Consider the following 54,057-nt stretch of genomic DNA (forward strand, 5'->3'; position numbering starts at 1 on the left):
CGTTTTTTTTATTCTGATGACGAACAGGGTTGGGGGTTGGAGAGGTAATGACGACTGAATGATTTATTTGTTGGTAATGGCGACTGAATAATTCAATTTTTTCTTAGTTTGTATGATGTTTTTATACTCATAACCGGCATAATTGAAAAGGGGAACGAAATGTATAGGTATGATATACTTTAAACTTATTTTCGTGCGACTCAGCTTCACGAGAATCGCAAGAAGCGCAAAGTCGCAGATATATATCAGCTCAAACCAGTCTTTTATTTTTATTTCACATTAGTCTGATGTAATCCACATTGAAGGCTGATGGATTCTCGGAGATGATAACCGCAATAAAGTTAAAGCAATATGAGCTGTATTTTTTAGAATCTTATTTTGCTGTAAAAAAGCTGCTAGTATGATAAGTTTGCATATAACTTAAACTTTAATGATAAATAAGGTTTGAAAAAAAGTATAAATTTTTGTCAGAGGAAATATTTCTCCTCTAAGGAATATATAGCAAATTAATTTTTGTACAGGAAGACAATAATTCAATTATGCTCCAAATAAGGCTTCTTAACGGCCTTTTCACATAAAAATATGGCTAAAAGATATTTTAAAAACCATAATATTTTGTTGTCATTTTAGTAGAAAATAACATTCTCGTAATAAAAAATTTGAACATGAAAATAGCAGCTCATATTGCTATAACACTCATTACATACGACATCAAGTCGTCGCGAGTTACTGTATCTTTTGCGTATTTTAAAAATTTTTGCCAAAAAGATCAATAATTTTTATTAACTGTAACAAAAAGTTGATGTTTCTAAAAATTAAAATCAATCTATATAGTAAAAATCGAGTAAAAATGACATGAAAATAATTGAAAATGAAAGGGAGAAGTGACTTAACGTTTATGACGTCGTGAAGGACATATATGTCCCTCTCGCAGCCAGCGGTAAAAGGACATATATGTCCCTGCCGCAGTCAGAGGGTTAAAATCTTCAGGAGTTTTGAACAATCACCATAGATACATAAGATACATACATTTCAAATGATCATTGTGACGTCATATAACATCAAGTATATGTTGCGCTTTTCAGAGTTCATTATGACGTCATAATATAAGCGTCTTATAATAGTACGGGAAAAACATAAAATATATTCAAATATTCCATAATTGTACAAGAAAAACATAAAATATATTCAAACATTCATAATTATAATGCATTCAGTTTTGGTTTATATAATGAAATGAAATGTTTTTCTTTTGTTTCACGCTCTTTTTCGGTTGTTGCTTTATAAAATTTATAGATAAGACACACTGTAAAGTTCGGAAAAATGTTCTTGGCACAGTTTCTGAGATGTCCGCTAACAGCCGTGCACTGGTATTTTGTTTCACGAATTTGTTGTCGGTGGACGGTCATTCGATGTCTGAGGGTATCCCCGGTTTGACCAATATAGTTTTCTCCACATCCTGCACATGTTATGACGTAGATTAGATTGGAACTTTCACATGTAATAGAGGAATGTGTGTATATATATATATATATATATATATATATATATATATATATATATATATATATATATATATATATATATATATATATATATAATTGGCTGGGGTGAAATAAAATGCTTGTATACATAATCATCATTAAAATGTCGGAGTGAATCACATTGATTAGACTTTCAACAACTGATACAGTAAAAATCTAACCTAAAACACTCAAACCTGAAAAAAGTAACATTGTTAACGTCAAAAAGGTGTAGCACAAAAGAGGCCATACGCAGTGAAGCATGCATAAATGCATTTTAGTTGCTGTGCATGCGCAGATAGGGGGAGGGGTTCAGGTGGGTCTGGACTCCCTACCACTGCAAAATTCAAATTTCTTTAAATGACATTATAAAATTACCAAAAATATGCCCCCCCCCCCCCCCGGCAAACTCAAATAACCGTCAGACGCCCACCAACACTCTAGAGAAATTATCGGGATCCGCGCATGCTGTGCCACACTTATTTTGAGGATTCGTATATTTGTTGAGAGCATTTATATCAACAGCTTTTTGTGCATCGACTCACCTACCCAACGAACTACTCATGTTCAACGACTTTGAATAGTCTCAAATTCTACTACATGTAATTGATACATTGCTCATTAGACTAGCTGATGGCTCGAAGACCATGAGTTAGAATCGGATTAGGATTTAAGGTTGAAGCCAAGTATCTTATTGGTCCCCTACCGGTTTCACCGGAGGGGACTATAGCTTTCCTCTGCGTCCGTCAGTCCGTCCGTCCGTCCGTCTGTCTGTCCCACTTCAGTTTTCCACACTTTTTTTCTTTATGCGTTTGAGGAATCAGGCGCGTAGCTAGGCGTACGCAAGTACGCAAGTGCTTCCACATCATTTTCACAAAAAAATTAATAAATAAAAAAAAAACTTAAATAATGCTGATTAATAAAAACTTTTTTTTTAGGAATAAAAATTGAACTAAGCTGCTGGTGTCTCAGAATTTGCTGAGAAATAGCATAGACGACTTGCCTTTCTTTTTCAATAAATAAAAAATAATAAATTGCTTTTCTGATATTTTCTATTATTATTTGCATACAATATTCCATAACCTGAGTGACAGGTTGACAATGATTATGAATAAATTATCGACATCGAAATAACGGAATCTTAAAGCTGCTTGGTCCGATTTTTTTTGCAATTACAGTATCAAATTTTTTTCAGACAAATCATTTATCTTAGAAAGTTATGGACTTTCTCCTATTTACACCAGCAGAATCAGTCTCCTTTCAAAGTTAGAAATATTCAAAGTAAATAAAATAATTTCTCTTTGGGCAAACGAAAAAACAAACCAAAATGCATCACGGGAATGTTTAGAAAAGGAAACCGCTTGGTTTCGTCCCCCGAATGATTGGGGTTATTCAACCCGCATGCTATGCATCGATTGTAAAGAAAGAAAACTTTAGAAATATTAGCAAACAAAACGTACACATGTTTATTTGTAATTTGTCTGATCATTTCGACCTTTATTTAAAGCGATGTCAAATTCGTAATACAGCCATACCCGTCTCGTCGTCAGGGGTGCAATTTAACATGAGGCGAAATAACGCGGTACCTTTTTATGTCGTTTGTTTTGTTTAGCAAATTTTGTACGTATTTTTCTTCATTGAAATTTGGCATAATTGACGGGTAAAACTACTGCAATGTCTTTTATTATACATATACTAAGCATAGCCATCGTTTAAAAGCGTGCATAAAATTTGATATAAGATCGGACCAAGCAGCTTTAAAGTTTAAATATAAAATAATCTTTTGTATCATAAGAGTATTTTTGTAGCAAAAAATGTTACTGACCATTAGGAGAGAAAGCACAAGACTTATTAGATATAAATTAAAGCAATATGAGCTGTATTTTTTAAAAATTTTATTTTGCTACTAATACAATAGGTCTGCATGAAACTTAAACTTTTATGATAAATAAGATTTGAAAACATCATTAATTTTTGTCAAAAGAAAGAATTCTCTTCTAAGGAATATATAACAGCTCAATTTTTGAACAGGACAATAATAAAAGGATAATAATTCAATTTTGCTCCAATTAAGGCGTCTTGACGGCTTTTTCCACAAACATATAGCTTATAGAAATTTAAAAACCATGACATTTTTTGTCATTTTAGTAGAAAATAACATTTTTGTAAAAGACAAATTCAAATTGAAAATTGCAGCTCATATTGTTTTGAATTAATTGCATTATAAATCAGGCACTACTTTTTTTATCGCTAATTTTATGATGATGATGAAGTTATCATTTTACACGTTAAAATCTGGGGTTATTTTGATCAAACTCCTTTTTCTGGATACTCAAAATAAGTGTCTGAAATGCTGAAAACTCGCCGGCTTCCGGGGTCCTGAGCCCCCACCAGAGCTTCGCTCTGTACCCATTGGGGGGGGGGGGGGGCGCTCAAGGCGACCCCAAACCCTCTGCCTCATTTTGCTTCCGCAATAAGCCAGCCTTAGCTACGCCCCTGGGAATAATATGAAATTTGCTGAACAGCTTCAAAATGTCAAACTACAGATCAAGTTTACACTTTCGAACGTCTGGTTGACATATTTTCGAGAAAATTAATTTTTTATATTCCATTTTTTTAATGTTCGGGTTCGTTATCGGGTTCGGTGTGTACTGAATAAACGAGGAAAGTATGTAGTCAGTAATAATATCGTGATTTACTTGTACCATTCCTTTTATTGTTTCTAACAAACAAATAAGTTCAATCTGTAAAATAGTGTCAAGTATTGTGTTGTAAATTTAATCGATGGGTTATTTTATATTATTACAATCTGGTTCGCTATCGGGTTAGTCTGTTGATTCAGGGAACAGAAGACGGTAAGAAATTATATTCTGCATTACAGTGCATTGTTTTCACAAATTTCTACCACCAAATACTTAATGGACTTGGCGAAATTACTGGAGATAAAATAAAGAGTATTATTTAACCCATTTTTTAATTTAATTTCCATATCAACTATGTAGTTGGAATTTCCTTTGTTCATTTACCTTTGATTAAAGCATAATATCTCGTTTATAATAGTTTTGAAATAGATGTATGCGTCGAAGCTTTCATAGAATTATACAAACCGGTAGGGGACGTGTATTGCTTATGCAATACTCTCAGAATGCTTGTTCATATAAATATTTTATTTACACTAGTATCAGACAACCAGAAGATCTTATGCTAAACTTGCTATATTTATCAAGATTTTTTAAAAAAATTCATGTAATCAATAGATAAACTAGTATTCTAAAGATAACAATTAAAACCTTGACAATGAACAAGACTGCATTAATTTAGCATAAACAAAAACTGCATTTTTTTCCAAGTTATCAAAGAACATTTAATTCAATGTCGTCTTTCTCTACATGCCATGGCATGCCGTCGGTAATGAAAAAATACCGCCTGTGGAACTTATTTATTTTTGGGCAAATTATTGCATAAGAGTACCCTGTTTCTCTGGATATGTAGTGTTAATTAATTAATTCAAGGTTGAAAATGGATAATGGACTGGCACTGAAACGTATACATACGTACGTTCACACAAAAGAAACGGTCCAAAGAATCCTTAGTTTGTGAAGCGATAAGAAAGATAACTCTGGGTATAGCGCTAGGATTTGATAAGGTGGAGAATCTCCATCGTGGTTTTAACATATGTTATTGTGTAAGGAAATGTATAATTAGGTTTTGGTAGGAGGCCGAAGAACAAAAAAGGGGAAAATAAACGAATAGAATAGAGTTCCAAAATGTACAATTTAAAACGTGTGTCAGTTACAAACCAATGGTTGCCAATTGTTAATTAGTTAATATTAATGACTAAATAACTCGCCATACACTCATTGACATTAAAAATCATATATTATACCATTGGATATTGAGAAAAACAATCACAATCCTAATCCGGGATAGGTAGGGAGGGAGGTGTTGGGGTAAAAACAGTAATGTTTAATTAAGTTTCTACTCATTATTGGCACCCCAACACCCATATATGGGGTCTGATGATAGCTTTGTATGCCAGGTGAAGGGGGTCCGAGCCCAAGCGTATTTTTGGTAATTTCATAAGTGAAATTATCATACCCCGGTAAGTTTGAATTTTCCGAAGGGGGGGGGGGTCCGGATCCCCCGAATCCCCTCTTGATCCGCGCATGCTTGATATATTACCCTCTCTTGGGTCCCCACATGATTTGACCGCATGTTCTTTGTTGACCTTTGCCAGTTGGTCAATATGTGTCATATGCGTAATATAAAGATATACGCTTTGTTAACTGGGGCGTACAAATAGGTCATTCACCCTACGGCTATACGCGTATCAGCGATTCCGTTAGAGGGAGGGGATTTTGTTTTATTTATTTTTTTTTGGGGGGGGGGGGTATTTTTTTTTTATAAGAAATAAAAACCGTTTTTATTACGACTATTTCTTTAGTCCACGCCGTTACATCATTTAAATACATGCAGTATTAGCATTCAAGTTCTTTGTGATGAAGTCTACATATGTATGTATTCATAGAGTGTATATTCTCTCTTTGTTTGTAAACAGGTGATTCTATCTGAAAGGGGGTTATAACGACCATTTTAGTACAGCCTAGTACAGTCACTGACCAACCATAAAGAAATTCCCCCTATCGGACACTAAGAGTGGTTTGCTCCAAGCGTCACTCCAGAGATCAGCAGTTAACTTACACGAAACAAGAGTACATTGTGGAAACGTCGAATTTCGAATTTAGCTCATTTTGGACTACGATAAAAGACGATGCTTGATTTGCTTCAGAGTATGGAAGTTGTTTTAAGCGTTGCAGCACTTGTGTTGTTTGTGCTTTACTACTTGACGAAGTCAAGGCCGAATCTTCCCCCAGGCCCCCCATCATGGCCGATTTTTGGATCCGCCTTATCTTTGCAAAAAATGGGCCTGAATATGATAGAAAGCATCAGGGAGATGAGAGCAAAATACGGCGATGTTTTCAGGATTACGAGATTTGGACGTCACTTTATTTACGTAAACGGCATGGAGAATCTGAGGGAGATCTTCATCAAAAGAGCGGACGCATTCTCTGATCGCCCGAGCAACTACCACACGGAGTATATCTTGAAAGGACATGGTATTTATTGTTTGAAACTTTGTTCAAAGAACCTTTCTTTTATTATTAAAAATTTAAATAAACTAGATACGATCTCGTTACGAGTAACGAGTAGGTCTTCCGTTCAATTTTAAACGATACGATTAAATTATCAATGAAATTTCAAATTTCCACCTCAACCACTCCCTTTCAGATAATGCATACGATTGTCAATATCCCTTGAAATGCTTAACAAAGAGTTTTGCTTTTTCACATACAGCACATTTAAGGTTTAAGATTTTAGTCCCTAAAATCCCTAATTACGTTATTAATTGGTTTAGAAATTCGTTTTACAAAGTGCTATTGTTACGACCAACAACTTTGTTTCTATAATGCATTACAAAATCTTTATCGTTTTTAAGTTATTTGTAATAGACTTTACGAGTATCTTGGCCCCTAATTTAAGGGGCCAGTCCTATTTTCTTGAGTTCATTTGAACGGTCTCACGAATACTAACATTTTTTGTTCTTACACTTATCTAGAATTGTTGTTCATTTTTTAGATACAAATGATTGAATATTTTAGGGGCTAGCCCTCTATATCCTTAATGGGGACATACATTGGTGTTTTGATTAATGGAATCGATTAAAATCATCAATGCAAGCATTTTCTCTTCAACAATGCTTAACAAAATATGTCTATTTTTCTAGATAAATTTTGTCAAAGTTTTAGTACTTTGGCCCCTAAAAATCCCTAATTACGTAATAAATGGGCGTAGCAACAATCTTGCCTGATAGATATTGTTACGGTCAACAACTTTGCTTCTGTAATGCATTACAAAATCTTTATCGTTTTGAAGTTATTTGTAATAGAGTTTATGAGTGTCTTGGCCCCTAATTTAAGGGGCCAGCCCCTATTTCTTGATTTTGTTGGAAAGTACTTTTGATTATCTACCACTTTTGTTATATATGTTTTAACAAAATATCAACTCATAAAAAGATACAGATCAAAACGTATGAAAAATTTGATTCGAAATTCGTACCCAATTTTCGAGCCTAGGCGAGCTCATAGAAATGGCGCCACTGGCGCTAAAAAACTACATTGTGCACAACTTTAACCTATGGTCTACCTATCCTGAAAATTTCATATTCCTATCTCTGATAGTCTCTGAGTTTATGTCTGCACAAAATGGGTCGTAAAAACTGACAAAATCGGCCGTAAATCGGAACCGGAAGTGCCGATTTCAAAATTTCAAAAAACTTCTAGAATTATGACCACTGGCAATCATCTGTGAAAAAATGGTCGAAATCGGCCGAATAGTTTTCGAGATATCGCGTGCACAAAATTTTGGGAAAAAAATAATAATAACTAGATACGATCTCGTTACGAGTAACGAGTAGGTCTTCCTTGCGATTTCTGTTTTTAATCATACCATGAATAATCGATATAATTTTAGAATTACCCCCCCCCCCCCACACACACACACTTTCAGATAATGTATACAAATCCTTAATTACGTAATAAATGGGTGTTGCAATGAGTTTTCCAGATAGATATTGCTACAATTAACAACTTTGCTTTTATAATGCATTACGAAATCTTAATCGTTTTTATGTAATTTGTAATATACTTTACGAGTTTCTTGCCCCTCCCTCCCCAAAAAAAGGGGGCCAGCCCCTTTTTCTCGATTTCTTTGAAAAGGTCTTAAGAATACTAACAATTTTTGTTCTTACACCCATCTAAAATTGTTGATCATTTTTGAGATACAAATGTATGAATATTTTAGGGGCCAGCCCTATAGATCCTTAATGGGGACAGGAATTCGTGTTTTGATAAGTGGAATCGATTTAAATCATAAATTCAAACATTTTCTCTTCTATCATGTCTAACAAAATATGTCTACTTCTCTAGTTATGTTGCGTCAAAGTTTAAGTACTTTGGCCCCTAAAAATCCCTAATTACGTAATAAATGGGCGTGGCAACCATTTTTTCTAATAGATATTGGTACGATCAACAACTTTGCTTCAATATTGCATTACAAAATCTTTATCGTCTTTAAGTTATTTGTAATGGAGTTTAAGAGTGCCTTGGCCCCTTAATAAAGGGGCCAGCCCCTTTTTATTGATTTTGTTGGAAAGAACTTTTGATTCTCTACCACTTTTGTTATATATGTCTAAACAAAATATCAACTGATAAAAAGATATAAATCAAAACGTGTGAAAATTTTGAATGAAAATTCGTGCCCAATTTTCGTGCCCAGGCGAGCTCCAAGAAATGGCGCAACAGGCATTAAACAACTACATGCTGCACAACTTCAAACTATAGTCTACCTATCCTGAAAATTTCATATTCATATCTCTTATGGTTTCCGAGTTTATAGCTGCACAAAATGGGTCGTCAAAAATTACAAAATGGCCGACAATTCGATACCGGAAGTGACTACGAAAAAATTAAGAAAAATGTATTAAGTTTAGATCACGCCCTAACATCTGTGAAAAAATGGTTAAGATCGGTCGAATAGATTCCGAGAAATCGCGTGCACAAAATTTGGAAAAAAATAATAATAATAATAAACTAGATACGATCTCGTTACGAGTAACGAGTAGGTCTTCCTTGCGATTTCTGTTTTTAATCATACCATGAATAATCGATATAATTTTAGAATTACCCCCCCCCCCCCCCCCCACACACACACACACACACTTTCAGATAATGTATACAAATCCCTAATTACGTAATAAATGGGTGTTGCAATGAGTTTTCCAGATAGATATTGGTACAATTAACAACTTTGCTTTTATAATGCATTACGAAATCTTAATCGTTTTTATGTAATTTGTAATATACTTTACGAGTTTCTTGCCCCCCCCCCCAAAAAAAAGGGGGGCCAGCCCCTTTTTCTTGATTTCTTTGAAAAGGTCTTAAGAATACTAACAATTTTTGTTCTTACACCCATCTAAAATTGTTGATCATTTTTGAGATACAAATGTATGAATATTTTAGGGGCCAGCCCTCTAGATCCTTAATGGGGACAGGAATTCGTGTTTTGATAAGTGGAATCGATTTAAATCATATATTTAAACATTTTCTCTTCTACCATGTCTAACAAAAAATGTCTACTTCTCTAGTTATATTGCGTCAAAGTTGAAGTACTTTGGCCCCTAAAAATCCCTAATTACGTAATAAATGGGCGTGGCAATAATTTTTTCTAATAGATATTGGTACGATCAACAACTTTGCTTCTATATTGCATTTCAAAATCTTTATCGTTTTTAAGTTATTTGTAATAGAGTTTAAGAGTGCCTTGGCCCCTTAATAAAGGGGCCAGCCCCTTTTTATTGATTTTGTTGGAAAGAACTTTTGATTCTCTACCACTTTTGTTATATATGTCTAAACAAAATATCAACTGATAAAAAGATATAAATCAAAACGTGTGAAAATTTTGAATGAAAATTCGTGCCCAATTTTCGTGCCCAGGCGAGCTCCAAGAAATGGCGCAACAGGCATTAAACAACTACATGCTGCACAACTTCAAACTATAGTCTACCTATCCTGAAAATTTCATATTCATATCTCTTATGGTTTCCGAGTTTATAGCTGCACAAAATGGGTCGTCAAAAATTACAAAATGGCCGACAATTCGGAACCGGAAGTGACTACGAAAAAATTAAGAAAAATGTATGAAGTTTAGATCACGCCCAACAATCTGTGAAAAAATGGTTGAGATCGGTCGAATAGATTTCGAGAAATCTCGTGCACAAAATTTGGAAAAAAAAAATAATAATAATAATAAGAAACAGTACGAAAACAATAAGGTCTTCCGCTGGAAACGGAAGACCTTAACTAGATACGATCTCGTTACGAGTAACGAGGAGGTCTTCCGTTCAATTTTTCAAACGATACCATTAAAATATCAATGAAATTTCAGAATTTCCACTCACATTTCACATACAGCACATTAAAGATTTAATGTTTTAAACCCCTAAAAATTCCTAATTACGTCATCAATGGGTGTGGCTATGAGTTTTACAAACTGATATTGTTACGATCAACAACTTTGCTTCTATAATGCATTACAAAATCTTTATTGTTTTTAAGTTATTTGTAATAGAGTTTACGAGTGTCTTGGCCCCTTATTTAGGGGTCAGCCCCTTTTTCTTGATTTCTTTGAAAAGGTCTTAAGAATACTAACATTTATTGTTCTTACACCCATCTAAAATTGTTGATCATTTTGAGACACAAATGATTGAATATTTTAGGGGCCAGCCCTATAGATCCTTAATGGGGACAGAAATTCGTGTTTTGATATGTGGAATCGATTCAAATAATTAATTCAAACATTTTCTCTTCTATGATATCTAACAAGATATGTCTCCTTTTCTAGATATATTGCGTCAAAGTTTAAGTATTTTGGCCCTTAAAAATCCCTAATTACGTAATAAATGGGCGTTGCAATATTTTTTTCTAATAGATATTGGTACGATCAACAACTTTGCTTCTATAATGCATTACAAAATCTTTATCGTTTTTAAGGTATTTGTAATAGAGTTTAAGAGTGCTCTGGCCCTTGATTTAAGGGGCCAGCCCCTTTTTCTTTATTTCTTTGAAAAGGTCTTAAGAATACTGACAATTATTGTTCTTACACCTATTTAAAATTGTTGATCATTTTTGAGATACAAATGTTTGAATATTTTAGGGGCCAGCCCTCTAGATCCTTAATGGGGATAGAAATTCGTGTTTTGATAAGTGGAATCGATTTAAATCATTATTTCAAACATTTTCACTTCTATGATGTCTAACAAAATATTTCTACTTCTCTAGTTATATTGCGTCAAAGTTTAAGTATTTTGGCCCCTAAAAATCCCTAATTACGTAATAAATGGGCGTGTCATGATTTTTCCTGATAGATATTGTTACGACCAACAACTTTGCTTCTATAAATCATTACAAAATCTTTATCGTTTTTAAGTTATTTGTAATAGAGTTTACGAGTGCCCTGGCCCCTAATTTTAGGGGCCAGCCCCTTTTTCTTAATTTCTTTGAAAAGGTCTTAAGAATACTAACAATTTTTGTTCTTACACCTATTTAAAATTGTTGATCATTTTTGAGATACAAATGTTTGAATATTTTAGGGGCCAGCCCTCTAGATCCTTAATGGGGACGGAAATTCGTGTTTTGATAAGTGGAATCAATTTAAATCGTAAATTCAAACATTTTCTCTTCTATGATGTCTAACAAAATATTTCTACTTCTCTAGTTATATTGCATCAAAGTTTAAGTACTCTGGCCCCTAAAAATCCCTAGTTACGTAATAAATGGGCGTGGTAATAATTTTTTCTAATAGATATTGGTACGATCAACAACTTTGCTTCTATAATGCATTACAAAATCTTTATTGTTTTTAAGATATCTGTAATAGAGTTTACGAATGTCTTGGCCCCTAATTTAAGGGGCCAGCCCCTTTTTCTTAAATTCAATCGAAAGGTCTCACAAATTCTAACATTTTTTGTTCTGACATCTATTTAAAATTGTTGTTCATTTTTGAGATACAAATGTTTGAATATTTAAGGGGCCAGCCCTCTTGATCCTTAATGGGGATAGAAATTCGTGTTTTGATGAGTGGAATCGATTTAAATTGTAAATTCAAACATTTTCTCTTCTATAATGTCTAACAAAATATTTCTACTTCTCTAGTTATATTGCGTCAAAGTTTAAGAACTCTGGCCCCTAAAAATCCCTAATTACGTAATAAATGGGCGTGGCAATGATTTTTTCTAATAGATATTGGTACGATCAACAACTTTGCTTCTATAATGCATTACAAAATCTTTATCGTTTTTAAGTTATTTGTAATAGAGTTTAAGAGTGCCTTGGCCCCTAAATAAAGGGGCCAGCCCCTTTTTCTTGATTTTGTTGGAAAGAACTTTTGATTATCTACCACTTTTGTTATATATGTCTTAACAAAATATCAACTGATAAAAAGATATAAATCAAAACATGTGAAAATTTTGAATTAAAATTCGTACCCAATTTTCGTGCCCAGGCGAGCTCCAAGAAATGGCGCAACAGGCATTAAACAACTACATGCTGCACAACTCCAAACTATCGTCTACCTATCCTGAAAATTTCATATTCATATCTCTTATGGTTTTCGAGTTTATAGCTGCACAAGATGGGTCGTCAAAAATTACAAAATGGCCGACAATTCGGTACCGGAAGTGGCTACGAAAAAATTAAGAAAAATGTATTAAGTTTAGATCACGCCCTAACATCTGTGAAAAAATGGTTGAGATCGGTCGAATAGATTCCGAGAAATCTCGTGCACAAAATTTGGAAAAAAATAATAATAATAATAAATAATAATAATAAGAAACAGTACGAAAACAATAAGGTCTTCCGTTGGAAACGGAAGACCTTAATAATAATAAGAAACAGTACGAAAACAATAAGGTCTTCCGTTGGAAACGGAAGACCTTAATAAGAAACAGTACGAAAACTATAAGGTCTTCCGTTGGAAACGGAAGACCTTAAAAATGAAACATATCATTTTGTTTACAAATCAATGTTAAAGTAAAGATATAACGTATTATTATTCGATTTGTAAAACGTCCATTGACAGTCGTAATACATGTAGCTGTACATGCATAAAAATAGTCTATTGATTAGTCCCAAATAAATAATATGATTTAGATTTTTTGGAACAATTTCTATAAAGTGTCTCGAAGTTGCATTTTTCAGGCACGTAGCATCGGGGGGGGGGGGGGGGGGGGGGCACTTTTCTCACAGCAACTAATTCTTTTAATTCTACATATAAAAAATTGAATTACCATGGAGATGCACCCCCCCCCCCCCCAACTTTTTTGGGAGTTTGAAAAAAATTAGTATGAAATTAATACTATAGTATACTACGCCCCCCCCCCCCCCCCCCGGATTAATTCAAAATTCCTTCTTTTTTTTCTTGTCAAGATTTTTTGGATGAGCCTGCCCCCCCCCCCCCCCCTGCCCCCTCACGTACTTTCAAAAACGATGCTAAATGCCTGTTTTTAACCGAAATTCCTCCCCTTTCTTTGGCGTTTTAGTAGCATAGACTTACAATTGTGTGATTTTTATACGTATATAAAAGTAAACTTTTCATTGATTACAATCTCTCGTACATATTTAATACGAATATTTTCATGTTTCTGTTACAAAGGAATATTAGCAAGCTCTGGAACAATCTGGAAGGAACACCGGACGTTCGCCTTGACAACCCTCCGCGGTTTTGGCTTTGGGAGGCGATGTCTTGAATCTCAAATCATGGAAGAAGTATCTTGTCTTTCGGACAAAATAGCTGCACTAGATGGGAAACCTTTCGACCCCAACGAGTATATCCATGTGAGCGTGTCAAACGTCATGTGCTCCATTGCTTTTGGAAAACGCTACGAACACTCTGATGCCGACTTTCAACATATGCTTACCCTAGTCACTAAACTGCTCATTGTGCCTCGACGTCCGGTTTTGGGCATGTTCCCGTTTCTTGGCAAGCTGCCAGGGGATTTTTTTGGCGCCAAGGAGTTGCACGCTATTGAAGATGAAGTCAAAGATTTCGTTGGCCGCATTATATCTGAGCACAAGGAGAGCTTTGATGGAGAAAACATCCGGGATTATATTGATGCTTTCCTTTTGGAACAAACTAAACATCAAAATAATGAGGATTCTACTTTTTCTGGTAACGCATCTGAATTACGCGGTCATTGAGCCAAAGTTTGACATAATTTAAGGAAGAAAGATAGATGCATATTGTTGTGACTCTTTAATGTATTTTTTTTACACATTTAGTAATAGGAAGGATCTACTGACTGAATACCACATAACCACAGGGGTCAAGCCCATTTTAACATTTATTTCAATGTACTTTATATAATATGGTTATATTGAAATAAATGTTAAAACGGGCTCGGCCCCTGTGCATATAACGCCTCCTTAAAATTAGTAACTGAAAGAGGACTTTTTTTCTAGGTATTTGAGTTCTTTAAAATAATTTTTGTATTGACAAAATGTTATGCATTTTATTCCCATCTTTTTTTTTTACTTATATTTGCAGAGGAGCAGTTGGTATGTACACTGCGGGATTTTTTTCTCGCCGGCTCTGAGACAACAACCACTACTTTGAAGTGGTCTTGGGCGTTTTTAGTCAATCATCCGGAAGTCCAATCAAAGATGAGAGAAGAGATTGATGACGTCATCGGTTCTCGGCCGGTTAGCCTTGCCGACCGAGATAAAATGCCCTTCACTGACGCGGTTCTCACTGAAACGCTGAGAGCAGGAAATATCGCCCCCTTTGCCCTTCCCCACACCGCATCTTATGATGTCAATTGGAACGGTTATCTCATTCCGAAGGGTGCCACCATTTGGCCGTGTTTGGACTCTGTCATGAACGATGATGACATGTTTACAGACCCGGAACATTTCAAACCAGAACGATTCCTAGATTCGGAGGGAAAGCGACTCGGCAATGAAAAATCCGTCATTTCTTTCTCATTAGGTAAAACACTGCAGTCTACATCCAAGAGTTTGTGCCAAAAAATATTTATACTCATGTATTCCATTATGCAAGAATCTTTAGAATAAAAAAAAACCTATTCCAATTTATCCAAGAGTTCTGGAAAACGTAATAGTCACGTGTTTATTTAATATTACTTGTAATTTTTTTCTCTTTCCACTTCTTCAGGGCGCCGTGTTTGCCTGGGAGAGTCCTTGGCGAGAATGGAGATGTTTTTGTTCCTGGTGACCATCATACAGAGGTTTGAACTGAAGCCCTCGCCCACACACCGCATACCTTCGCTCCACGGTGTCGTCGGTACGGCACACGCGCCCCGTCCCTACCACATCTGTGCCATCGAGCGAACCTGAGAGAACCTGGAATCGTGCCACCATACCTTTCGTTGGACATTGATGAACACTGATTATTTTGTCTATACATGAATATGTCTTGTAGAGTATATCACGTGAAGGATTATATACATGTATTTTGCCGTTTTGCATCCATTCATGTAGAGTTTATCACGGACATTGTAAATGATAAGGAATTTGTTTTATGTTTATAAATGTAGAGTATATCACGAATAGAATTAAATAACTTTAGCAGGTTATTTTATGATTATGCATGTTGTATGTATCACGTATGGTTATAGCTTACTGTTTTTTTAAGCTTATATACATGTTTGTACTATCATAGTAGTGTGATTCACATATGTGTTCACTAATTTTTATTACTTTTTAAAACTTTAAAAATACTTTTACTTGTAACCATATTTAACAAATTCGAGTTTTTGAAAGAAATTGCATCACTGAATAAGAAACAACGTATTTTTATACTATCCTAATTTAATTTTTATCTCAGATATTTACTGTATTTTAATATTTATATAGAATCTCTTTAAACAAATATGTTCTTAATTTTTGTTTGTTGTTAGAATCTTATATCTTTACATCTTAAGTCTCGTGTAAATTTGTTTGTCAAACAAATAAAATACATTGCCTTTTTTAATGAATAATGATACCGGTACTTTAATTGCCTGTCGAATGAATCTTTGATGAGATGTTAATAAGTTGTATAAAGGAATATATGTATGTTTTTTTAGACGGACATTTTTATTCGTAGATGAATATATAGTTTTTATTTTTAAAAAGTAAATTGCTTATTTTTTACATTTTGGCTCATCTGAGCATTTTCAAGCTCATAAGGGCTTAGCACAAAAAATAAACTAGTATTATAATTAAGTATTTTGTTCAATTTACATCTTTCTTTCAATGTTTTCTGTAAATTTACTTTTAAGAGCTAATTGATTTACATCTGTATTCTCTCCGAGCTACTTTACTGGTCAGAAGATTGACTTACCTGGCGTTTGTAGACCTTGGCGTTGCATGTCGGGATCGTTGTCATTTTTTCTGTTGTTGAATTACTATATATCCAATTTTAACTAAACCTGGCACAAATTACAATTGGACAACGAACTCTAAAGTATGCTTAGATAACGGACAATGTTCCTTTCCAAAATGGAACGGGTTAATATGAAAATAAAGTAAGGTGTTGTAAAGGTTTTCTTTAAGTAGTTGAAGTCTTCTGTATTTTTAAGCAGGTGTAATATTTAAACAATATGTGACAATAAATTGGTCCTCTATCTGTTATATCGCCCGATAAAAAATGGGCAATGGTCGACTACTTTTATAATGCTGAAAGTATTTGAAAGGATTTTAACGAAGCAAAAAAAAAAAAAAATTAAAATATACTATACGTATAGGGCCATTGAGAAAGAATTGTGAAAGAGGTATATAGCGCTCGCCTACACCCGTGTTTGAAGGGAGAGTACCTGTTACTAAAAATAAATACAGGAAACTGTCGCAATACTTAGGTACTAATTAATCATAAATTCAGGAATCCTGCTTCGAGGAATGCATCGAGAGAGAGAGAGAGAGAGAGAGAGAGAGAGAGAGAGAGAGAGAGAGAGAACTGCGTGTATAAAGACAAACTGTATAAAGACAGTTGATATTCTGAACCTTGAAAACTTTCAGCAAAATAGAATGGATATTTGGTTGTTGTTATGTGAGTGTAAACCTGTGTTGGAAACATTGAAAAAAAAAATATTTTTAATAAATATCCATTTATTTGCTTAACCAGTTAACAATGGTTAACCAGGGACATACGTGTAGGCTAAATCAATAAAATAGAATTTAATTAATTCCAAATATCTGGTTTGGTGACTATATTTTATTATTTTTGTGTTTGATTGTGGTAATATGAGAGGGAAACCTGTATTGTAAACACTGAAAAGAAAAACTATTAAAACTTTTAAAATACCATTTAATCATCGGGTTCGGTGACCATTTAATTTTGACCCCAAGTAACTATCTCAAACAAAAATGGATTCCAAAGACGACGAGATCGTCAGTGCTCCTTTAGAAGAGAACGATCAAAGACCACCCGAGGTACTTTACCCGGTGACTGTACTTCACTCAACCACATTATTGTGTAAAACATTTTTCAATGTAACAGTGTTTATTTTATATTTGCACAGAGTGAAATACAAACTGCAGATGTTCCTCAAGCACCAGCTCCTATCAACATACCAGCAGTTCCTAAACCGAAGCCTAAGAAAGGTTTGAAGAAACACAAGAAAAGCTAATTGGGTTTTAAATGGCCTTGTCCCATAGAACAAGCATTTTGTAGCGGGATGGGAGAAATAATGACAGACCAGTCCGGATTCGAGCCCGGGCCCCCTGAATCTCTAATCACGTGCTCTACCAACCGAGCTATCTGGCGCCGGTATTCGAACCGGTCTGACCGTCTTATTCCTCCCCTTCAATGAGCTGTGTCCTCAAGAATCACTCAAGCTCTTCCCTTGGCAAGAGTTAACCTGTTCATGGGGTTAATACTGCACCAAATGTAGGGTAATAGAAGAAATAATGACTGACCAGGCCGAGATTCAAACCCAGGACCCCTGAATTTTTCTATTCAGGTGCTCTGCCAACTGAGCTATCTGGCACTGGTATTCAAATCAATCTGACTAACACAATTTCAATGAAACACACCATAATAATTTATCTCTAGATTTTTCGTTGCCCTCAACGACAGGTGCTTGTGTCATTTCTAGTGCTGAAACGAATACTATAAATCAGTATTCGAATATTCGTGAGTACTATTCGATTCGTATTCGAATATTCGTAGACGTCATAGACAATGTATTAAGCATATACATTGTATGATAGTTTGTATTACGAAGTGGGTGTATGTGTAGACTGCTTTTAAAAACATGTCAGTTCGAAGTTGACACTTAATGCATGAGTATCCATTGAATTGGGTGCGCATTTAATTTTTAAGCAAATAATAATATACTGATTTTTTAAAAAATTTCCATCAACTACAATCAAAAGATTTATTACTTCTTTAATAATATACTGCAGTCCTGACTCCTGTATGAGACCGATACGTAACTTTGTAAGTCAGTCCAAATATTTCCGCCATGTTTGATATAGTATTAAACAGAAAACTGATAACGCTCATAACTCCGGAAATGTTCTGTTTATTTTAAAAAAACAAATTATATTGAAGTATCTTTTAAAAAAATCTTTCGAAGTTCCTTTTGATATTAACTCTCCGTAGCTCACACTCGTTCGAACAGTTAAGCAATTTTTTTCTTCAGCGTCTGACATGAATTGAAAAATCTAGAATGTTTGTCTCCGTTCGATGTAAACCCTGCTTTTACTTTCAAGGTAAACAAGCATGGCGGAAGAGTCTATTACCGGGTTAAGTAATAGACTCTACCAAGCATGGCAGTCATAGATGGCTTTATATTTACTTTGAATTCGTTCCGAGTAAAATGAAATAACACGATGCTGCATAGTTTACAGTGGTTGATATGGGTGTTTAACATGTGATCGAATATTCGAATGCTAAATATATATTCGAATATTAGAAATTTACTATTCATTTGCGAATATTCGAACATTCGTTTCAGCACTAGTCATTTCTATGAGTGTTCATGCAATTCCTTCATATGTGTTCCAAAATTACTCTCATTAGGTATATATAAGTTTTCTGCATCTTCTTGTGCAGTGATTCAAGCATGTCTGTACATGAACTGTAAATTGTAACAGGACAGTGGAGTCCAACTTTAATCATAGTTAATATGTGAATACCTATTTTGCGCAAGGACTGGTGAAGTTTAAAATTAAATGAATCATATTGGAAAACTTGCAGAAGTTTTTCATGGTCTTTTTTATTTTCTTCAGAAAAATCTTGTTATAAAAATTTGATATGATACCTTGATGAAATTTTTTTTTTAATTTGGATTGTTCATCAGCATTACATCAAATGAAAAACCTCAAATAGAAAAGTGAAATGAAATAATGCAAAAACCCTAACCTTAACCCTAAAATATACTGTAAATCCCTTATTAAACATGAGGAATTGATATCCGCTTAAAATCGTGAGAAGCAGTTCTCGCTGACTTTGAAGTCTAGCTGACTTTGAAGTCTCGCTTTTTTTTTTCAGATAGTTTTGAGCTAAATGAAATTATAACAAAAATTGGTGCTTGATTTTATATTCTCGCAATTTTATGCAAAAGAGCGGAGTCGCAGAATTGAGTACTCGTTTTAAATAAGGAATTTACAGTAATGGTTTTGTACCCAGTAGACACTCCATGTTATTTAATTGATTTATTTCTACAAATTTTATTTAAAATGTATTGTTATTTTATAGCACCAGAACTACCCATATTTGAAAGAAGAAACTGGTTAATTCATCTCCACTATGTAAGGAAGGAATTTGATGTTTGTAAATCTATCATAAAAGATCAGCTTGCAGAGAGTGGGGGCATGTGTGAATATGCAGTCTACACTCAAGGTACTTAGATCAGTGGAAAAAGATATGCATGCATTATTCTCATTCTATTCCTGAATAAAAAATGCTTTCAGATTGGAAAAGAGAGAGATTTTGTTTATAAATGTTTTTTTAACAGCCTTAGTTCTGAGACAAGAAGGGAGAATCCAGGAGTCGTTGGAGCTGTTCCAGACTTGTACTTTGTTGAATCCACAGAGCGCTGACAACCTGAAACAGGTGGCTCGGTCACTGTAAGTAAAATGTGTACCATACTTGATGATACACACCTTTCTTTTCTTGCACGTAGATATTTCGATCCTAATATTTGATAGTAAGGAGAACCATCTTTCTTATCTAGTTTTCAAGAGCTAACTGACCAGAGGCATATTTAAATTATTCAACTGTTATTGGTTTGGTAAATACTAGTAATTAACTTTTTAAAATTCATCAGTGAGAAGAAAACAATGATTATGTTATGATGACAGTTTAATTACTGTTTTATGAGCACATTGAAACACACAATGTATGAGATTTTGCTTTAAACAGTGTAAAGAAAACAATCAGAACAGAGCATTAATTGTTTTTGAAAAAGAGAAAAAGAATGTACCGGTATTAATTTTGACTTATCAAGACAGTGCTTTCTATTTTTTATATGTCGTATTCAGCAGTTTTTGACAACTGTGAGGTGTGAAACATATTTTCAGTCTGTTTCTTTTTTATTAACAGATTTCTACTTGCTAGACACAAAGCTGCCATAGAGTTGTATAATGAAGCCACCAAGCTTAGTGAAAGAGACTGGGTACTTAATGATATTGATTATACATCCATTTATACATTAAATCAGAGGCTAATGCAATGATATTTGAAAAGCTGTTGAAAATTATAGAAAATCATGCAGATGCTCAAATGTTTTAATTTTTGAAGGTTTGAAATTTGATCTCTTTTAAATAATGCACTGATATCAATGTACCTGTGTGTATTTGTTTGCAGGAAATAGCTCATAATCAAGGAGTATGTTACATGTACCTCAGAGAATACAAGATGGTGAGACTTGTTCATTCTTAATTATCTAAGAAATACACATCTGAATATGAATTATTTGAAAAGAAGCAAATGCCTGCATTTCATTATAGCATTATCCTTTACTAAAAATCTGTTAACATACCATACTTGATGTGAATAATATCCTACATCTTCTTGTCACAGTGTTTATAAAAGTACCATTTATGAAGAATAAACTTTCTGGTAGACCCGGTATATCAAACGTTTGTGACCAAAATAGTTTTGGATAAATTGTGCTTACCTTTTTACAATGTAGTTTGAATATGTTTATGATAAAATTTCCAAAATTAAAGATATTTTCTTAAATTTTAAAATCTTGTCTTTATAGGCAAAAGATTGCCTGAGTCAGGCTCTGTCTTTTAAGCGACATGAGATCTCCTATGTGATGCTTGGAAAGATTCACTTAATGGAGGGCAACATAGAGGCAGCCATTGAAATCTATAAACAAGCTGTGGAGTAAGTTGGCACTTTATGGAACCTTTTTTTTTCGGGGGGGGGGGGGGGGGGGGGGGGGGGGGGGGGGGGGGGGCCTGCCTGAAAACATTGCTATGTTGAAAACTGATATTTATTTCAGGGGTGTAAGCTCATTATCAAACAATGTAACTTATAAAAAAAAACTGCATGAAAACTTGATGATGAGAGCAACAATTTCATCAACAAATGTTTATGAATCAGTTTCTTTTTTATACTTGGATTTATTTGTTTATATCATAGAAGTCTGTTAAAAGAATTTATAGTATTCCTATAGTGTTTTTTTTAACTTATATTAAGTATAACCTCCAGTGATTTTGACTTAGTTGTTTAAAGAATTAACAATACCATCAATTCCTTACAGCTAAAATTTGTGGTTTTGACCCATCACTAATCAAAGAGAAAAGCATTAATATTCATTTTCCCCAAAATTTTCCACAACAAAGTAACTGAACAAAAATGCTATAACTTTGCAAAACATCTGGACATAGAACATATTTTCAGCATCAGAGTTACAAGACTCATTCAAAAGGAAAATGTGGCTGTCTATGATATCTGCCATTCCCTGAACAAAATCTCATCAGCATCTGTAGGAAATTTTTACCAGTAATGGGATATCATTTAATATTTATTCGTTTGATGAGATATCGGCGCTTCTGATTGGTCGAAAAATTTCTTTGATACCTGCATCAATAAAATTTTTGGCCGGATCTACTTTTCTCAACTGTTCTGATCTAACACTATTTATAGAACGGGAATTTCCAAGATAAACACTGTCAACAAATGTAAAGTTGTGTCTGTTTTATTGTCAGCAAACAAAATGCAACCTTGTGAATATAAAAACTTGAAAGTTTAACCTTCAAAATAAACAAAACACATTATTTGATTCACGAAATAGAAAATTAAGCGTCTTCTCACGATTTCGTCTGCTTGAGATCAATCAACATTTACAGCGAGGCTGGCTGTTCCTTTTCCAGGAATATTATAACGAACATATAGGCCTATAAACTTTCACGGTAACACTGCTGTTCAAATTTGGTAACGAAGATTTTTAAATTTACACACGTACATCATCGGTCATCAGAATAAGCGTCGTAAAGAAAAGCTATGAGTAATGCATCAACTCCTTCGGCGCATTCCAAGCGACAGATATACCATTTATGTACATCACTGGCTATCTAGTTACCACAACGTTTACAAAAGTCGCTTATACATACTATTCTCTGTCGACATATAATTCTATTTTCATCCACGATCGCCTTTCCTTGGATGGTTATGTCCAGTTGCATATTCCAGCGATCTCGTTTTATTACGAGTTTTTCTGCACAGTGAATAATATCACAAGCTATCGCATGTATTTTCCTTTCGTTTTCAATTCTGCTGGTTCAGATTTTAACTCACTATTTGTGTTTAATCCTTTAATTCAGCTCAATATCTCTGCATCAGCTGAAGGCGCATCCATTTTGAATATTGTTGCTGTTGTTGTTTTGTATTCATACGCGCCGCTTCATTTACATTATTTACCTTTTTGATCAATAACACTTCACATTTTTTTATTTGAAAATGTTTTATTAAATGATAAGAAATGAAGATAATAATTTTTCTATTGATCGACGTATCAAAGAAAAAATTGACCGGAAAACTTTTTCATCAATGCGCTACGCGCATTGATGAAGTTTTCCGGTCAATTTTTTCTTTGATACGTCGATCAATAGAAAAATTATTATCTTCATTTCTTAAATATATCAATGTTTTAATGCATTCCTTTAGGTATTCTCCTGAAAACCCAGATATGCTGACTACCTTGGGCCTATTGTATATGCAGGTATCATAAATAATAAGAAAATTCATCTCATTATTCTGGTTTACCAATTATTAATTAATTTTGTGTTAAACTTAAAAATACCAGTATACCGGGTATTACTCCAGTTACTGGTATATCCTTGATTATTAATGTTCATGGTTTTTTTTGTGATTGCTACCCATAATTCAATTGATTTCAGGTTGGTCAGTACCAGAGAGCATTTGAAAACCTTGGAAATGCCATGACCTATGACCCTTCGCATGTCAAGGCCATCATGTCTGCCGGGAGCATGATGCAGACTCATGGAGACTTTGATGTGGCCCTGAACAAGTACAGAATAGCTGCTGTGGCAACCCCTGAGAGCCCGCCACTATGGAACAACATTGGAATGGCTTTCTTTGGCAAGAAGAAATATGTTGCTGTAAGCATTGTTACCTGTTTTATATCTTGTTCATTACAATACATGCTACCAGGACAACTTACGTTTTCAAAAGAATACTTAGTAGCATAAGTGATCTGAGTTAATTTTCTTTTATAATAAAATAATTCTTTTATGTATTGACCTTGTAGAATTCATATACATGTACTTTAATGTTTATATAATTACCCTGTAACATATTCCTGCTCTGTATATCAAAAACAAATCCGCAACAAAACAATCATGAATTAACTGATGTTTGTGAAGTTTAATGATGAAATTTGTTTCGGATCCTAAACATTGGAAATGTATGCTTTTCATCTTTTCTCCTTATTACAGGCAATCAGCTGTCTGAAGCGAGCTAACTACTTGGCCCCTTTTGACTGGAAGATTTTGTACAACCTGGGATTAGTGCATCTGACCATGCAGCAGTATGCATCAGCCTTCCATTTCCTCAGTGCTGCCATTAACCTCCGTCCCAAGATGGCCCAGTTATTCTCTCTACTCGCTGGCAAGTACATTTACTAAGTCTTCACAGACTGCATCCAAAAAAAGGCCAAATTCTACATCTTTGCAAAAGCAAAATTTTCCCTTGCTTGCTGCCCAGGTTAAATTTTCATGGGATTAAAAATTCTTTTGTCGGCTTTTGATTTGTATCTCAAAATATTAGAAAGACTCAGGCAGATTCATTGTCTACATATCACTGTCAACATATTCAATTATATCAAAGATCTGAGGTGTACAGTTAACATTATTTCACATTCATGATGTCCCGAAATATAATGCTTCAAAAATTCAAGTTTTCACCGATTTTCAAATTTCTGACACAAAGGAGATTCATATTAGAATAATAACCAAGAAAGAAATTACTTGTACATTAGATAGATTGTAAATTCAAGTACATACATACATGTACGTGGTACGTGTTAAACAAAAGGAGGGATATTGTTTTATGTGTCTTGTATAAACAGTTGCTTTAACCCATCTGGAGGACACAGAGAATGCAAGGAAGGCATATGAACAGGCTGTTAGTCTAGAACAGTAAGTTTTTCTTGCAAAATAAATCATTGTACTAGTAATTGCCTAATTTGACCATCAATATGTTTTGATCTGTAAGATTTATCTTTAGTTATTTCATTATTCATAAGTTAAAATGAATTTATTCTTTAGGAAAGATCCATCAATGAGTCTCAACTTTGCGATATTTTTGCACAACAATGGGGATAAAAGTGCTGCTCTTAAACAATATAAGGAATTTGAAACCAGATACAAGATACAGAGGGCATCCAATCCTAATGCAGGAGATCAAGAGGTGGGGATAACTACTAGTAATGGTAACATTTATTTAAAGCAGTTGAATCAGATAGAAACTTGTAAAATAGTACTGATACTTTCGTTATTTAACAGATGCAAGAGGCAGCTCAGAAGCTAGGAACTATTTTACAAGTGGGAGAAAATCTGGTATGGAATGAGGGTGGTCAGAAAGCAGTCTCACCACCAGGAAACCAAGATTCTGACCGACCCACAACCACCAGCAGTGTCAGTGTTCCTCCCCCGTCCACACCTGTGGGGCGTGAACCGATAGCCACACCCATCATCCCACCCTACGATCCTTACGATGATGATAAGGGACCCAGTCGCATGGGGGATACCCCTCTCCCTCCTCCCCGAGGACTTACCACAATGAAAACTGAATTTGAATTTAGATCCCAGAACAGTGACTTGGACGGCCTCCCAGCTCCCCCGGAAGGACCTCCGTCCTACGATGATGCAATGAGTTCAGGGCATGGCAAAGAGGAGGAGGCAGAAGAGGATTTTGTTCATCCTCCGCCTACATGACTACCTGTAAATGAGTGCAACATGGATCTGTGATTTTGAATTTTTGTGCAAAGGGAGATCACTCTATCATTCTTATTTCATTTCTATGTTATATAATTGTTGGTGGTTTTTTTACCCTCTTCCAAATGACTGAAGGAGAACTTGAAATTTATAGATATTCTAAGCATAATTTTTTTTATTGATTAATTCCATTTATTTGCACATTTTTTGTTTCAACTTTTGCTCAAACTTTGACGAAAAAAATTAATCATTCTATCTTTGGATCCAAAATTTAACCACTGAGTACCGATACATCAAGCAAACATATTTTTAAAAGAAATCCTTTGGGGAATTACTTTCGATTTTCTTTATGAACACTATTTGTCTAGTGCTTTTTTTTTTCCTTATTTGAATCATTCTAAAATAAACATTCTGTAGGGAAATTCATTGTTTTGTGGGATCTTTACTTTTGATTAATTATCTAGAGAGATAGATTGTAACTGTGTAAAAGGAACATCTCAACTGGTTTTTATATTTATCATAGTATTGGTATTTACACAGTGAATGTGTATGTACCAGTCGTGTTTGTAATATTGTTGAATATCTGTTATGATTCTCTCTCCTAATTTATTTATTATTTGTTGTACATATTGTGTGTCCTTTTCACAGTAAATTCAAACATGCTAGTAATTTTTTTGTTAATAAATTGATATCCCCTTCAAAATTGAACAAGATTCTTCACGGAACCAGATTTATTCCAACGGTTCATGTAAATCAAAAATGCTTTAATACTTGTCTGGAGTATAGTTGAATATTGTGAAGTTAAAATTCAGGGCGGGAGTAAGTGTGCATGATCATAGATGCAGAGATACATTTTCAATTATGGTTTATTTGCAAAGGACAATTATATCATTATATTAATAAAGTTTATAAAAAAAAATTCGTTTTCAAGTGATATTTCTTAGAAAGCCATAGACAAAGAAAATTCGTTTGGATGTTTATCTTACAAATTCCTGGTGATTTTAGTGATTTTACAGTAATAAGTTTTTACCTTGTTGACACTGATCTCTCACAGCTGATAAGTAGTTGACACAAATCTCTTTGGAATATATAGACATCAATAACACTTTTATCATGGTCTGTCATAACATTAAATTGATGAGTGTACAGAAGGGTTCTCCACACCTTTAGATTTAACAAGAAAGCAAAATTACACCATTCTTAGAATTAGGACCTTCCTCCACATTTTGGTTAAAAAACGTGATTTTGTAATTATCTCCTTTAATTTGTAGGTTTTTTATTTTTTTTTTCAAAATTGAATTACTTGCAATGTTTGATTCTAGATCTTGAATCTGTTTTTGGAAACTTTGTCGTGTGACAACATTCTCCATCAGCTGCAATAGTTTTTTTACACATACGTACCTTTTGACATTGTTTTAATAATGTTGCAGGTAAAATCAGTGCACTATCTTCATGCATAATATTGGATGTGCCACGATTAACAATGTCAGCTCAACGACAAGGTGCGGGAAAGCGTGTCAACTGCTCGACAAGGTGCGGAAAAAGATTAATATATAAACTTCTGCATAAATATTTTCTGCAAAATCTTCAGAAAAAAAAACACAAATAAAATGATATTTTGTAACGTTTGCATGTGCGTGTGCAAAAGAACAATTGATAAAAATATGTCTTAAATCCGCACCAGACGTAAACAATTATAAGAAGTCGGGGAACCGTGCAAACGGCAGACGTTCCTTAAAATCAGTTTTGAAAAAAATCAGAAATCCGTTTATCTGAATAATTGCCTGTGGTTTTTATCTGAATACCGTAATTGCATGTGGTTTTTTATTTTTAAAAAATGCGCATTTTGTGTGATTATGTTAGCTGTTTTCTTCGATCAGGTACTTTGTAAACAAAAAAATGAAGCATGAACTTTAAAATATAAAGTAGTTATGGATTTTTTTTTCACAATCGGAAAAAAGTATTAAAGTTTATACAGTGTTGTTTTGAAATACTAGTATGTGAATTTCTTTTTATGGTAAAGACATGCGCGGATCAAGGTGGTGGGCAACCTAAATAAAGTTATTTATAAACAAAAACAAAAAACAAAAACATCCATCAATGCCTGTCGTTGGCCCTAATAGGAATAGCGTTTATTTTGTATAGAATTACAAAATAAACATCCATATACCATATACATCGCACATACTAGTATACAAGTTCCAGATATTAACTCTTGTATATATATACTTGCGGAATTTTTATTCAATATAATTATGCAACATTGTCGGCAAATGACCTAACCTCTACTTAATGATATACACGTTGTGTATTATCAGGCAGAGGGTATGTATTCATATTATGAGCCAGAGGAAATTATGTAACGTCGGGTGCCAACGGTGCAACTGTATGTATATAAGATATATCAATGGAACCTGATAATACTTGTCTATCATTATCGTATTTAAAGATCCTAATAGACTAGCATACCAACTGAAATTCACACTACAAAAAAGGATCGATATTTGACAATCGATTTAAATGTGCTTTGTACCAATTTTTAGGTTGGTCTGTAAGTCACAAATTAGAGCATTCTTTTTGATGAATTGTCTAATATTACAAATGTGCTTATGAAGAGACATTGAAAACATTTTGGTTCCGTAGTACGCGGTTGTATTGTCGGCTAAAAAAAGCGTGCATGTTTGAACGTTTAAAGATCGTGCAATTCATTTCTTTAGTTGAATTTTATTAAGTTTTGAACAAGTTGAATTAAATATTATAGTGTTTCTAAATTATTTTATTCCTCCTGGATTTTCACTGTGATGACTTCTATAAGTTCCTTCAAAAACGCAACTTTTAAAACTTTAATTCAGGAGGTCCTAGAAGTGACGAGGATGATTGAAGCGATTTTACATCTATCTCACGAATATATTTATGATTATAAAATCGGCATTTCAATTGCTTGTAGACGATAGGGTGAGGATGGTCGCTTTAAAATTAGAATTTGTGTCGTGTATTCATGTGCGGATCTAGATAGAGAGGGGGGAGGGTCCGGATCCCCCCCCCCCCCCCCCGAAAAATTCGGGCTTCACGGGACGTTATCACGTGACCAATTAAGTTCATATCCCAGTGAACTTTTTAACTTGTTGTTTATTTCTTATTTAATTTCGTGGATCAACACAAAAACGAATTCCATATATTGATTTGTATCCAACGAGTATTGATGAAACCACAGTTCACAATCAGTAATGCTCGTGGACGTGTACGAAGTAGTCAAACCACACACTTGTGTTTCTATCATTATCGTATTAAATGTATAAAGTATAGTAGAAAAGTTCTTCAATCGCTGGATTTTTACTAAATACAAGAAGTTTTTACTTACTTTCGATTTAAAAAAGTTAAAGTACGTTCATATGTACAATTATGCATGCGAAAGAAGATACCAGTGCATAGTAAGGTTATGAATTAGAGCATATGTACCAGTCAATGATTGCAAAAGAAATGAAATAATTATATATGGCAGACTTGATAGTGAAGAAGAGACCTTGAAAATATATCAACAATGAAACTAAAGCCTAAAGGAATTAAAGGAATGCTAACCCCCCCCCCCCCCCCCTCCATGGCCCACGGATTAGGATTTTTGGCAGATGCTGCCCTCCCCCTCTCCCCCTTTCAAAAACCGATGCTACGTGACACATGCACCTGGCGTAGGGTATATATTTTTTAATATGAGAAAAATATATAACGCCAGGTGTCTGAGCTACGTGACTGATCGCTGTTAAAAGACAGAAGAATGTCCGCCCACGCCCCGCAAATAAAAAAAAGTTACATCCGCCACGCATCAACAGGTTAGACAACTCTATAATTTTGAAATGGAGTTCATGATGTGGGACAAAAAGTGGAAGAGCCCAAAGTGTGTATAAAAGGGGGCTGTGGTGACACGCTTCGAGGGGTGTCCAACGTCGGTGAGCGGCAAAACAGTGCCCCTGCAAAAACAGAAAACTGGGAAGGTAGGTTACTGTCAATGTTTCTGTTAAAACATGTGTTTGTTCATTCACGATGATGCTGCTTTTTCCTTCACCGGTGAAACACCAAAGCATGGTTACGTTATGTAAAATTCTGACGCTGAATTACAGGCAAAATGGTGAATATGTGATTTATTTTATCGATTCTTATCACTTTATCTGTTGACTTTACCGATGGATTTTTTGAAATGTTTGTTTTATTATTCAGTTGTGTCTAAAGACATGATAAAGTATCCGTTATAATGGTCATAATGAGAAGGCAACTCTTAAAAAAAATTTCATCATCATTTTGTCATAAATTATAGTTTTGGAAATTATTGTAATTAGCATGATTAGTGAACTACAAATGACTTTACGATGTAAAAAAGCAAAAATCTGTGTATTGTTAATCAGTTATTGACAAAATACATGTACCAGTTCACAAGTAGGCTATTGATCAGAAGCATGAGAACAGATATTATATATACATGGGTAAAACCCGGTTTTGCAGATATCCATTCAATTTCTTTAAAAATAAAAAGGATGGAGAAAAAAATGCAGTATGCTGTTAATTTAAATTATGATGTAAGCCTATGGTATATTGTTCTAAAATTATTGCATGATTATTTCCATAGTGTACAATGCATCAGTTCGAATCATCATTACTTTGTAATTTACAACAAGTGTGAAATAACATGATACACTTTTTAAAAGGTGGCGAAATGATCTTGTGCACATCATGTTTGTTATTCATAGTATAGACTATGATCATGACCCAGTAATTTGATGCAAGGATGTTAATCTCCTCAATGCAGCTAAGGAAGGAAATTGAAGCACATTAACTAAACAAGTTTTAGGTACATTAATTTATAAAAAGAGTCAATAACCTTCAAGTAAGATTGAATTTTAAAATTCTCTTTTGACTCTCACTCTCTCTCTCTCTCTCTCTCTCTCTCTCTCTCTCTCTCTCTCTCTCTCTCTCTCTCTCTCTCTCAATTTGAATAGATTTTCATTTGAAATAAAGAATTTAATGACATCCAATTTTATGACCGGCATAATATGATGAATACATAAAATCATCAAAATTTTAAGATATTTTCAAGGAGTAAATCGATGATAACAATTTTTTTAAGGGTGGGTATATGGAGGGTTTGCATGCATGACATGGTCAGAAATCCAGTCATTTTGTAGAAGGACCCCTGGCTTGTTTTAAGTAATATTGCCAAGCTGAACATCCTCAAAGACCTCACCCACAAAAGGTGTTGCCGCTATGGTAATAGATTTACTCCCGTCACTTGTGGTCTTTTCTGTTTGCTCATGCAGTGCATATAATCCCTTGATTTTACTTAAAAATATGCAGGTAGCATCAAAAGCTAGCATACCAAAAATAGTTTTAAAGAATGAATAGGCTCAAAACTCTTTCATTGTTCAAGTCATCCATTGGCTTCGAGTTCTATCCTCTGACAGCTAGCTGAAAAACTTGATATCATCATGAATTGGCATTTTTACATCTTTCCTTTCCGGATGACTGCAGGTTTCTGCTTTGGTATATTATATATTTAGCAAATTTTTACATCAAACTTTCTTTTTAGGTTAAAAATGCAGAGTTTTTGACTGGTTGCTTAATCAATTGTTACAATTTTAAGAAAGAAAATAAGGGCACAGCTACATTTAAATGGAGAAAGTTTCAGAAAACAGATATTGGTATATTGTTAATTTTTTGTGTAGCGATCGGATGAAGAAGAAACTTTTATTGCTCTATGCAAAAATCACTGCATTAAATATATATTAAAATGTTTCGATCATAAAAACCCATGAATATTGAATATGGTGGGTGTAATTCTAACAAAATTAAGGCATGCATGAATATGGTCATCTTCAGTGAAGTATTTATGAGTAAAATATGTTATGCCAAATCAATTACCGGTATCTTGTGATATACTTGTCAACAACTTTACATCACAGCTCCTTGTTTATGATTAAACTATACATGTATTTCACAATTATAAATGTACACTCTATAGTATTATACATTCATTAAAGAGATGAATATTACAAAATGTAAAAGGGATTTGGGAATTTTTTTTTTTTATCATTTTCAGATTTTTCTGTAACTGATCTTAAAAGAAAAAAAAAACAAGGTTAAACAAATTAAAGGTAGAAGTCTCTCAGTCATGTCCTGAATGAGTGACCAGTGAGTGTGATAATGTCAAGTGTGTATTGACAACACATGTACACTGTTGGTTAAGGGGAGGGACCAAGGTATTGATTGACAAATACTCGGTACGAGCAATTTCATTCTAAATGTTTAAAATGCAGAGCATTTTTAATCTCAATTTTTTTTACTTTTCCCCTTTGGCTGCTGAACTGTAAGTAGCATATGAAAAATATTCTGTAAGGTAATTCTTATAATTAGTCGAGAAAAAAAATAACTTTTTTAATGCAGAGGGAAGGGGGTGGGGCTAATTTACATGCGTACATACTGTTATGCATGTTATATATGTGGAATTGGAAAACATTTTCCATAACAGTAAACAAAATTGAAATTTTAAGTTACTATAGCAAAATTTTCCAATTTAAAGATAATTTTATAATTAGAGCAACTACATCAATGTGAGTTTCTGACTATTATTAAGTACTGTACATGTACATGTATATGTAAAATGTTAAACTGTATACTATACATTTGTATGGATATACCATTGAATAGCTGCCTTAAATGAATTTAAAACCTAGCTGTCAGGAGATTGAACCATCTCTGTGAATGCACATGGAAGCATTGATTTTGAACATACTGGTAAATAAATCAATAATAATCAAGTCCCATGATTCAATAAAATACAGAAGAGTCTGGCTATCACTATTTATATTATAGAGATGCTAATTATCCAAGAGGTTAATAAAGATTATAAACTATGATTGAAGAACCTAGAACTTGAATTATAAATGTAATTTAATTAACTGTACAAATTTATCAACCTCAAGTTGAAAATTTCATATACCGGTAAGAGAAAAAGAATAGTTATTATCCGAGTATATCTTAACTTTGTTCTACATGTAGCTACCAGGTATTTATTTTATGAATGTATACTATATATGTGTGTTTTGTGGAACCAAACCTCAATACTCTGTTAAATGGTTATCTTAGTAGTCCTTATTGACAACAACTATAAACTTTCAGGTTCTTTGAGGTAAAAAATGAAGATTGTAAGCTACATACACACATGCAGTTTATACCCCCCCCCCCCCCCCCACACACACACACAAAAGTGACAAATGTGAAAAAGCCCATTGGAAGTGGGCATGAATTATTCGTGAAATTAAAAAAACTCAAACAAGCTGGCTCATGGTCAATAGGGCTGCATGGTCATTAGTGTGAAGTCGTAAACTTGGATTCAAACAGCAACCATTCTCAATAGGACTGGTCATGAATGTGCAGTCGTAAAGGGATTCAAACAGCAACCATTCTCGATTGTTTATTCATTACCTGAATAACATCTGGTCACATTTAGTAACAAAAGAATTGATCCAAAACAACAATTTCTCAATAAGGCCACACCAATATAATTTCTTGTTCATTGGACCCCACATGCTTGTACACCATGTACTAAGATAAAACTTTACAAATGAGATTATCATTAATTCCCCTTATTCAGAAAAATCTGCGCTGTTTTCTATTTCTGCTCTCTTTTCCTTATTTTCAATAGTTTTAATATATAAATCAGAAACAAGAAAAAAATATAATCGTCTGCACAATTTTTTTTATCTACTGCCCAAACATTTTGGCTACAAATATAATAATTTTATTATTTAACTGTCAAACACTCATACCTTTTTTCACTGGCTGTCCAACGAACAAGAAATTATATTGGTGTGGCCTGACTTGTTCATTGCCTGGCTGCATTAGTCTCGTACAAGAGAAGTTCTCCATATAAATTATTTGTTTGCTGGAGAGAATGAAGTCAACTATGCATCATTTCATATAGCATCATAATTTGTTGAAGCAATGCAAGAACTAGCTCTGCTTTAATGGTAGGAAGGATTATATACATGTAGGTATGGAGTCTCAAAGGATATTTTTTTATTATAAAATATAAATTATTTTTATTCAAATACAAGGATCGAGGTTTAACATACACTTAGCTAGGATTTAAAGTACTTGCGTGTAACTAGCATTAAGGTAATAATAGATTATCATTTATATGAATCAATTTACAGTTAATGCTCTTATCTTTCACTGAGTTATTAATCCGTGATGTTTTATTGTTTGTCAGTATCTATTGGAAATCATATTGTATTGGTCAAATTAAACCTAATCATGAGTAACCTAGCAGTTACATGTATTTATATATACAGTATGTACTCTTTTGAGACAACAAAAGAAAGTTCAAAATGTCGAAATCAATGAAAAATACGGTCACTATATGGAACAACGAAGTTTTATCATTCATAACTGGTCTACTTTGTGGGGGCATTTAAAATACATTAAATGTTTGATCTGATTTTGCCTGTGGGACATTCTCTAGGTTCCCGACGTGTGTCAAATTATAGAACTTGTCACAGAAGGCTTAATTAAACATTTATTTTAAGGCCAGGGGAATTTTTTAAAAGGCCTTGTCCATGTGCTTGTAGTGTGCTCGTGAATAGTTCACAATAGTAAGTACCAGTAAGCGTGATTTATGTACCGGTATCAGTATGACCAGATTAAAGTCAATTTGAAGGAAGAGAAAGAGGATATTATTATATATATTAATTCATATGTAAGTGGATGGTGTGCTGATTACTGGTATTTATTATTCTAAAATTTTATGCAGAGATTATTTCTTAAAGAGTAAAACTGGAACAAAAAATAGAAACTATTTTGTCTTTATGTAAATGTACTACGGGTATCATCATTTTAAAAAAGGGTTTTTTTGGGGGGGGGGGGGGGGGGGGGGGGTGGTGGTTAAAGGAGTTGTCTGTAAAATAGAATATAGATGCAATAGATGCAATATATGAGTAAATGTCTCTTTGATTTAATGTGTGAATATTTCAATGGGACGAGAAGTGCATGCTAGATGATATATACACACAGTGTGGGATGAGACAGGGCAGATATTAAATGTCTCATCCAGATAGCTCACAGTGTTCAGTTGCATATTGAAATGTACATATTAAATTCAAACTACATGTAGATACTATTCTCTTATATGCATGCCTTTATATATTTTATTTGAATACATTAAAGATTTGCAATCCATGTTATATGGTTTTACAATTGAGTAAGGAAAAAGGTTTTATTTTGATATTTGGCGACAACTGTAAGGAATATTTTTTTTTAATTGCAGACAGGTTAAAGCAGTGCGACATTTGTATATAAAAATGGGTTGCTGAGTTGAAGAAAATAGTATCAGGAGCATTCCGCTTACAGGTTCTGAGAGCAAGATTAAAGTGAAGAAGGGACAAAATGCCGTCCAGTACATGTTCCCAGTACAAAGAAGTTGTCATTGTTGGTAAGTGCAGGATTTGATATACACAATTTTGAATTTTGAGTGATTGCCAAAAACTGTTTATGTTTTCCAGAAGTTAAGAATTATTATTATGTAAGGATTTTGTAAAAATTTAAATCCAGGTCATACATGTATTTAGAGAAAGAATTAAGAAAAAAAAATCCTTTTTCAAAATTTGGTTTTGTCACGCTGTGTAAGAAAAGATTATACTTATTTGCATGCAAATATCTAATATCAAGTATTTGTCTAAATAAAAGGACTTGTATTGCTTTTCCCATAAACATTACATTTTAAAACCTTTAATTCACAGTTTATACATGTACTAGATATATCGAAGACAAGTCTATAAAAAGAAATTTGTTAAATTAGCAATATTTTTGTGGGAATATTTTTCATTTAAAAACATCAACAGGTCCTTTTAATGTATTAATTTATTGATGATCAGAAGCCAAGAATTATAAAGAGGGAATTATATAGGAATTTAATCTATTAAAGCCATCTTTTATACACCCTTTAAGAGAGCGAAAGATGACTTCGGCTGTGTCACATTATGTTTGAGCTAGAGACCAATACCAAAGGATTTTATTAAAATTATGTTCGCATATTGCATTTTGTAATAATACACACACAAGAAAATTTAAAAGATCTTAAATAATAAGTGTATAAGGCAAATAAGTGCTTATTTATTCAAGTAAATTTTCTTTTCAGAGTTACAGTCATATTGCATGCTGGTTGCAGGTCTTTAGCTCGTTGTCTGAAAAAATTTGGATGGGCGCCCCATGTTGTTCATCCGAATTTTTTCAGACCGCGCGGGAGCTACAGACCTACAGGTATTTGCATGCATAAGTTTGATGGCAATTTAATTTCAAAAATATTCTTGCATTGGCAATGATAATCTTGATATCTAAATGTTTATGACCATGACCTGAATAAATAATACATGCAGCCATTATATGTATAAAGTTAAGTTTCTAATGTTTTTTGAAATGTTTAAAATATTTTCTTATAAAACTTGAAATTCTGCATGTATTTAATAAAAGTATAAAATGGGTCGAAATGTTTCTGTACATGGTATATTAAATCGATATCAATTAATAAGCTATATAGTATTTTATTTATCTTGTGATGTCATTAATTGAGTTCCTTTGTACACTTTTTTTTATGTGAAAGCAAGTCAGAAATAGACAGCATGAAATGGGGATATTGATTTAACGATGTTAATTGGTTGCATCAATAGACTATTGAATAGACATTGTCACAGTTGTAACACTGACTATTATATACAGTGTACACAGTATAGAATCCCATTGACAGTGCGAAATTCCCTTCAAAGAAATAAATAAATACAATCTACAAAAATCAAAACTTTTTAACTACAGGTATATAGTTGTAAGTTTCTCAGTTTCTCATGCAGATGTGGGGGAGGGGGGTGGAGTGGATATCATATCTTACAAGTTACGTATTAGTACATTGAGCAAATATACCTATTCATGTGATCAAAATCAACTTGAGTGACTGATTTAAATATTATCCCCAACAGGAAATGGTCCCTCTGCCATCAGTTTATCCGTCTTCCTCTCTGGGTACCGACCCTATTATAAGGGGGGTACACACTCCAACGAGTACCTCAATGAAAAACTCCAGAAGATGAACCCCAAAAAATCCATAGTAGACCAGGTAAGAGCACTCACAGCCAAGTGGTAGGTGTGTGTGTGTGTTTGTTTGTGTGTGGAGGGGGAGGAGGGAGGTGGATGGAAATAAAATACAATGCTGTGAACGTGAAACTTGGTTGAAGGTTAACTATAGATTATTAGAAATGCATTTTTTCTCCTCCAAGCCATAGAAAAAATAAAAAAAGAAGGAATGGAAAATATGAAATAGAATTATTAATGTGAGCTGCCATTGGTAGGCATTTTCATTTTCCAGTTCAGTGGTTCTACAAATTTAGATAAACTGCCCCAACTCTGTTTATCCTTAATTGTTTATTTCCAGCTGCGACATGAGGGAAATTTTCCCTTCCTGTTAGACTATAGGATAAGGCTCTGTTATTGGCAGGACCTTGTCAATTTATACAAGATTATTAAGTAATGGTGTAGTTCATATTTGAGGGAACTAGTGGATTGTTCACATATAATACATATCAACAGGTTTTCAAATCAGCACTCTCCTAAACAATGTTCTGCTTACCCTTACCCAGGTACTGTAAATTCCTTATAGTACATGAGTACTTAATTCCGCAATCCCGCTGGTTTGTATCAAATGGCGGGAATATAAAATTGTGGAATTTTTTTTTTCTTTTTCTTATGGTAAAAAAAATCTCAACTCTCAGAAAATAACTGCAGGATTCTAAAAACACCGGAGGGTGCTTCTCGCGATTTTATGCAGATATTAATTCCTCATGTTTAATAAGGAATCTACAGTATTATATGATATATATGTTAGATGAAGGATAAGACTTTTCCCCTTTTAATGTATGGATGTGTGAATGTATGACATAGAAGGAGGGAGGGTTGTCTATGTTTTCTCTATTATAATTTATAAACCTTTGTTACATTGACTGTGTAATTAGCAACAATAAAAAGCATTTTTCAAATAATTTTTTGACTTCTATTAATTTCCTCCTTTCAATTGTCTTTCTTTCAGCATCGTTAATTTTTCATGTATTAATTTGCTGATGTCACGATCTTCAGGACTTGTCCTTCTTAGCCGAGGGGCTTGAAGGCCGCTCCCCTAACCCAGTCGCTCTTCTTCTTGACGCCCTCTGTAGGCCAGATGCTGATCTAGGAGTAGACAACCCATCTCTCTTGGAATGGAAGTTTGAAAAGGAACATGCAATTGACCATGTGGTCTTAGGAAAAGGCAAAGCTGGTGGGGCATGGCAGGTAAAATATATATTATTAATTTACATGTACATTATCTTAATGGTATTAAGGGGTAAATTAAATAAAAAATTTAGCAATATGGTAAACTGTGCAGAGAGGAAAAAGACGGAGGATATTAAGAGAAAATTTACAAGTGTTCTCTTAATGAAAAAAAAAATGAAGGTGCATGCATATTATACCCATGTAAAATGAAAATTAAGATAAGACCCCAGGAATAAAAAATTAATGAAAAGTAACATACCCTTCATAAATTCTTAAACTTAAATCATTTGTTTTGTATACGGTTCATGCACCATGAACATTTCTACTTCAGAACATGGATGGATCCATGCAGACTCTGAGCTTTGCCAACTGGATGGAACTCCCTTCCCTAAGCTTCAAGGAGTGGCAGAATTCACACCACAGGTACAGATATTGATCTTGAAGTAAAAATACTCTGCTGATCAAATTTATAAACGCTTTTGCATGATGATAATCTTATTGAATACTTGTGCTGCTTTTAAGAAGAAACAGTTAGAACAAATTTATAATGGTTCTATAAAAATAAAGATTCTATAAAGAAGTCCACTGTTCATATTGAGAAATGTTTTTGCATGATAATAATCTTGATCAAAACATGTTTTAGGAAAAGGCACAATTTAAACAATAAACAATGTATTGCAGTCTAATCTGTATGTCCTATTTATTCACCTACACCCCCTCCTCCTCAAAAGCAAATATTTATTACCTATAAAAAGAGATAGGATTCTTAGAAAAAGACGTGACTGAGATATTCTTCAGACACCCTATATTTGGGTAAACTTTTAAACAGCATGCACTCTAAAAAGAAGTCAGTTATTGTGTCAGCAAATACCTGTTATCAATGAGTGAGGTCAGACACGTTTAAATTTGTTTGTTCAGGCTTATCAAGATAATTCTGACCCGGGAAGGACACATTTTTAACACCTTTCTATTATTAACCCTAAAAATAGATTTACACTTGGTCATATTTCTAGCACAATTTAAAACCAAAACTCATTTGCCTTCTTGTAGAGATGAAAGCCATGCTCACAATGGAAGAGCCACGGTTGCAGATGTGAGAAGATATTACGGCGATTTTGTTGAAGAACGAGGACTTCAGCCATATTTCAGGGACCAATATGTTGTTACATCCATTCAGAAAAAGTTCTACACCAACAAGGATGTTGACTCAGAAAGTGGGGAGGTAGAACCTTGTAAATGTAGGTACAAAAACCATGGCTTCCTTTGGGAGGTCAGAGGTTATTGTTACCTTGGTGATAGTGAGGGGGACAGAGAGGAGTTCTGTTATTGCACCAATAATGTGGTGGTAGCTACAGGAACATTTGACATCCCCAACAAATTGGGTATTCACGGGGAAAACTTACCTTATGTTCTACATTCTCTTGAAGAAGTGGAGCATGTTTTATCCAACAAAAAGAAGAAGAAATCCCAGGATCCAGTGGTCATTGTCGGAGCAGGACTAAGTGCAGCAGACGCTGTGATCATGGCTCTGAAAATGAAGCGGCCAGTGGTTCACGTATTTAGACGTGGAGCCAACGATTCTCAACTGATCTTCAAGAAATTACCAGCAGCAATTTATCCAGAGTATCATACTATCCATTCAATGATGAAAGGCAAAACCATTAACCCCCTGTACAAACCTTACCCAAATCACTCTTTGGTGGAGCTAAAGGAAGACAACCATGTTCTGATACAGACGACATCGGGAGGCGACATCTTGTCATTGGATGCCTTCTATGTGGCGATTCTGATTGGAGCATGCCCAGATCTGTCATTTCTTCCACACGATGGTAAAAACCTCGGTGTAATACCGCGCTTTCCCATTGACAGTAAGCATAATCCCATTCACGTGGACCCATATTCTTACCAGTGTGTCGCAGAAACCGGACTATTTTCAATGGGACCATTAGTAGGGGACAATTTCGTACGCTTTGGATTGGGTGGATCGTTAGGCATTACGAATCATTTATTGCTCACAAAGAACAAACAAACTCAGTAAATATGTGCAATACTCCTTACAGTGATGTATGGTTGTGATAATCCAATTTTTAACTTATTATGAACAGATCTTCTTAGTACTTACATGTATATTAAAGGTTAGGGTCTTATATACCTCAATTCACTGATCTGCCAATGATTTTGTTATAATTTTTTTACATTAAAAAAATTGTTTCTTTTTAAACCTTCAGTGTTTATTTTTTATCTTTGTAATGAAAGAAATTTTACAACAAATGCAAGTCATGTTTAAAAATAAATTCAAGTAATTTTCTGGTTGATAGTTCAGACAAAAACGTCTGATAAAAAAATAAAAAACGACTTTATAGGTGATTAATACAAGTATATTTGGGCTTTGCTATAATATGTTGATAATGGGGCCCCCCTGCTTTGGTGGCTGGCAGAAAAAAAAAAACGTGCACACAAGGCCCGTCCCCCACCCCCTTGCATTTAAAGTGTTAGAATGACCAATGTCCTTTAATAGACCCTTCAGTATGTTTAGTCAGCATCAGTACATGTATACATGAAATAAATTTCTCTCTGGTGTTGCAACTAACATGCCTTATGCTTAATATGCCTGTATCTCTGTTTTAATTCTTGTATGTGTTCTCTTTCTGTATGAAACAGGATACTCTCGTGTGATATGTTCTGCGCTATGTAGCTATTGCATACGGGGTAAAAACATTATCTGGAAGTTGCACAAAGAAGTATATTTCAAATGTGAATGTTTTAGTAAAGATTTCAAAAAGGAAAAAGAATTACAGAAAGGAAAAACATCCAGTGAGATTCGAACACTCTCTCAGTATACATGAAGTCTCCACTTACGTTTACGCGAAGCTACGGAGACCCACTACTTAACAAGTTAATAATGCTTACAGTTCATTAATAACCAATAAAATGAGTAATAATTTAAAACAACTTATTTTGATCCAATATGGGTAGAAATTCCATTGCTATAAATAAATAATTATATTCGAAAAGTTCTTGAACAAAAAGTGTAGAGCAATTCATACCTAAAATTTGCATTTTACAAGTACATGTAACACTGTAAATGCTCGGGATTTGTGCTTAAACGCCGTGTTGCTTAATACTGAATCACACATTTGATGTAGACGGAAGAACCTAATTGATTTGCATCATCACATTTTCATTATAAACTATGTATAACAACAACAAAACTACATGGGGTCCAGGCGAGGTTTGCATTAAAAAGAATTAATTATTCGAACACGAATTGAAAAAATTTACAAATATAAGTAATGTAAGGAACTATTCCTGACTCTTGTGGAAGACCATTACGGCTGGTTCGTGATCATATTAATTCAAAAAACCCACAGGGCCCAAGCCCGTTTAAGCATTAATTTCAATGTAACCATTAATCAAAGATTGAAATGGCTAAATTGCGATAAAGCATGGTGAGCAACTTGAAGAACTTAACAGACTAACAAGCACCCAAGAAACAACTAACAGCTGATAAAGGAGAAGACCAACATAAAAACGGGGCTATGGACCAAAAAGCTGACAAGTTGCTAACAATTTTTTTTATTCTAGCTTGTTCTGTGTTAGTTTCAGCAATCATTGACCTTATGTTCTTCATATTTTATTTCAAGGTCACCTACTGTAAATTCAACTTAAGGTTCAGGGTTCAAGGTGTGTTGAGTATTTCAAAGCCACTGGCCCAAAGCACAATAAACGCATTACTACATGTGGTATACCAATCGACAGATCAGGCCCGAGTATTACCGGTTTTTTTTTTTTAATATTAAATATAGTTTTATTTTGCTATTAGTAATCACAAGTTGCATATTTCACAATCTTTTCCCGTTTTTTGAATGCTAAAAAGGTAAAAGCAATTTCATTAAAATCTGTGCCACTTCTATGGATGAACAATCTATTCAAAATCTAAAGCGTTTCAGTTCAGCCACGAATGGATACGAAATCCCTGATGGGGTGTTTTGAGGATCAATTATATTGATTTGAAATAGAACTCGCGCAGCCAGAACCATGCACTTAATGAAATAATTTACATTTATATCATTTTTTAAGAGTTTGGGGGTGGGGGGTGGGGGTTAGCAATTTAGTTCCATTAAAAAGCAAATAAACTAGAATGGTTAATAATTGAGGTATAAGTATATGGTAATTTAATTATTTTTTAAATTGTTTTTTCGAGTTTTCCACGTTTTTTAAATTATTAATCATGGTGTAAAACCATTTTTGTTATGTTGATTTGAAATGCATCCATTATATATTCAAATAAACTACTCTGAGCCGATATTTCGCCTACACAAATGTAAATGTGCGTAACGAGTATTACAAATTAGCAGAGATGGATGCAGAAATATATCAATTGATCCTATAAAATAACCAACTAAAATATATCAGATCGGATTAAAATTCATGCACTAAATAACTTTATGACAATTTATAAAGCAAAAAATCACATTAACAAACTGTTTTGGCAGACACCAGCTTTTGACTTTCAATTTTAATAACGTCATTAAAAGACATACACGAAATTGGTAAAAATGGGAAAATTTCTTTGATCTCTCGTTTAATTATATTCTTTATACCATTTTTAGGTCACCGAGACGAAGTCGGGGGAGGTTATGCTATACCCTCGCGTCGGCATCCGGACCTGGTTAAAGTTTTGTATCCAAGTTATTACTTGTCTTATCTTCACCAAACTTGCATTGATGATGCATCTAGACCTACTTATGGACTTGAAAGACTTGGATGTTGAATATGGGTCATGAATTTCAGATGCTGAAGGAAGTGTAAAGATGTGAAGAACAGGTTAAAGTTTTTGGTGTAGGTGCCCTTTGATGGCAACATCTAAATTATTACTGGTCGTAACTTGCATGGCAAGTGCATCTTGTGATACTGATCGATGCACTCCACAGCCTCAGATGCTGAATATGACTCATTGGTTTCGGATGCTGGATGAGGTTCAGATTTTTGGAGCTAGTTAAAGTTTTTGGAAGAGGTGCCCTTTGATAGGCAAATCTTAGTTGTTTTTTTGGTTCAATCTTTACCAAATTTGAATTGATGATGCATCTTGTGATACTTCTGCACTTCACAGACGTGGATGCAAAATCTATTCCATAGGTTTCGGATATGCTGAAGGGGATTAAGGTTTTTGGAGATGGTCACGAGTTTATGCAAATAATACACATGTACTACTTATTCAAACTTGCAAAGTTGATTTAACTACGGTATATAAATGAATCACAAAGGTAGCTTTAGATACATAAAGTGATCTTGATTATCCAGATGGTTAGGCAGGTTTAAGATTTTGGAGCAATTCAAATTGCATTTGTGTCTTGGAGCAGGTTAAATTATAAAATGAAGTAAATTCTGCTCATACCTAGTCAGTCTTACAGTATCCAATATTTTATTAAAGATCATTTAATTTATGATTTTCATATAATATGATAAAGGTGATGCCTCGTCTCGGTGAGCTTTGTAATCTGTGATCACTTACGTTTATAAAAGTTAACAGAAAGTTAAAACTGTTGACTTCTGTTTATTTTTAACGAAGCTAATATCTGCCAAAAATAAATCAGTTAATGTGATATCTTTAACGAATAAAAAGTAAGAATAATATATTAAGTTATTTATTGGTCCATTGGTGCGAGAATTTTAAGTCTGACATACCCTATTTGATTTAAACCCTATTAACTTTGATTAGCAATGCAAAATGTCATGGTTCTGAACTAGCAATAACAGTTTCGAGCGTAAAATTTGTGTGGGGGGAAACATTGAACCGAAATAATTTATTTGCTTTTCCTAGATGTACATGCACACCTCCAATCAAAATATTAGGGTTTTACATTATTATCAAACAATTTTACAAACTAGTTTTCTTAATTTGATCATATATATTAATTCTTGCTTACACCTTCTAATGTCAATAAAAAAAATCAATATCCATAAATCATACTTCAATGATTTGTTTATAACATTGAACCATTCATCCTCAGAATGTGGCCGAAATATGTGCGTCTTTTAATTCAATAGTACCTACGTATGCATCCCTCCAACCCAATTCATTTCTGACCTGTCTTACTTTTGACATGCGGTAAATAAACAATGCATTACATGTACTGGAACCAACTAAGTTATTTATAAAGATTCCCAATTCAAAAACACGATACAACAAGTATTCTATTAAATGATCATGTACAATCATTCCTGTCGACAGTTCTTGTAGAAAGAAATGGGACTTGAAAGATATGGACCAGACAAAACTTCTCTTTCACAGGCTAGTGGTGGCATTGACATTCCGTGTATCATTAAATGTTTCAAAGACAATTAAAACATCATTGTCGCATAGAAATCATTATATATATATGAATTAAGAGATTAGCGATTGACAGAGGTCTCGTATTTGTAAAAGCTGCCAAGCATATAGAACACAATGATACTGATATTTAAATCATGCCCTATCACTAATAAGCTACCTTCATCATTAATTTTAAAGTACACTTTCTAAAAAGCTTGTTGACTATCAACAATGGGCATTCCAAATGTTGTTGGGACTATATATAATCTACTTCCAAGCAATTGACCTACATTTGCAAAACAATATTTTTCAAAGCTGGCTTATAAATAGTACCCAATTTTGTATGAGTTTGCATTTGTCAATGTTGCAATAAAAAAAGATTGAACCCAAAATATGTAACCATACATATATTTGAAATATGAAAATAAGGATAAAAAAATGCTTTAAAAAAATAAGTTTCATGTTTAGATATAAACATGTTCACCATTACATCCAAGAGAAGAACATAAAAGGCCTTCTTCTATATTGAAAAATGAAAAAAAAATATATCTGAACATGATTATACATGTATACACGTTTCATACAAAGATAATTGCTCAAACTTATAATTTGTGTATGACATTTTGTGGCCACGGTGAGTACAGTACTACACATGCCAACCTTTGTGATGAATTAGACATTGTATTTGATGAATGATGCCATGACTTTATCACTCACACTCCTTGAAGACCTTGACCTTTCAATTCAATATGTATGAAGAGTTCATACAGTAAGGTACTGTTTGTCAATGCTTAGCTGGAACATTTTTAAAGTTGTAAACAAAAGTATTGGTCATTTATAGCAAAACACAGATACAACAAATCTGTTGTTTCTCTGAGGCATTAAACAAAATACTGTACACAGGATTATTTTCACCTCAAGACACTGGAATTTGCCCAGTTTAATTTTCCCCCTTACAACAAGGACAAAAGGGGTACAAATAAAACAGGGGTGAATATCTTCCGGTGTATAGTAAACAAAAACAAATATAAATCACCCCATTCATAAGGTAATCATTGCACCATGCAATATATAACATATCAGTACATACTGTAAACGTATTATATTTGGCGCGTACAATATTTGGCAGAAAATAGTATTTGAACAAGTTGGCGTGGATTTGAATTAGCGTATTCCTGAATATCACTATTCTAATACATAAATGCAGAGCATTTAGCGATGTACTTGATTTAGCGGAAGCCGCATTTCGCCATATGTAATACGTTTACATGAAAATGATAGTGCTCTTCATGATCTAGCTGCAGGTCTGTAGCTCCCGATCTGGAAAAAATTCGAATGGACGACCTGGGAGCTACAGTGCCTCCCATAATAAAAATCTGAAATTTACAGCGCACAAAAAAATGCGCTAGTTTTGGACAGATTTTTACTATGGGAGGCACTGTAGCTCCCAGGTCGCCCATCCGAATTTTTTTCAGACCGGGTGCTACAGGTCTGCAGCTATTCATGATCATAAAATCTCTTGTTTGATGTAATATGATTCCTTTCATCCAACCAAGGTTCAAATAAATTTGCTGTATACCATATAAAATTGGAATGCATTAATGGCTTCTTTTGTACAACCAATATAATCATGTAAACAGAATTTCACTTTTCAAGAGTTTTTTTCAGATGTTTCTTCTTTTTCTGTTTCTTTGTCTTCCTGTGGTTCTGAAAAATAGGCCTTTGTACTGAAGATTTCCGGAGGCTCAAACACAGGCTTTTTGTCTGACTTAGAAACTGATTTTTTCTGCAAAGAAAAAACACGAAGTTTTCTATACTGAAATTTTTTTACTTAGATGAAAAAGGATGCAAAAACTGTACGCAACGACAAATAAATGTAAATAGCAAAAATAACACAAAATCCTACTCATATCAAATAAAAGTGACTTTATTACAGAATTAAAAAACAATTATCATATTAAACTTTAAAACTTGGTAAAAAAACAACATTAAAAATATGCAAAGTTTTAAGATATCCAAAAGCTTTTAAAAGCACATTTATTCATAGAATACCTTGTAAATAATAATAAATTTGGATTTATCTTTCACCAACTTACTGGTCCAACAAAGGAGGACAGCATCTTTTTAAGTCCACTTAGTGATCCCATTTCATCTTCCGCTTTGTTAACACATTCTTCCAGGACAGCCATATTTGCCTGCACTACTCCCACAAATGCCTGAAATATTCCAATTCTAAAATTATTAAACATCTCTCTCTCTCTCTCTCTCTCACTGTATAAAAGTGTTATTGTCAAATTTTTTAAAAACTACCTTACCCTTTTTCTTTTATCAGTCATTAAAATCGTTTAAATTGTATTTTCCTTGTTTGTCTCACATCAAAATGCAAGATACATGTAATATTCTCATTAATTCTCTTGTAACTTGTAATTGTCATTACATGTACTATCAAATCAATCAGGTATCTAATTGGTTTCTTACATCAAGCATGTAAATATTGGCAAAAGTTACTGATGAACGTTTTGAGGGGCAATGTGCCAGTATGCATCTCCTTATCTCTCTCTCTCTCTCTCTCTTTCATTTTTGATCATAAAGAATTACCTCTAATTTATCTACTTTCTCAAATATTTCCTGCATCTTGGCACATTTTTTCTGCAGTCTAGGCAAAGTTTCTGATAGACATAAATTATTGTCTACTCTGATCTGAAAAATATGAACAATGCTGTGTAAATTAAATTTTGGGGAAGAAACATATGGAATGTACATATGTACATATTTATCTCAATGATAGATGCGAGTTATTCTAGTACGTTACATTTAATTTGATAAATGATAAAAAAGATTCATATTTTTTCCAATTTTCCTTTTTTTAAAAACTATTTATTATATTCATTCAGTAGATATTATACTATCTACTGAAAATATGTTGATTATTGATTTCATGATAAAGTGAAAGTTTCCTTGTTTCAACATTACCATGTCCACTAAACCGCAAAATTCTTCCAACTTTGTTAACATTTCTTCAATATTTTCATTGAATTTTTCTTTCTGAAAAAAAATGAAAAGTAAGTTTTAAAACAAAACATGCTTACTGACACATGTAATATGCAAATTATCACAGGCACCTCCCATACTTTATTTTTGGAGAACTGTGAAATTGCAGGTAAATTTCTTGGAAATTTGTGAACTAATTTTGTTCCATCTTTATTCATATTTCTATTAATTTCATTCTATTTCTATTTCAAAAGATTAAAAAGCAGAAATATGGTTATCAAAAGAGATAGACCAGGAACCTAAAAAGTGTAGTATACCCGATATATGGGTAGGTGTAGTATTAGCTAATACAGGGCCATGGGTATGGATGAAGCGACCATTCATTTCAAAGAAATTAGCCCAAGAAAAAAGGGGATAGATATTATCCATACTTCACTACTTTTGGCATGTGCTGAAAATGTAATGTTTCTGATTCAGAACGCTGGCAAGGGCTAATAACGTACAGAACATGCATGCGAGAATTATACCCGTAAAGCTTATCAATATCAAACAATTTATAGACCAATTTGGGGACCTCAAAAGCCAATTAATTATGTAAATAAACAATATGCACAATGTACACATATACAAGAGGGAAAGAGTTGTATGATAATAGACATGTCATAGATAATAGTTGAGCTGTACTAAAATAGGAAACCTTTGTTGACATTTCAATGATTTCATTTGACAACCATTATCAATATTGTAGAAATAATTTTATTGTTTTTAGAAAAAGCAATAATGATTACAACTTTCATTTCGGGGGAAACAAGCGGTCATTCTTCGTTTTGAAGTGCCCCTCCCCCTCCTGATATTTGATAGAATAGTGTGTACATTTACCTCTTTTGCTGAATCAAATTTAGTATAATGAACATAGTCATCTGCAATATCTTCAATAAAGCTCTCGGGTGTTTTTTCTTCAATCACAGAGTTATATTTCGTCTCTGACTCTGGTCCAGAATTATCTTCTGCACTGACTTCCATGATTGACAAATATATACCTTTCGCACCTTCAATTTCAAAGAGCGTGACAAAAGAACGACAACTCTTTTTCTCTTTTTGACTATAGATCATTCATTAACTTGTAGTAAAGAATTTAGATAATCTACTTTAATTTACAAAAATTCAGGAAGGTTTAATATACATAATATGGATTTATGTATCTATATGTATTCTTATTATTCCTAAGTAAAAAAATTAAAACTATTTAAAGTAGGAAAAATAGAGCGGAAATAGAACAAAAAACAGCGCAGAATTTAGTAGATGCAGGAATTAATAATATTATTTGAATACAAACGTGCGGGATTCAACGAACAAGAAATTAGATTGGTGTGGCCTTAGATATATAAAAATAAAACATATGACAGAAAACCTGCAGGGAAACATGGCATGAGATATCTAAAGAACAATTAATGGCATGGAAAATACCGGTAGTTAGAGCACTTGTTAAGTGACTTAACATAAACCCCTTGTACTCATGGTCTGCCATTATGTGAAAAGTATTACTACTCTTAAAGCAATAAAAACAACAGAAAATATACATTCCACGTACTTTTAATTTTGATTGCAACATCCTTTTTCTTTCCATTCATAGTTTGAATAATCGAAAACTTTTTTCATTCTATATTATTGTAATTAGCTGTACTGTTATATACAGAATCTTTCACCAGACAGCTTATCTGAGCCAAGTCCTGAATTGTGGCATTTTGATTGACTTCTGCCTCATTGGCAGCAAACTGTATTAGATTGACTGGCACAGTAGTTCCCTGAATGTTTAACAATACTGAACTAGAGTCGCCCTCCTGCTGTAGTTGGATATCACTGGTGTTGAGGAGTACCCCCTGATTGTCCGTAAAATACACAGCTGCCTCCTTTTTCTCATCCTTTTGACTAGCGATAGGATCCACCGTAATGACACTCTGGTCCGCCTGCGGAACTGTATTTGTGCTGGAAGATGGAAGATGGAAGGTGATCATGTGGGTGGTGACTCTGCCAGAATTGGGGCTGGATGACACTCCCTGGCCTTCCACTCCCTGCACGGAACTCTCTTGAGATATGGCATTCATGGCACAGGTGATTAATTGCGTGATGTCTGAGGTCACAAGTCCCTCTCTCATCAGTCTTTGAAGATCTTCCTCCCTTATAGTCCTCTCTCCAGATTCAGACATCTCCACATGCATCTGGATCTGATTCCCCGGATTTTCCACATTGTTCCCGACAAAAACTGGAGCCTGCTCACTAGCATTCACTATTTCTATTTGCGGAATGTTTTGACTTATATTTTGTATTCTTGGAGCGAAGGTCACACTTTCTGGCTTCTTTTTGGCCACAGAGGTAGTTGGGAGGAGTCCGTTTTTGTGATCCCGCACATGATCCAGATATTTTTTTTCATTTACAGATTTGTAGGTACACAATTCACAACAGAAAATTCCTTGAGCACCAAAATGTTTGTTCTTCATGTGTGTTTTGAAGCAGATAGCCTGTATGCAGGAGTACGGACAATGAGGACATTTATAGGGTTTTTGCCCAGTGTGGCGCATTTTGTGGCGTCTCAGGGAATTATGGTCCGTAGAGGCATAGCTGCATACGTCACACCTAAAGTTACAACAACCAATTTAGAGCTACTTAAATCCTTTACTTCATCTTTAAGTAAAGCTAAGAAATATCAACACTTGCAGCCAATATATTTTTACATAAAGAATAAATCCAAAGATTTTTTTAAGATGCAGTCCTCATTATCCAAATAAAATTCATTTAAACATAAACAATTGAACCATAGCAAGGCTACATGTACCAAAATTATGATATCTTAAAAATCTTCTTTAAACCTACTTGAATGGTTTTTCCTGAGTATGCGTTCTCATGTGTAGTTCCAGCTGTGCTTTCCTTGCAGTGGTGTACTCGCACATCGTGCATGTGAAAGGTTTGTGGTTCCCATGCACCACCTGTATGTGGACCTGTAGACATTTCTTGCTCACAAACTTACGGTGACAGATGTTACACTCCTGCTCACTGTACCTGGTGAAAAGTAAGAGATCATGGTAATAAATAAATGCAGAATATTCTCTGATTTGTGCTGAGATATGAGTTTATATTACTATTCAATCATGTCAGACATCCAGGACACAGTAATTCACTTTATCTTTCTTCACATGTCATATCAACAGAATATGTAAATATCATAATATATATATCAAAACATAGATGTTGTTATCCATTGCTTACTGAGTTTAATATGGTAAAACAAATAAATGCATCTTAATATTTGATGTTATCCTTTACCATTTGTCACTATTTTTGTTGTCTGTATGCAGCATCTGATGATTTCGCATCTGAGCCAGCTGTCGAAATCGCTTCCCACATGTATCACAGGTATACGGCTTCTCCTTGCTGTGTATCTCTTGATGAATCTTAAGTCTACTGGCCGTATCAATCTTGTAGTCACACTGATCACATGTCAGCAAGTCCGTGTCAATCTGATGAGCTTTCCACAAGTGCAAGCGCACTAATCGCCATTTTTCCTGCTGGTGCTGACACAAGGGACATTCAAAGATCTCGATTTTATCTGTGTGGCATTTCAGGTGAACATCCAGAGCTTCTTTTGTCTGAAACTTGGCATTGCAGCCTGTTTTATCACATTTGTTTCTGTAGCTTGGTACATGTTTAGGTTGTCTGGTAGAGTGTTCGTTTTTACCTGCCTCACTTGTTCTTGTCTTTCCAAGGTAATAGTCATTCTTCAGTGCTTTTGGGGGACAGATTTTGCTACGAGTACGACTGCCCTTGCTAATGTACTGTGTCTCTGACTCAATGGTCCATTCTACATCGGAATCATTTAAATCAGCAGCCTTCACTTCTTCCTCGTTTTGCGAGCGTTTTTTATTCTTTTTCCGAGAAGTCTCCACCTGTGTACCTACGCTCACCTTGCCATCTTCTAGTGTCACATTGTGTTCTTTATACATGTGATCTTGACAGTCCTCCATGCTGGTGAACCCTGTGTTACACTGACCACAAAGAAACAACTCCTTGGTGATTGGCTGAGAGCCCTGTGTGGACAAATCAGGGATAAAGTTTTCTGCTGATTCTAACACTTCCAATCCTTGCACATCACCCTTCATTAGGCCTGGTTCCACAATACTTTCCATGCCTCCATTTCCAATAGACAATTCCACAATCTTTCCATCTATATCAAATGTCAGTTTATTACTTGTTTCACTTACATAGTCTTCCACCTCTGCTGAATTGGAACTTTTCAGAGTTTCACCATTTTGCTCATCAGTTTCAACAGAATCTAGTCTAGTCTCTACAGAGTCTTTAGTCAGGTCACTTTGGATTTGGCCAGGTGCAGCTTTTTCTTGTGCATCCTGGGATATCACCATGACATTTCCAACCTCCTTGCTTCTCTGAGGAACATTAGATGTCTCTGAGTTCTGAAATTTAGTTGTAAAAATCAATGACCACATTCAATGACCACATTCGGGATATAATTCCTGTGCAACCCAGTGCACACTACCAATCTTTTAGGCCATCCCAAAACAATTTTTTCAGACTGGGAGCTACAGACCTGCAGCTATAACAATTTGGAGGACAAACAGTCTTTACAGTTGTAGATTCTAAACAGTTGACCCGCTACACATAGAGAATATACTAGTTATAGTAACAATTATATCTGATAAGAATCAAATATATCCAGTAATTTCATACTATGTGTGCTACTTATTATCAAGTATTGGCTGACAAACAACTTCTCCTGAATTTGTGAGCATCAATCAAACTTAAGAATTTTTTTCTCCATATAACTGTGTTTTTAATAACCAGCATACCTGTGGCAGTGGGACAATTTCTGATAGGTGGTCCTGTTGAACATGGTTGGCCATATCTTTGACTGTCTGACAGGTGTGGCTACAGAACTTACAATGGTAGGTGGTCACCACATCCATGTAGTCCCCCAGATTCACTCCTGAGCCCTCCATTCTCAAAATCCTCACTGACATAGAGAAAAAGTCCAAACTTATGTATAGAACACATAAGCATAAATTTGGGAGAAGTGGGGGGGGGGGATTAATTCTTCAAAGCGAATAGTTACTGGTAGTTTTAGTTTGTAAAATTTGTATATAGATGCATTTATAAATTCAAGAGTTTTGTTTAATCTATTAAGTTCTACATCTAATCTTGAATGTTCTGAATTACATGACATTTTATCAATGTCCTATGATCTATCGAATCGTATACCAAAGACTTTACTGGCCTATGAAGACCTATTCTCTCCAAGAGCATTGTATCATCATTTTATCAGCACATAAAATTATATACAAAAAATGATGTACGTAACAATGCAATGCACTGACAAGAAATGATACTTGGCGAGAATTGATCTTAGACCAGTAGACTATACAACATGAACCAGGGACATACATATTTACATCTTCGCTAGCCAAGGGTGACGATCCACAGCGTTTCTCTATTCTATTTGGTGTGAATAGAGAAACACCGTGGATCATCACCCTTAATTGGCAAGCAAAGATGACATGCTTAGTATATGTCCCTTCACTTTTCCTGACAAAATGTAGAAGCCAACATATTTTGCAAAAAATCAAAGAACTGTGTATAAAAATGCCAGTTCATATCAGCTGATCACAAAATAAAATGTTTCAAATCTTTATCATGTCCAAATAAACTATTTATTTCTCACAAAATTAAACATTTCTCAATACCATATTATCAAAATCAATAAAAGATGTGTTTACATGATATAATGGTTTGTGTATAAAATGTTCATCAATTAGAGATTCGATTGAACGAAAACAAAATGACATAGGAACATGATTTAATTACACCTGGGTCAAATTCATCTAGCACCGCATTTTATTCTCTAAACTACATTTTTAACGATTATTTTTTGTTTTTACCTGATCAATCTACAACAATTTTAGCTAAGTATCGTGTTTTCCTGCATCTTTGTTTGCTTCTTAGTCGTCGTAGAGAAAGGAAACGAGAATAATTTGTAATACGGATAAAGCACGTTTGATTCAGGGATATAAAGTGAAAAGGTGAAGGTCATTTACCAATAGGTTAATGATTTTCTGAAGTCCTAACCCGATCAATTTCACAGAGAGAGAGAGAGAGAGAGAGAGAGAGAGAGAGAGAGAGAGAGAGAGAGAGAGAGCAGGATAGGTCCAATTACGTGTATTGATGTACATTATTTATGATTTCTTAAATTCTTGAAACAATCAATTTGAAAATATTTAAATTTCATTTTTAAAGACATTTTAGGGGTTCACAATATAACTTTAACTTTAGCAGTAAGATTTTGATGCGTTTTCCAACATCCCGAATATCACAAAAGTAAATCTGTTACAGAGGTATAGTAATACCTGTAGGTAAATCGATATATATATACGGAAATTGCTTCAAGCAAAGAGGAATAAAAATCTTTTAAAACATCCACATCAAAAATATCAAATCTTTTTAGGAAATTGAAAAAAAACCCAACTAAATATTAGCAAAAATGTATACGAATGATGCGGTTACTATAAATAACTCGAAATTTTCTTAAGTAAACGCGAAATTTTCGCAAATAAAATATCAAATATAGTTTAATCATATATCTTTATATACTGTTATCGAAAACACCTGTACAGTGTTTAGAGAATGGAGACAGCGACCAAAATATTATAGGGCGTTGAACTTATGCTGAATGAAAATTACAAAATGCAAAACGTTTCGCAATATAACGCGAAAGTTTTGCGTTTATTCTTGAAATGTACGTGTTTAATAATATCGCAAAAAATTATTTGCGATAATGCATGTATATGCCTAATATGGT

General features: G+C 34.0%; 5 protein-coding genes across 9 annotated transcripts; 3 read left to right on the forward strand and 2 right to left on the reverse strand.

Annotated features, from left to right (window-relative positions):
• The first annotated feature begins 6,150 nt into the window (after window positions 1-6,150).
• LOC128188649 (cytochrome P450 2B19-like) lies at window positions 6,151-16,360 on the forward strand. Its single transcript, XM_052859830.1, has 4 exons — window positions 6,151-6,640; window positions 13,791-14,306; window positions 14,682-15,122; window positions 15,309-16,360. The coding sequence occupies exons 1-4, from the start codon at window positions 6,295-6,297 to the stop codon at window positions 15,488-15,490; spliced, it is 1,485 nt and encodes a 494-aa protein (XP_052715790.1). The 5' UTR covers window positions 6,151-6,294; the 3' UTR covers window positions 15,491-16,360.
• A 1,110-nt stretch (window positions 16,361-17,470) lies between these two features.
• LOC128189516 (Bardet-Biedl syndrome 4 protein-like) lies at window positions 17,471-26,217 on the forward strand. Its single transcript, XM_052861160.1, has 13 exons — window positions 17,471-17,566; window positions 17,656-17,737; window positions 19,839-19,982; window positions 20,098-20,209; window positions 20,685-20,757; window positions 20,949-21,002; window positions 21,349-21,476; window positions 23,262-23,316; window positions 23,495-23,716; window positions 24,053-24,224; window positions 24,685-24,754; window positions 24,884-25,025; window positions 25,121-26,217. The coding sequence occupies exons 1-13, from the start codon at window positions 17,501-17,503 to the stop codon at window positions 25,550-25,552; spliced, it is 1,752 nt and encodes a 583-aa protein (XP_052717120.1). The 5' UTR covers window positions 17,471-17,500; the 3' UTR covers window positions 25,553-26,217.
• A 3,165-nt stretch (window positions 26,218-29,382) lies between these two features.
• On the forward strand, window positions 29,383-40,109 carry LOC128189712 (oxidative stress-induced growth inhibitor 2-like). 2 transcript variants are annotated; one of them, XM_052861437.1, is made up of 6 exons: window positions 29,383-29,541; window positions 34,863-35,027; window positions 36,565-36,701; window positions 37,715-37,906; window positions 38,220-38,311; window positions 38,939-40,109. In XM_052861437.1, exons 2-6 carry the CDS (start codon window positions 34,982-34,984, stop codon window positions 39,924-39,926), a joined length of 1,455 nt encoding a protein of 484 aa, XP_052717397.1. In that variant the 5' UTR covers window positions 29,383-29,541; window positions 34,863-34,981; the 3' UTR covers window positions 39,927-40,109. The 2 variants fall into 2 exon arrangements, with proteins under 2 accessions (XP_052717397.1, XP_052717398.1); XM_052861438.1 differs by lacking the exon at window positions 29,383-29,541 and adding an exon at window positions 34,275-34,295.
• Window positions 40,110-43,477: 3,368 nt separating this feature from the next.
• Window positions 43,478-48,249, reverse strand: LOC128190499 (biogenesis of lysosome-related organelles complex 1 subunit 4-like). 2 transcript variants are annotated; one of them, XR_008244359.1, is made up of 6 exons: window positions 48,075-48,249; window positions 47,178-47,249; window positions 46,803-46,904; window positions 46,301-46,420; window positions 45,682-45,990; window positions 43,480-45,548 (listed from the first exon to the last, which is right to left on the reverse strand). XR_008244359.1 is itself a non-coding variant. In XM_052862573.1 (5 exons), the coding sequence occupies exons 1-5, from the start codon at window positions 48,216-48,218 to the stop codon at window positions 45,856-45,858; spliced, it is 573 nt and encodes a 190-aa protein (XP_052718533.1). In that variant the 5' UTR covers window positions 48,219-48,249; the 3' UTR covers window positions 43,478-45,855. The 2 variants fall into 2 exon arrangements, 1 of the variants encoding a protein (XP_052718533.1); XM_052862573.1 differs by having other exon boundaries at window positions 43,478-45,990.
• A 529-nt stretch (window positions 48,250-48,778) lies between these two features.
• Window positions 48,779-53,288, reverse strand: LOC128190563 (zinc finger protein 54-like). 3 transcript variants are annotated; one of them, XM_052862653.1, is made up of 5 exons: window positions 53,141-53,288; window positions 52,055-52,218; window positions 50,517-51,661; window positions 50,067-50,252; window positions 48,779-49,829 (listed from the first exon to the last, which is right to left on the reverse strand). In XM_052862653.1, exons 2-5 carry the CDS (start codon window positions 52,202-52,204, stop codon window positions 48,851-48,853), a joined length of 2,460 nt encoding a protein of 819 aa, XP_052718613.1. In that variant the 5' UTR covers window positions 52,205-52,218; window positions 53,141-53,288; the 3' UTR covers window positions 48,779-48,850. The 3 variants fall into 3 exon arrangements, with proteins under 3 accessions (XP_052718613.1, XP_052718614.1, XP_052718612.1); XM_052862654.1 differs by lacking the exon at window positions 53,141-53,288 and adding an exon at window positions 52,979-53,076; XM_052862652.1 differs by lacking the exon at window positions 53,141-53,288 and having other exon boundaries at window positions 52,055-52,225.
• Window positions 53,289-54,057: the final 769 nt, after the last annotated feature.

Source organism: Crassostrea angulata, chromosome 6 (genome assembly GCF_025612915.1).
Source record: "Crassostrea angulata isolate pt1a10 chromosome 6, ASM2561291v2, whole genome shotgun sequence".
Taxonomy (NCBI): domain Eukaryota; kingdom Metazoa; phylum Mollusca; class Bivalvia; order Ostreida; family Ostreidae; genus Magallana; species Magallana angulata.

What these genes read in the sequence shown, in the direction of transcription:
- LOC128188649 (XM_052859830.1), top strand. Translation starts at nt 6,295, where the DNA reads ATGCTTGATTTGCTTCAGAGTATGGAAGTTGTTTTAAGCGTTGCAGCA. An exon ending in TGAGGATTCTACTTTTTCTG is followed by an intron (nt 14,307 to 14,681) that starts GTAACGCATCTG and finishes TTATATTTGCAG; the next exon opens with AGGAGCAGTTGGTATGTACA. An exon ending in CGTCATTTCTTTCTCATTAG is followed by an intron (nt 15,123 to 15,308) that starts GTAAAACACTGC and finishes CCACTTCTTCAG; the next exon opens with GGCGCCGTGTTTGCCTGGGA.
- LOC128189516 (XM_052861160.1), top strand. Translation starts at nt 17,501, where the DNA reads ATGGATTCCAAAGACGACGAGATCGTCAGTGCTCCTTTAGAAGAGAAC. An exon ending in AGCTTAGTGAAAGAGACTGG is followed by an intron (nt 20,758 to 20,948) that starts GTACTTAATGAT and finishes ATTTGTTTGCAG; the next exon opens with GAAATAGCTCATAATCAAGG. An exon ending in CTAATGCAGGAGATCAAGAG is followed by an intron (nt 25,026 to 25,120) that starts GTGGGGATAACT and finishes GTTATTTAACAG; the next exon opens with ATGCAAGAGGCAGCTCAGAA.
- LOC128189712 (XM_052861437.1), top strand. Translation starts at nt 34,982, where the DNA reads ATGCCGTCCAGTACATGTTCCCAGTACAAAGAAGTTGTCATTGTTG. An exon ending in AAGCTGGTGGGGCATGGCAG is followed by an intron (nt 37,907 to 38,219) that starts GTAAAATATATA and finishes TTTCTACTTCAG; the next exon opens with AACATGGATGGATCCATGCA. An exon ending in TGGCAGAATTCACACCACAG is followed by an intron (nt 38,312 to 38,938) that starts GTACAGATATTG and finishes GCCTTCTTGTAG; the next exon opens with AGATGAAAGCCATGCTCACA.
- LOC128190499 (XM_052862573.1), bottom strand. Translation starts at nt 48,218, where the DNA reads ATGGAAGTCAGTGCAGAAGATAATTCTGGACCAGAGTCAGAGACGAAA. An exon ending in AATTTGATTCAGCAAAAGAG is followed by an intron (nt 47,250 to 48,074) that starts GTAAATGTACAC and finishes ATTTTTTTTCAG; the next exon opens with AAAGAAAAATTCAATGAAAA. An exon ending in AGAAAGTAGATAAATTAGAG is followed by an intron (nt 46,421 to 46,802) that starts GTAATTCTTTAT and finishes GGAATATTTCAG; the next exon opens with GCATTTGTGGGAGTAGTGCA.
- LOC128190563 (XM_052862652.1), bottom strand. Translation starts at nt 52,225, where the DNA reads ATGTCAGTGAGGATTTTGAGAATGGAGGGCTCAGGAGTGAATCTGGGG. An exon ending in AAATTGTCCCACTGCCACAG is followed by an intron (nt 51,662 to 52,054) that starts GTATGCTGGTTA and finishes ACTAAATTTCAG; the next exon opens with AACTCAGAGACATCTAATGT. An exon ending in AACAAAAATAGTGACAAATG is followed by an intron (nt 50,253 to 50,516) that starts GTAAAGGATAAC and finishes ACTTTTCACCAG; the next exon opens with GTACAGTGAGCAGGAGTGTA.